A 67,028-nucleotide genomic window follows, 5' to 3' on the forward strand; every position below is an offset into this window, starting at 1 on the left:
ATGGAGGTGTTGCCACACCGAGAGGCGCCCAGGGTGAAGCAAAGGTATAGAACCTCCTACCTCGACCCCTCACCTGGGAGCTGGGTTCTCAGACCTTTCTTCTGGGTCCAGTCAAAGGGGGGAACACAAATGGCATGAATGTTAGTTCAAGGGCTTTGAATAAATTATTTTTTTTATAATTGCCCTAAAGTAGCTCAATGGAGAGGGGGAGTGTTAATCTCATGAAATTCTTTTTTTTTCTTTCCCTTCACCCAGCTATTATGTAAGGCACATCAGGGAACTGTTTGCAAAATTGGCATCCAGTTGCTAAGAAAGAAGAAGATAGACCTAATGTGCCAGGCTCAGTAGGACTCATGGTCCAGTCCAGAAACTATTCCTGGTCCAGCTGCCCTTGAACTGTCTGGAAAAACCACAGCAGAGCTGGGGCAATGTACAAAAGATTAAAGGGATCCTTTGTTATTTTATTTTCCTCCAGTGCACTTTAATTTATTTTACCTTTTTGCAATTTTTATTTTTGTTACAGATGTTTCCCCTTTCCCCCCCATGGACAGCCTCCTGCCCCTCCCGGTCCGCGCCCCAGCGTGGTTGCCCCTGTCCGCTGCATATAAGTTCTGTGGCTTGTGCCCCTCTCTGACTCTCGTGACATTCCGCAGGGAAGTGATCTACGGTGCACAGCCGTCTCTGCCCTCCGGAGGCCTCTGTCATTCTTGAAAGATTTCGGGGCGAGCTTCCTGGGTAACCTCTCCGGGCAGTGTGCGCCCGCGTGTTGCTACACTTTGTCCGAGGCCTGGGAAAGACTGCAGATACATTTTTCAGCGCGGAAGCCATGCGCTTGGAGAGTTGTTTCTCCTTCCAGCGCGCACGTGCCAGGTGTGGGGTTCTGCTCGGCACCGCTGCGGCCGCCCCGGGCGCTTTACCTCGGGGGTGGCCCGGGGACCTCTGCGTCAGACGGGCGGTGCCCGGGGTTTTCCAGCCTCACTGTGCGAGTTTCAAAGGAGGAAATCAAGCCTTTCTGGGCAGTGTCCTTGCTGAATAAACGACCTGGGTTTGAGACAAGTTCGTCCCTGAAGGGGAAAGGGGACCCTGGATTTGCCAATGGGGCGCTTTGCGATCTTTAAGATTGGGGGGGCCGCTGGGGCGTGCGCTTCACCGGGGATCCACCACCCCAGCCGCCATCTACCAGCCAGCTGGCACCCCCTTTCCCAGCAGACACCCCCTTTCTGACCTGGCACCCCCTTTCGGAGCAGGCTCCCCCTTTCCCAGAAGACACCCCCTTTCGGAGAAGTCACCCCCTTTCCCAGCAGGCACCCCCTTTCGGACCTGGCACCCCCCTTCCCAGCAGACACCCCCTTTCGGAGCAGGCATCTCGGGCGGAGCACGACAGTTTCACTCCCGATGTTTCCCACGCTTCGGGGAGACCAGCAGGATCCCCTTCCTCCTCCGCCCCCTCCAGCCTGTAACGAGAGGGCGGCCTCTGGGGACCCGGGAGGCCGAGAAAGGGGCGGGGACAGGCGAAGGTGGGGTGCCGGCTAGCCCCGCCCCCGCCGGTCCCGGAAGCGGCCTAGGGCTGGGCCGCAGGTTCGGCGCGAAGGGGACTCGGGGTGTGTGCGCCGCCCGCCCCTGCCGGGCCCTCGGGCTCCCCGCGGCCATGGCGCGCAGCCTCCGGAGCTGGCTGGGCGGCTGCCTCCTGGTGTCAGGTGAGGCTCTGCGAGGAGGGCGGGGGCGGCCCGGGGCGCCGGCTCTTCCCCGGGCCTGGCCACCTGCAGGGGGACGACCCGCCTGGGCCCCACGCCTCCCGGCCGAGGTGCGCTAGGGAAACGGGTGGGGGGCGGCAGGGACGTGGGGCAGCGATGACCCCAAGGGTCACCCCTGAGCGGACCCCTCAGACACCCTGGAAGTAACCAGTGCTCCGTAGGCCACCCGCTCAGCACCCCAACATCCGAATTATGCCCCCTCAACTCCAACTCTGTGGCTTCCGAGTTCTAAAAACAGTGAGACCCTTTCTGCCCCTGTGACAGGGCAGAAAGTGTGTCCATCCGGGCTGGCAGAGCCAGACCCTAGACACCAGAGCTGAGGGGAGACCATGGGCCTTTTGTCATGAATGGCGTCACCAGGAGACCAGGAGCTAATGCTCAAAGCTCCACCTGCCCACGGCATGTAGGTGACAGTGATATAGGGAAAGTCACAAGACACCGGCGGGTGGGGATGGGGGTGGGAGCTGGTTGTCAGAGGTGAGGTAAGGGTGACAAATCATCTCCTTGGTCTTGGGGACAGCTCTGGGGTCTGTTCCCTGGTCTCTCCGTCTGGTCTCATGGCAGAGTAGCTGGGGGCGTTCCCCTGAGGGCTCAGGAGCTGAAACATAACTTAGGTCCAGTTGAGCCTGTGCCCATCAGTCAGGTCCAGGCTGATTATCTGCAGAAAGACTAGGTCTCGCCCTGGCCAGTTTGGCTCAGTGGTTAGAGCGTCAGCCTGCGGTCCGGAGAGACCAGGGTTCGGTTCCCGCTAAGGGCACGTACCTCGGTTGCAGTTTGTCCCCGGCCCTGCTTGGTCGTGCGGGTGGCGGCCACTCGATGTGTCCCTTTCACATCGATGTTTCTCTCTCTCTCTCCCTTCCTCTCTCTCCCTCCCACTCTATCTGTACAAAAAATGGAAAAATATCCTCGGGTGAGGATAAAAAAATAAAAATAAAAAAAAGAAAGACTAGGTCTCTGTAGGGTATAGAAAGACGTGCTGTTTCTAGAACTAGGATTTAAAACTCAGTGTAATCCAAGCCATAGGGACCCCTGGGTTCCCCCTTCTCTGAGTTGGCTGCCCAGGTGCAGACACGGATGGCCCCTCCTTCCTTTCTGATGGACTTGTCCCTGGTGTCTCCCTTCTTCCCCTCAGGCTGTTTCCACTCAGGATTCTCCACCACGGCCAGAGCTCGGCCAAGTTCATGTCCATGCCCTCTTTTCTCTTTCCCTGCAGCATCCCTTTGGGGGATATCAGCAGAACCTTGCTATTAAATACCAGCCAGGGACCCATGGCTCAGAATTCACTGTCTGTTGGCACTAGCTGGGTGACGGGCTGGTGAAGGTATTTTATAGTCATCTCTCTGCTTTTGTGTATGTTTGACATTTTCTGTGAACAAGTTTAAAAATGATTTCTGTCTCTAGCCTAAATCTGTCTGCAGTGCCTCGGACTCCATCACCCTGCTGTCCCTGACATGCTGTTCTTCTGTCTCCAGCACCCCAAACCTCATGTGGCTTTTCCTGCCCCCTACCCCCACCCCAATCAGGGCTCAAGCCAGGGATGGAGACTAAGTTCCACTTCTCCACAGCAAATGTGTCGGGCAGTCTAGAGTTTATACCTCTGGGAATGTGCCCAAACTCCGTCGCCCACTCCCTCACACCTCTCTTCCTCCCCCACGCACCCACTCCAAGACGCGGATCATAGGGGAGACCCGAGGGTTGGATCTGATCACTTTCTTGGGCAACCATTTTGAGGACAAAAGGTGCAAACTCTTCCCCTTTGTATTTACAGCATTAGGAATGGTGCCGCCTCCTGAAAATGTCAGAATACACTCCGTTAACTTCAAGAGCATTCTGAAGTGGGAGGCGCCTGCTTTCCCCAAAGGGAATCTGACTTTCACAGCGCAGTACCAAAGGTGAGTCTGGGCTGTTGTTGGCAGGAGGGTGCCCGAGGGCGGTGGCTCTGGGCTGGTCACTGGGCTGAGCCACAGGAGAAACTCTAACCACGGTCACCCACGCAGCCACAACAGCCACGGGAGCCTCCCTGCCGGCCTTTCCTTTCTGGTCGAGAAATGCTTGCGAAAGCTCTGTTCTCTGAAAACAGACGAGTCCAATTCCGCTTCCTTCGTCGTGTTGTCGTGGTTCATGGTTGGATGCCCAGGGACAGCGGTGGCTAGAGACCTGTTATCGTGTGGATGTTGATGCCACCGGCCACAGGGGTCGCCTACTGTAAAGCAAACAAATCTGTCACACGGGTGGTTTTTAAGAGGACACCGTCGCAGACGGCATCCCGGTGATCCGCGTAGTAACGAACAGTCTGCAACACCTGGTGGAAGCCACCCAAGGAAACGGGGGCCAGGTGGGAGAGGCCCTGGCCGTCTGTCCCCACCCCTCCGCCGCGGGAGCAGGCCGTTTGCCCAGCGGCGCTCAGTGCTCCGCGGCGGCTACAGAAGACAGCTGCTGGCTGGTTAAAGCTCTGTTCTCTGATGTCATCTGAGTCTTTGAAGGAGGGGAGGGTGAGTGTCCCAGAGGACTGTCTTCGCGGGGCTCTGACCCCAGGCCCTGCCCTGCCTGGGTCTCTCTCTGCACCAGCCTCCCCAGCAGCCTGCCACCGCACGCAGGCTGGACAGCAGGGGACCAACCTTTATGCCAGGTGCAGACCGCAGCAGGTCTCCCGCTCCAGGTGACTCAGAAACGTAGAGATACGAGTCATTCAGTGGCGCACGAGGAAAGGTGGGTCCCAGAGTCGATGAACCCCGCACTCCCCACAGCCCCCCTTTCACACACAGCCGAGGCCTACTAAGTCCCAGAAGAAGTGGAGAGATGAATGAGACCGTCCTTGGTCACTTTTATTTCCAACTTTTTACTTCGAAGTAATTCCAAGCTAACAGAACGTTTCAAAATCTCAAATACAGAACAAAGAACTTCCTAGAAGCCTCGCTCCAGATTCACAGTTGCTAAGGTTCACGCATTTCCCCCCTCCCACGTCATGCTCTTGGCCCTCAGTATTTCACTGTGCATATCATCAGAGCAAAGACATCCTGCGTCCCCACAGTCACCGGCGTCGGCAGCGCTCACACTGGCTGGGGCGTCCGTCAGGTGCCCCGTCTGCAGCCCGGTTCTGTTTGTTCTCCCGAGGACCGAAGGTCTTTCCTCTGCCGTCAGTTCCCAGTGCTGGTGGTCTTCTCGCTTCCTCTGCTCTGTCCACGCAGTCCCGAGCTCTGGAGGGGGCACTGTGGCGCCTTAGCCTCCCTCCTGCTGCCTCTCCGCTGGGGGTTACTTCTGTTGTGCTGTTCTTTGCGCTCCTAGCTGAGCAGTTTGGTCTGCAGCTGAGAGTACCCCGTGGCTTCCCAGGAACTTGCGAGACGGGGCCTGGGTTCCAGGTCTCCTTGGCGAGGAAGCGCTGGGGACACAGACGTGCTGCGTGTGTCCTTGGGGCAGAAACTTGGTCCAGAAGACGGATGCGTCTCCCAGGGCTCAGCAAGCTTTGCTGAGAGTTCCGCCTGAGCGGTCGCAGGCCGTCTTCTGTGGGGGCACTGGACGGGCGGCCGGAGCGTGTGCTCATGATTTCACTATAGAAACATCTGAAAAGGATTCAGCGGAAATGTGGGGAATAGGTCATTTTGCCTATTTAATGGGGAGAAAAACGGTTCTAAATGCGATAAAACTAACCTAGTGAAAGAAAAGTTATGCAGAAGCACCTTGGAAACAGTCTGTGTTCCAGCCAATCGATGCATTCGTTTAAATGAAGGCAGTGGCCCCCTGTGAGAAACCCCCTGAATGAAATGACCCCGGAGTCTCCAAACGCCGATGGGGGGCGGCCAGAGTTGCTGCTCGACTGGCAGAACGTCTGTGGTGTGGGCAGCGGGAGAGCAGCCTGCACACTGCCCGGGGCCGGTCGGCTCTGCCCGCTCTGCACAGGACATGGTCCCGCCTTCCCTAAGCAGGGGCCAGGTGTGGCGGGGGCCTAACCCCGCCGAGCAGCCCCAAGCGGGGGCACCAGTCTGAGGTTCCCCATAAAGTAGCAGTAATTTTGGTTCTGCCCTCCTGGCGTTGTGAGCACCAGGCCTGACACCAAGCCCGCAACCAGGGTCAGATGCGGGTGTTTTTATCAGCGACTTCCTTATCACCTCTGGGTGCAGCCGGATTGGCTGTGGCGCCCCCAGGAAGGTGTGGTGAGGAACCAGCCACACGAAACCCTCGGCTGCCGGCCAGCCAGAATCCTGGCTTTGCTCGGGTCAGGTGGGGCCGGTCACGCCTCTGACGCTGTGGTGAGGTGAGGTCACACGCACCTGGCAGGTGTTCCCAGCCATCCTCTTGTCCTTCCACGTCGCATTTCTGACCCCTCCCTTCAGTGGCTGCTGTCAGGGCTGGGGATCTGAGGTCAGCGAATTGTTTATTGTTTTCCCAGAGTAAGTACAACAAAGTCATTGACGTCACTGTCATGGATTTATTGTGGCTAATCTGTGTGTATCAACATTGCACAGAACATGTCCCACTGTTCTCAGAAACACAAAATCAAGGAGGAAGCTGCCTCGGTCGCATGTGTGAGGACCTGACCCCCTTCTGGGGAGGCACATGCTCCTGAGGACAGGAAAGTCTCTGAGAAATTCTGTCGTGAAGACAGACCCCTCTTCGACTCCAGTACACTGCTGATGGGAATGCAGACTGGTGCAACCACTGAGGAAAACACTATGGTGTTACCTCAAAAAGTTAAAAATGGAACTGCCATTTGACCCAGTGATCCCACTTCTAGGAATACACCCTAAGAAGCCTGAAACACCGATCAGAAACTATATATGTACCCCCATGTTCATAGCAGCACTATTTACAACAGCTAAGATCTGGAAACAGCCCAAGTGTCCATCAGTAGATGAGTGGATCAAAAAGTGGTGGTACATGTACACAATGGAATACTATGCAGCTGTAAGAAAGAAAGATCTCTTACTCTTTGAGACAACATGGTGGGACCTGGAAAGTATTGTGCTAAGCGAAACAAGCCAAGCAGAGAAAGACAAATATCACATGATCTCACTTATTTGTGGAATATAAAGAACTAAACAAACTGTTGAACAAAATTAACCCAGAGACATAGAGGTGGGTACAAGCTGACAAGCCTCAGACGAGGGTGGTTGGGGGGGAGAGATAAACCACAGAATTTAGATGCATGTATGCATGACCAATGAACATAGAAAACAAAGCTGGGGATGGGGCCGGGGGTAAGGGGAGGATGGTGTCAATGGGGGGAAAAGGAGAAACATCTGTAACAAAAACAAATTAATAAAAAAAAGACAGACCCCTCTTCATGTTCAGCCCACTTTTTGCCCCGAGTTGCTTGGCCGTGGAACAGGTTGCTTTGAAGCGTCTCATGGTGGCTCAGGGTTAGGAAGGTCCCATGGAGCACAGTGTGTAAAATGCTCCTAAATGATGCATTCCAGTCCTCAGAACTGATGATAAAACGTTTCCTTCGCCCAGCCAGTGTGGCTCAGCGGTTGAGCACCAACCCACGCACCAAGAGGTCGCTGGTTTGATTCCCAGTCAGGGCACATGCCCAGGTTCTGGGCCCATCCCCAGTGGGGGGCGTGCAGGAGGCAGCCAGTCGATGTTCTCGCTCATCGATGTTTCTGTCTCCTTCCTTCCTTCCTCTCTCTCTAAAATCAATAAAGAGCCCTGGGCGGTTTGGCTCAGCGGTTAGAGCGGCGGCCTGCGGTCCAGAGAGACCCGGGTTCGGTTCCCACTAAGGGCACGTACCTCAGTTGCAGTTTGTCCCCGGCCCTGGTTGGGTCGTGTGGGTGGCGGCCACTTGATGTGTCCCTTTCACGTTGATGTTTCTCTCTCTTTCTCTTCCTCTCTCTCCCTCCCACTCTATCTGAACAAAAAACAAAAAAATCTCCTCGGGTGAGGATAAAAAAAAAAAAAAAATTTAAATCAATAAAGAAAAAATTTTTTAAATTTTTTAAGAAGAGTCGTTTTCTTCTTCTCTATCTCTGTCCACGGTAGCGGGGGCAGAGGCGGCCGCCCGCTCCCGGGAGACGAGTGAGGATGCTGACGGCTTCTCTTCCCGGGTGTGTAGTTACAGGAAGTTCCAGGACTTGTGCACCCGCACCAGGGGGACCGAGTGCGACTTCTCCCATCTGTCGAAGTACGGCGACCACACCTTGCGAGTGAGGGCTGAACTCGCCGACCAGCACTCCGCCTGGGTGAACATCACCTTCTGTCCTGTCGCTGACAGTAAGTCACCCTCACGCCCTGGGATTCCCCGCTGGCCGGCCCCTCGGCAGGGACGCTTTGAGCGCCCCCTGTCCTGGCCTCCGACAAGGAGCCCACGGGACGTGTGGTCGAGAGGATTGTGGCCTTTCAGAAGTTCGTGGGCGAGACAGGAAAGGGTGGGCACGAAGTCAGGAAGATAAGTAAATATGAATTTACGAACTTGATGCCTTCGGGGCGAGACTGAGCGGGGCCGGCGCTGTTGTCAGGGGATCTGGGATGATTCATGTGCGGTCTGTACCGCGGGCCGGCGGGGATTCCTCTGGGGAGATGTGTCGCTAGGTGACTTCACTGCTACGGAGCATCACAGGATGGCCCGCCCACACCTGGATGGGGGCGCCTGCTCCGCCCTGGCCTCGCCCGCTGCTCCTGGGCACTGCGGGCACGGCGGCGCCCCGGCATCTGTGCCCCTGCCGCGGGAAAGGCGCAGTGCGAGCTGGCAGGAGCCATCGGGACGGTGCCTGGGCAGGCCCCTGGGAGCGGAGCTCGCACTGGGAGCTGGCCTGGGCGAGTCGGTGAGGGTGCGTGAGCGTGGTGGCCGAGGACATCCTGCCCACGCCTGTCGGCTTTGCAAACGCTGCACACTTGGGCTATGCCAAAGTTATAAAACACTCCCAGACTGAATCAAGCAAAAGAGAAAATGACGCAGTCAAGCGATGTGGCCCTGGCCGGTGTGGCTCAGCAGCTAGAGCGTCGGCCCGCACACCAAAGGGTCTCGGGTTCAATTCCCGGTCAAGGGCACGTACCGCAGTTGCAGGTTTGATCCCTGGCCCCAGTCAGGGTCGTTCAGGAGGCCACCGGTTGATGTGTCTCTCTCACATCGATGTTTCTCTCTCTCCCTCCCTCCCTTCCATTCTATCTAAAAATTAATGGAAAAATATCCTCAGGTGAGGATTTAAAAAGAGAGAGAGAGAGAGAGAGAGATGTGGTAAACACAAGATGTATGAAGCTGCTTCTGGCATAAATGGCTATTGTTTTCTAGCAAACATCTTTATTTTCTAAGTAGGAAGGATATACTCTAAAATAATGATAAAAGGTATCGCATAGTAGATACATACACCAGTAACATAGTTGCTTATTACCATTATCAAATATTAGGTACTCTACGTAACTGTGCTTGCTATATTTTTATGCCACTAGAAGCACGGTTTTTTTACACCAGCATCACCACAGCCCGTTAGTAATGCATTGCTCTATGACATCATGACGCCTGTGACATCACTGGGCGATGGGACTTCTTCAGCTCCGTTATCATCTTATGGGACCACCGTCATACACGTGGCCCATGGTTGACCCACATGCCATTATGTGGGGCCTGACTGGAGTACATTTTCTGGGAGGAAGTCAGTTTGGAATTATGAGTTGAAAAAGGTGGCGCAGGCATAAGACAAGTGTATTCTAGGTAGGTGTGGAGACAGGCAGACCAGGTGTGGACAGCCAGCTTGCCCAGAATGGAGGACAGAGAGGCGGATCAGGCTGGCTGGTCAGCATCAAAAACATGTTCCCAGGTTAGATCTGGAGGGTCATGAGATGAACGTAACTAGGACGTCAGGAATGGAAAACTAATTAAACCATTAGATAGCAGTTGAGAGAGGTTACAAGAACCTCATCAACGAAACTCAAGCGCACCCTTCCAGGGACTAGAGAGAAGCATCAGAAGGGCTGTCTCCATACCACTCCCTGCCCTGGGCCCCGGTGGCTCCCACAATTTCCCCTTTTGGGGAGAGAAGGCAGCTCGTCTGTCCTTCTGCCCTTTCCCAGCTCTGTCCCAGGCTTGGGCGGGGGGAGGGGAGGGGAGATCTCATTTCTAGAGTCAGAAATTATCAAAGCTATATTGTCTCTTCTAAAGGTACCTCTGATAAATCTAAGAAAAAAGTAACCATTAAAAAATGCAGACAGGCCCTGGCTGGTTTGGCTCAACGATTAGAGCGTTGGCCTGCGGACCAAAGGGTCCCGTGTTCGATTCCAGCCAAGGGCAAGGACGTTGGTTGCGGTTCAGCCTTTGTCCCGGTTGGGGTTGTGTGGGTGGCAACCAATCCATGTGTCTCTCTCACATCGATGTTTCTCTCTCTCTCTCTCTCTGTGTCTCTCCCTCTCTCCCACTCTATCCGAAGCAAAAATGGAAAAATATCCTCGGGTGAGGATTAAAAAAGAAAAAAAAAGTGCAGACAGCTGAACAACAGTCTCCAAAATATAGTACAGGTTTCTGCTCCCAGTGCCGGGTGACTTACCAGGTCCTGACTAGTTACAGACCCTGTTTCAGAGCCTTTGGTTTTGGAAGTGCTCTCTAGAAGCTGATTCGGAATAGATGCGCAGCTCGCCCGAGTCACGGAGGCAGAGACACAGCGGGGGTTCGGACCCAGACTCCTGCACCCACGCCCTTCGCCACAGGGCCCATCTCGGACGTTTGCCTCTTGAAGTTTATGATAGGAACGTGCTTCCGCATTATGTGGAAACTGTTTACACTTGCTTTGGAAAAATAGTTAACGGGTATTTTTTTACCTGGTTTCTGGCTGCCGGCAGATTAGCAGTGAGGGAGGATGCTAGGAGCAGGCCCATTGGCAGCAGAGAGAACGCAGAACAGCGAGGTTGCCGAGTCCTGTACTATCTGGTCTACAGCTGTTCCGCAGCACCTGTCGTGTGCAGGCTTTCTCGGTGCTGAAGCTGCACCAGAGAGCAGGACGCATCCTGGTGCAACATGCATCCTAGTGGGAAGGCGGACAGTAGACAAATAGAGACATGTTTTACGACAGATAGTAGTGACTGTGTCTCTCAAGAACATAAAGCAAGGTGCCCAGGCAGGAAGGGATGGGAGCCGCTCCGTCCTAGGGGGTGAGGACAGCTCTCTGAGGAGGCAGATGTGAGCTGAGACCCAAACAAAGTAAGGAGGCCGGTCTGCGAATACCGAGTGAAAGAGCACTGGGAATGGGTCGTTAGACCTTATTGAAAAATGCACATGGTTAATTATATATGTTAAACACTAAAAATAATACAAATACCATCTGTAGCTTCCAAACCAGCAACGGAAATAAAACAAATTCAACTTAATGCAAAGAAAAGAGGAATACCCGGGGGTGGGGGAGGGACAGTCTTTATAGAAAACACAAAATAATGTACTTGGATTAATTTCAAATGTATCAGAAATCACAGTAAATTTAAACAGACCAATATGATTCACAAAGGCAAAGGTTATCGGATTCGTTTTTTCTTAGTCCCCCGCCCATCAGGGTCACAGAGGTGGCGTGTCCAAGGGCAGCGCATTTCAGGAGACCCGTGGACCTGCACCGTTACGGAAAATAAACGCTGACGGTTTCAGAATGTGACTTTTGGTTGTCGTTTTGCTTCGTTCTCACACTTAGCCGTCATCGGACCTCCTGGGATTCACATGGAAGCCCTTGCTGACTCTTTGCATATACGTTTCTTGGCGCCCCGAATCGAGAAGGAACACGAATCATGGACCATGGCGAATATTTATAACTCCTGGGTCTATAATATGCAGTATTGGAAGAACGGTTCTGATGAAAAGGTGAGCTTGGCGCATCGCGTGCGTTTCAGATCCAGACTCCCTGTTCGCTGCTCAGCGCTGGTCTGAGGCCACCGCAGCGGACGGAGGAGGCCAGCTAGTCGGGGCCTTGCACGGTGGCAGCACCTCAAGGCCCAGAGGGTCGAAGGCCTGGTCCTGTGGGCTCCAGAAGGCCCCAGCCTGCGGGATGACCAGTATCCCTGGGTCACGCTTCCCGGCCCCTAAGGGAGACGCAGACGGCAGACTTTCAGGGTGCCGACGCAGCAAGGGCGGGTCACCCTTTCCCCGAAGGGAAGTGGCAAGAGAAGGCAGAGCTGACTCATCGGCTGGCTGGGGAAACTTGGAGTCGGGTAATCAGCTGAACGACTGCCGTGTCATGGCGTGAACCCTAAGTCCCACCTACACCACCGAGGAGTAAGTCCATGGTCAGGCAGCCTCACTGAACGCACTGTCGCCGTTTGCCTGTTGGAGCAACTGTCCCCGTTGCTTTCCTCCTTTTCAGGGGACAGTTCCTTCAAAAACATGGGCTGGGGTGGGAAGACCTGTTGGAATGTTGCCCCTGCCACCACGTAACCCCGGTGACGTGCTTGCCCTCAGCTTCTTCATGTCGCAAAATGGCCACAATAACCCACTGCATTCGTAAAGTGGGGGGAATAGCCTACTTCCTAGGATTGTTGGGGAATTTAATGACACGATGAAGAAGATAAACTTGCCCCATTGCCTCACCAGCCTATACAGTCAGTACGTGAGGTCCCTTCCTCTTACGTCAACACGTTAAATTTGTTTTCACTCATCCTTGGTCAGGTTTGATTCTTCTTCTTAGTGCTTCTGAGCTGAATGCCATTGTTGGCCCTAAACTGACTTGCATGTGGGTTATGTAAGTTGCTACATGGATGTTCTCTCTGCATTAACTGTTGATTTTATCACTAATTCTCAAGCATTTGGGAGGGAAGGGTCACCCACGTGTACTGTCTTAGAAAGGATATAATTAAGTTTCTATGTACATACTGCATACCCTCCCCTGAAATCTCAAGTTAACTTTTTACTGCCAGAAAATGCCCCTTAAATTACGCAAGTTATAGATTCAGGGGGTGAGCCCAGGACGAGCTGCCGCTGCCCACTGCTCCCCTGGTTGCAAGTCTCCAGGCCTCCCTCAGAGGGAAAGGGGGGGCAGGGGGTGTGCTCCCCTGGCGGAGAGTGTGCACTGGGCCCTTTGTGTTGGGGGTATTTCTCTTAGGGGAGGTCTCAGGGGAGGGTCCCAGTAGAACATTCATCAGCTTTCCAGAGGTGCTCTTTTGGGCTGTGGGCTCCACTGATTGGTCGGAGCCAGGGCAGGGTCATTAGTCAAGGTCCTGAGGCAGCCACAGCATCACTGGTCTGGTTTTGCTGCTTTTCTGGGCCTGGAGCTGAAATACAACTGAGGCCTCGATGTGATCTTCAGGGAGGAAAAGGTCAGGGGGTCTAAACTGTGTGACCAGATACGTGAGGGGAGGAAAGGTCACCCCGGGGGCGAGGTGTGTGTTTGCCCAGGTTTGCCCGTTGCTAGGCACCTGCGCTGAGCCCTGGTGAGTTTCTGTGTCTGACCCATTGTCCTTGCTCTGCGCGCGTCTGTCCAGCTGCCTAGAACACCATCACTGAGCCGTTGTGGGGACACGGCGGGTGTGACAGGCTGCCTGTGCCCCAGCTCCTCCTCACTAGCACCTCAGTGTCACCATTGCTGGTCTCTGTGCACTCTCGGTGAGTGTCTGCTCCGCCCCAGCATCCCCAGCGTCACATGGTGAAACATGATCCCCACGTGGTGGCGTCAGGCAGTGGGCCTGTGGGACGTGATGAGGTCGTGAAGGTGGAGCCTGTATAAGAGACCCCGGAGACTCCCTCGCCCCTTCCTCCATGTGAGGACCCCGCCAGGAACGGGCAGCTGTGAGCCAGGAAGCAGGTCCCCACCAGACAGCAGGTTGCTGGCACGCGGTCTCGGACGTGCAGCCTCTAGACCCGTGAGGAACACTTGCCGTTTGTGCGCCACCCTGTGCTGTCCCGCTGCGGCCGCCCGATTGGAATGGGACAGGCTGGTTCTCTTGGAACCCGAGAGCTTGCGAGAAGCGTGCTGCTGGGGCCCTGAGCCGAGAGACTTCCAGGAATTCTGTTGCTTCCTGATGGGCCACAGTGAGACAATGAAACCAGAAGCTGTCCCGAGGGGAAGGACGGCTGGAAAAGCAATCAGGGGACCTCCAGGCCGCTCTGGTCCCTGCCTGCCACCCGCGGGTCCCCCCTGAGCGTAGTCTTTGACAGCATTGTAGGGTTTGAGAGGTGTTGGGTTTCTAGAAATGAAAGCCAGGAGGTGGGGGTTCTATTTTTGTTTTTAATTATTAGAGGTCATGCCGTACGCTGTCTGTATTCAACTGGTGTACACTCGTCCCTCGCCACTTTGCGCTCCGACTTGGCGGCTTCGCTCTGTCGCGGTTTTTTCAGACGACTGCGTGTAAGCAAAGACCCTCCTTCACGGAAATTCCTCGTCGCGGTAGAGCCCGGAACCGATCACCCGCGCGAAGCGAGGGCCCACTGTAACCCCATCCTCGCCCCCAGGGACCTTAGCTTCCCGTACAATGAAGGAATACGAACAAGATGTCAGCAAACCCAGTCGCCAAAGAGAACCAACAACGAAAGTAACAAGAAGTCTGTGTTCACTTTCTATTGAAGTTCCTATTCTTACAACAAACTTCACATGAGTCTCTTTCATAAGGAAGTAACAACCAAGATGGAAACACTAGTATATACTCCTAATCCCCTTGATTTTGCCAGAAACTATTTTGAATTCTCAAATTCTGGAATATAGCGTCAATTGTGATATCTTATATTCAGATTAAACTTAGAGGAATCAGGGATGCGTCCCCCCCCCCCAAGGTGAGGTGGGCCACTGGAGGAGGGCACCCTAAGTGCAGGAGTGGAGAAGTGCTTCAGGGGGGACCCCAGGCAGCAGGGTCAGAAACATGCTCTTGACTTAGGAAGGAAATCCCATTGTGCCTTCCTGCGGATGACTGGTACTTGTCAGCTCGGGCTACTGTAACCAGATACCTCAGGCGGGCGACCTGTGAACAGAATGCCTCAGGGTTCTGGGGGCCAGAAGTCTGAGATCACCCTGTCGGCAGGGTTGGCTCCTTATGAAGCTGTGAGGTACAGTCTGTTCTAGGCCTCTCTCCCAGCTTCTGGTGGTCACTGATGATCCTGGGTCCCCTTGGCTTGTAGAAGCACCCCTCTATCTCTGCCCTCATCTTCACTGATTGTCTCTGTAAAGACCCAACTAAGTCACCTTAGAAGGTATCGGGGATTAGGACTTCACCATATGAATGGGGGGGGATGCAATTCAGTGTATACAACTGGGTTATCTTTTTAAAAAAGGAAGTGGGATGGTTGTGTGTCATTTAAACTAGAGAATTCAAGGAAGGAGATGTTTGTGAGGTCAGTCTGCCCTTGCCCGTCCCTTAGAGTCGGGCCCCTGAAATGGACTGGGACATCGGTGATTCCTCCTTCTTCCTGTGTTAAGCCTGAAGTTAAGACCATAACTGGTGTGTTGGGAGGTGGGGGGAGGTGGTGTCCCTTCACTGCTAAGGTATGCTCTTATTTTTGTCTCCATGACTAGCATCCAGTTACTTGTCAGTATGACGTCGAGGTCCTCAGAAACCTGCAGCCGTGGACAACGTACTGTGTTGAAGTTCAAATGTTTGTTCCCGAATTGAACAAAAGCGGGGAGTGGAGCGAGCCCGTGTGCGCGCAAACCGTCAGTGATGGTGAGTCCTGAGAACGGCATTGGGACGCTCCTCCATCTGGTCAAGAGCCTGTAGGCACCCCCTGCTCAGACCTCACCCGTCCGGCTCCGACTCCCACCCGGCTCGGCGCCGACTGTGGGCTTCGTGCTCCTGGGAGCAAGGTGCTGAGCTGGGGACCACACACACACAGGAAAGCGATAGACGGTTCCCTGGAGAGGATGACGTGTGCACACACAGCACTGAGACGCTGAGCTCACGCTGATTCAGGTCCGGCTTGGCGGGTTCTTGCTTCTCCCTGGACTTGCTTCTCGCCCAGTTTCGCTTTGTCTCATCTCCAGCTTTGCCAGGAGGGTCTGGGGGATCCGTGCCCTAGTGCTCAGCTCGTGGGGTGCCCCGGACACACCTTCCCCGAGATGCTCACCCACCTGCTTGCGGGCCTCTGGCCCTCTGGATATGGTGGGCTGTTGCATAGCTGTTATTGTCCGTGAAGTCGTGTGAAACACTGCAAAAACCAGCTGAAAGTGACACCCCGTGCCCGGGGCAGCACTGCTCAGCTACGTTCTGTATCTTTGGGCACTTCTTTATTTATTTATTTTTTTCCCCTAATCCTCACCCGAGGACATTTTTTTGCATTTATCTTCAGATAGAGCAGGAGGGAGAGAGAGAGAAACATCAATGTGAGAGAGACACATCGACAACATCAATGTGAGAGAGACACATCGACTGGCTGCCACCCACTCGACCCCAACTGGGCCGGGGACAAACTACAACAGGCACGAGCCCTTAGCGAGAACCGAACCTGGGACTCTCTGGTCTGAGGGCCGCCGCTCTAACCGCTGAGCCACACTGGCCAGGGCACTTTGGATGCTTCTTCAGCTAAGAGCCCTGCAGTCAGAAACGCGTGCAGAGGATGGTATCTCCCCTTCTCAGAAAAGTTACCGTGTGTCAGTCAGCATTCCTAGCTTATTGGATCTTTCAGTGCCTTTTGGAGGATTAGCAACAACAACCCATAATCGGCCACACTGGACCAACAGGGACCCCACTCCGAAAAAGAAAAGGCGGCCGCTTGGAGCTCTCGTCTTCTTGGCGCCCTAATGTCATTATTTTTAGTTACCGTCCTTATTTTTTTAAGGCGTGTCACTGACCACTTAATTACCCATTCCAGAATGTTTGCATTGTTTCCAGAGACCGCCTCAAGCTAATCGGCCCGCCTGTTCCCCGAATCCTCCTGCTTTTTTCCTCTTCTTCAGTGAAACACAACTGCTGTGGCTGGACGCAGGCTCCCCCTCCCCCGGGCGCACCCCGCGGCGGTCCCAGCTGCTCTGCAGAGCGGCCAGGCCGCCAGGAGCTGGATCCTGCTGCCTCTCTGGAGGGGCTTCTCCCACCCTCTCCTCTCTCCGCCTGCTGCCCCCGCCAGTGGCTGGGTGGGGCTGCTGTGCCCTGCCGGAGCCCCGGTCGCTCAGCGCCTTCCCAGCGCCGCGGCTGCCTCTGGGCCGCAGCTGTCCACCGACCCTCTCTGCGGCTTTCTCGCTTTATCCGCTCACGAGTCCTTGGCGGTTGGACCTGAATTCTGTACCTTGGGGCCCCCATCCTGCTTGAGTTCCTAGAACCCCTGACCATGGGATCATCCGTCTTCCCTCTGAACACCTGCTGTCCGCTTTCCCAAAGCCTTGAATGTGGCCCGCTTGTCCCATGCCCGCCTGCCCGCCGTGAACTCCGAGGTAATGTGACAGGGCAGGTCCTGACGCCCCCGTGCCCCGGCGGCCCCATCTGCCAGCTGGGGCGGGTAACAGGCGTGCAGAGCGGCCCGGGGCGCAGAGTGAGCCCTGACTGTGGTTAAATATTGTTACTGTTGTTAATGATGTTATCGAAATCACATTGCTAAGCATTCCTAAAGGCTCGAATCACGAAATGTGGCAGGAGCCATGCAATTGGACCAAAAAGAACAATTTTTCAAATATTTTGGGCCCGGCCAGTGTGGCTTAGTGGTGGATCACTGACCCATGCACTAGGAGGTCACCGGTTCAATTCCCAGTCAGGACACAGGCCCAGGTTGGGGGCCCAATCCCCAGTGGGGGCGTGCAGGAGGCGGCCAGTCAGTGTTCTCTCTCATCCATGTTTCCATCTCTCTCTCCCTCTCCCTTCCTCTCTCTCTAAAGTCAATAAAGGGAAAAAAAAATATTTGAGGACTATGAATGATCACCCATTAACTGACAAAAACAAACAGTTTTATAATAGAAAAGGAAAAGTAGGACCCATGGTAAACGGGCTTTTGTCAAACATAGCCAGTTTTGTTTAAACAATGACCTCATTTAAACGTCATGACACATTTTCGGTGGGAGCCTTGTAAGGGTCTCTCTCCCGCCGAACGGAAGATGAAGGTTTGGAGATGGGAGGTGACTTAGCAAAGCCACTCGGCTGGTAAGTGACAGAACACAGGCCAGCCCAGGTGATGGTGGCTGTAGCTGACCACCTGCAGATTCATCCCGTAGGTGAGCCAAGGCCCGAGGTCCACGTGGACCAAACACAAGGCCGGTTTGCCGACCGCGTGGTCGTGAAGCCAAGCGACGGTATTCAGATCCAGCTTCGTCATCTCGAAAAATCGAAGAATGAATTCACGGACAAAGGGCAAGCGAAAGGAAAGTTTATAGGAAAGACAGACAGACCCCCCGCAGTGGGGAGGGGACCCAAGAGGGTTGCCCGTGGGGTGTTGTTGTCTAGGGGTAGATATATGCCTTGCTACCTCTTGACCAATTCTTTCAAAGAATTCTGCCTCCGCCACATCGGTACCTTTTAAAGTCTGTTTCCCATGGAGCTGGGTTCCGCTGTAAATCGCCTTGGTTTTCACCGGTATCTCCGCAGGCGAGCTGCGTCCCGTCACTTGTTTACAATCCCCCCTGGTGTAGTTCCCTTCCCCCGGGCTGGCCCTCACTGCCTGGCCTCCCCCATCTCAGTCCGACGAACGGACAGGTCGGAGAACCTTGCGGAGACGGTGCTGATGGGTCGACCCTCCAGGCCCCACAGCCTCTGTCAAGTAGTATCCTCTCTCTCAGCCTCCTCCCCCTCAGATCAGTCACAAAAGCCTCTTCGGATTTTGTCACCAGCAGCCAGGTGTGCCTGTGGACTGTCCTTGTCTAAGATGCCGAGATGCCCTGGCTGGAGACACTAGAGGCCCAGGCTGCCCTCCTGCACTCCCCCAGCGTCTCCCGAGCGCCAGGTGTGCAGCCGGTGTCGTGGGTGATCTGGTGCTCTGCCCCATTCAAGAACTATTGAGACGGTTCTGGCCAGTTTGGCTCAGCGGTTGAGCGTCAGCCTGTGGACCAGAGAGTCCCGGGTTCGGTTCCTGCTAGGGGCATGTACCACAAAAAAAAAAAAAAGAAAGAAAGAAAAAAAATATATTAGTCCTGGCCAGTTTGGCTCAGCGGTTAGAGCGTCGGCCTGCGGTCCGGAGAGACCCGGGTTCGGTCCCCGCTAAGGGCATGTACTTCGGTTGCAGTTTGTCCCCGGCCCTGGTTGGTCGTGCGGGTGGCAGCCACTCGATGTGTCCCTTCACGTCGATGTTTCTCTCTCTCTCTCTCCCTCCCACTCTATCTGTACAAAAAATGGAAAAATATCCTCGGGTGAGGATAAAAAAAAAAAAAAAAAAGAACTATTGAAACAGTAAAAGGAAGGACAGATGGAGATGTAGGATCCTGGAACTTCCTCAAGAGCTGAGATGTCAGATCCCGAGTGGACGTCCTACTGTGCCCTAGGGCAGAGCCTGGGGGCGCTCCAGCCCCCCTGCATCCACTAAGGAAACACATTTGCATTGGAAGTGGGGGGTAGGAAGCACCGCCCCTTGATTGTACTGAATGAAACAACAATTCACAGGAAATGGGTAAGGAGTTGCTCCAAACTCAGCCAGGGCACCAAGAGGTCGCTTCCAGGGTGAATTAAACCCTAAGAGGACGAGGGAGCCAGGGGGCAGACAGATGAGGTGGGCTCCTCCCAGCTCTGCCCCTTACAGATGCCACAGTCGCTCATCGTGTTTAGGGAGCGTCTGTGAGCCACGCTGCACCAGCTGATGGAGCTCCGGGGCACCTGCTGTCTCGGGGTTCTTTGATCTGCCCTGTGTTGGCAGAAATTGACATCTCCCACAAATTGACCCTTAAATGACTTGCTTTGAAAGAGCCAGGTTCTTTCTCGTGGCCCCTCTCAGTACCAAATGCTTTGGGTTTTGATCTGGAGGGTGGTGCTGATGGCTGGGGGTTGGGCAAAGGGAAGTTAGGGGACCAGGGCACTGGAGAAGGACCTGGTGCAGAACCAGGGAGCGAGGACCACCAATGACCAGGGTGACACCCTCGATAGATACTGTCAGAGGTCATGCCGGACATGAATTAAAGTGGTCAGAAGATACTTTGTTCAGGAAGGGCAGCAAAGGGCAGAGGCTGACTGCATTTGAAAGGAGGGAGGGGACATGACAAATCATAAAGAGTCATGACAGGGGAGCTCAATGTCAGTGCAGGTGGGCCACCTGTGTCTAACGCTAACGCACTGAGCAAGTTCGGCTTCTGCCCTCCCACAGCCTGGGGGCCGGGCCTTCTGATGATGCGTTGGAAGGGGGCTCCCAGGCCCTGGAGGAAGACACTGCGGGGTTGAAGCAGGTACCTACACAGCTCAGAGGGGCCGAGGAAGGAGTCTCGGCCGTTCATGGTGACGCTCCGGGAAAGGAAGGTCAGAAGCTGGCGGGACAAATGGAGAGTCTGTTCAGCAGCCCTGGCTTTGCCCGCACAAGGCCTGCAGAGGGTGCTGGGTGGCCCCGCGGGGTGGCCTGGCCCGAGCAGCCAGGCCGGGGTGTGGGTCTGCGAGAGCAGGGCTTGCGTGGAGCTGTCCACGCAGAGAGCGTCCTCCGGTTTCAGGACATGGCGCTGTGGGGTGTGTATCTGAGGGGTTCTGGGGCCCGGGGAGAAGAGGTTGATCCTGAACAGGGGCTCGTGCGACCGTGAGTGGGAAGAGCGGGGCAGGTTCTTGCCTCCTATTCTGTGTGCGTCCGCGGTCACACCGAGACCACACTTGGAAGAGGATCGGGAAGGGCAGAGCTGGTTTGAAACGCTGGGTCCCCAACAGCTGCTGGGTCCTCCCCACGCCTCCCGGTGAACACAGGGCCCGCGTCTAGGGAGCGCCACTGCGCCGTGGTGGTGGCGGTGGGGACAGCGTTGTGTCTCTGTGAGCCAGTCTGCAAGGACAGAATTAACACACGTTCTCCCTGCAGACAGTGCCCCCTCCTGGGTCGTGGTGGTGGTCGTCCTGGGGTCCTCGGTGGGCACCTGCCTGCTGCTCACGGGCTGCTTGGCGCTGCTGTGGTGCATCTACAAGAGGACCAAGTACACCGTCTCCCCGGGCAACGCGCTCCCGCAGCACCTGAAGGAGGTAGGTGGGGCAGCAGGTGTGCAAGGCAGACCCTGGAGGAGGTAGTGGGACAGCAGGTGTGCAGGGCAGACCCTGGAGGAGGTAGTGGGACAGCAGGTGTGCAGGGCAGACCCTGGAGGAGGTAGTGGGGCAGCAGGTGTGCAGGGCAGACCCTGAAGGAGGTAGGTAGGGCAGCAGGTGTGCAGGGCAGACCCTGGAGGAGGTCGTGGGGCAGCAGGGGTGCAGGGCAGACCCTGGAGGAGGTCGTGGGGCAGCAGGGGTGCAGGGCAGACCCTGGAGGAGGTCGTGGGGCAGCAGGGGTGCAGGGCAGACCCTGGAGGAGGTCGTGGGGCAGCAGGGGTGCAGGGCAGACCCTGGAGGAGGTCGTGGGGCAGCAGGGGTGCAGGGCAGACCCTGGAGGAGGTCGTGGGGCAGCAGGGGTGCAGGGCAGACCCTGACTGCAGGGAGTTTTCCTCCAAGTCCACTGCCTCCTTCCAGCCGGCATGTTTCCTGAAGTACAACCCAGGTCTGCATGCTGGTCGTTCCCTGGTGCCTGTGCTCATGCCCCGGCCCCAAGGGAGGAGCTGTCCCTCCAACCTGGACGTCGGGCCCTTTGGCCCTTCCCTGCCTGAAGCCCCAGGTCCTCGGGCAGCCCAGGCTCTGGGACAGGAAGACAGGGCTCAGAAGGGACAACGTGAGACAGGGAAACCCTAAGCCACATGCCAGCAAACGGCTGGGGCCGGGGGAGCAGGGACAGCTGTGTCCTCAGTGCAGGCATCCCTGAGAGTGACTGAAATTATGGGATGTGTGCCCTAGACGAGGAGCCCTGTTTTCAAAGCCTTAGATGACGTGTCTGGATAGAGACAGTAGGGCTCAGAGGGCCTGGGAAGTGGCGAACAGCCAGGCCCAGCCCCAGGGGAATGTCTGTGGTGTCGTGCGGGGAAGACTGAGCTGGCGACTTGCATTCAGACGGCTTAGGGGGCGCCTGTGCTGCCTCCGGGACCCAGAGGCCCCACCTCGCCACCTCGCGTGGCTCTTCCTTGGTGGCAGGCCTGAGCCGCGATCATTGCTCCTTCATGTGGAGAGGGAGTCCCGGGGTGCCCTATTCCCTGGTGTGGCCGCTCCCCAGGTATTCCCAGGCTCGGCGCTCACCCTCCGAAGAGCGTGTCTTGCGTGCCTTGTTACCCCTGCTTCTCTGGGCCTGTTAACCCGTGGTCATGGGAGAGCCAGGCCTGTCCCCACACCAGCCAGGCGCTGATACAATCTGCCCCTGGGAAGGAACGTGCCCCTGACCACGCCAGGCTCCCGGTGGCCTCCGCCTTCCGAGAGGGCACTTTCTGGAGACGGTCTGGGCAGGGAGCCGTTGGACTCTCGTGTTCCCGGAAGCTGGGGAGCGAGCACCGTGAACGGGGATCTGGGGTGCGGGGCCCCAGGCCCGGGTTTCAGAGCAGTTAGAACCTCTGAAAGAACACCAGCAAGACTGTAGAACAGCCAAGACTCTTCTAGAGGTGAAAGGTGAGAACCCCCATTTGCAGCAGGAGAAACAAAGAGGGGCGGCCCGCCCTTAGCTCTGAGTAGGAGGTGTTTTGTAAATGGAGAACCAGCAGGAAGCAAAACTATTCTGTTATGTTAGCTTCGCCATCAAAGAGGCTGGTCAGACAGGAAAGGACAGGGGTTCAAAGTGGAGACCAGCCCGGCCTGGCCCGAGCCTCAGGACCAAGGCTGGAAGCCCCGTGGCTGCTGCAGAAGGGCCTGTGGGGAGGGAGGGGGCCCCCCGGGAACTGTGAGCAGATCCGGCCCCTCCCATGCAGTTCTGCAGAGACGCCCTGTTCCGGGGCCAGAGAACAATTCCGAATTGGGGGGGGTCTCGGCAGCAGGGAGGTGTCTGCAGCAGGATGTACTGAGCCGCCACCAGCTCCCGTGTGTGTCCAGCCAGGAGCGCAGTCTGGTGGGAGCTTTCTTGAGATCGAGCGCTTACTTCTTTCTTCCTTTGTCCTTCTCACCTCTCGTTTTCCAAGAGAATCAATGGTAGTTTCTAGTCCATTCTTCCAAATGCCCTGGCTCTGAGGACTGAAGGAGGTTCCTCCTCCCTCTGGCCCCATTGTGGTTTTGTTTTTTTCTTTATTGATTTTAGAGAGAGAGGAAGGGAGAGGAAGAGAGAGACAGAAACATCGATGAGAGAGAACATGGACTGGCCGCCTCCTGCATGCCCCCCACTGGGGATCGGGCCCACAACCTGGGCGTGTGCCCTGACCGGGAATCAAACCAGTGACCTGTTGGTGCAGGGTCGACGCTCAACCACTGAGCCACACCGGCCGGGCTTCCAGCCCCATTCTTGACCCACCAGAGATCTGGAATATACTTCCTCTTGCCCCGGGCCCAGGGGAGCCCCTGCACCCCCGCCCGCAGGCCATGCAGCCCCTGCGGCTGAGGTGAAGTCCTGTGCGGCGGTGTGGCCATCACAGCGGGCAGGGAGACCGCCCGGCCAGCCAGGGGTGGCACGAGGGCGGCCTGACACGGCGAGCCCCCCTGGAGACGCAGAGCAGGGCCTGCAGGCTGAAACACCGAGACCAGAGCCGGGAGTGTCCAGGGATCAGTTCCCACTGTTTTGAGTTGGACAGACAAGGATGTCTGGACGTGGGAGAGACAGCCCGTGAGAAGTCAGTGTTTACAGAACGTGCTAGATGGACATGCAGCCGCTGGCAGCCACGTTAAAACATAAAGTAAAAAGAACAGATGAAATGAATTGTAATACATTTCATATAGCCCCATAGACCCAAAAGGGTTCAACATAGAATCAGTAGTTGCAGAAATTACTGCGGTACAGCCTTTTTCACACACAGTCTTCGGAGTCCGGCGTGTTTTGGTACTTAGTGCACCTGTGGACCAGGACGAGCTGCATCTCGGGTGGTCGTATGTGGCTCGTGGCCACCGTGCTGGACAGTGCAGGACTGAGGGCGGAAACCAAGGGACAGACGGGGCGCCGGGAGCACCCAGGAGGCCCTCACTCCGCCTGAGGACGCCTGGGGGACTTTGTTGGCTATTCTGAGACATTCATCCCATGTCTGCGACACCCTTGCCCCTGGCGGAAATGACACCTGGGCTGTGTCGGTGCAGCAGCAGTGGGATTGGCCCCAAACCTCCCTCCCAGGCCACCTGCGACCACGTAGAAAATGAGGTGCAGGTCTGTCGTCGTGTAACTGTGGTGACATACACATGACAGGACATTTACCATATTGACCATGTGTTTGGGGGTTTTCTTCCAACTCTTGTTTTTTCTTCTTTTTTAAACTTTTCTTTATTACTGAATGTATTACAAATGTTCCCCATTTCTGTCCCCATTGACACCTCTCTGGCTTTCCCCACGCTATAGTCTGTGTCCATCGGTTGTGCATGTATGCATAGAAGTTCTCTGGTTTATCTCTTCCCTTTGCGGTTCGTCAGCCTAACAACCAGCTGGTACTTCTTAATCCCTTCATCTTTTTCACCCATGTCCCCAAACCCCCTCCCATCTGGCAACCAACATAAAGTTCTCTGTATCTGAGTCTGTTTCTGTTCTGCCTGTTCATTTGGTTTGTAGATCCAATTGTTGACAGATATGTATTTATTGCTATTTTATTGTTCATATTTTTTATCTTCTTCAAGAAGACCCATCAACATTTCATATAATACTGGTTTGGTGGTGATGAACTCCTTTAGCTTTTTCTTGTCTGGAAAACACTGTATATGTCCATCAATTCTAAATTATCGTTTGCAGGTTACAGTAGTCTGGGTTGTAGGTTCTTGCTTTTCATCATTTTGAATATTTCTTGCCACTCCCTTCTGGCCTGCAAAGTTTCTTTTGATAAATCAGCTGACATTCTTATGGAAGCTCCTTTATAGGTAACAAACTGCTTTTCTCTTGCTGCTTTTAAGGTTCTTTGTCTTGAACCTTTGGCATTTTGATGATGATGTGTCTTGGTGTGGGCCTCTTGGGGTTCATCTTGTTTGGGACTCTCTGTGCTTCCTGGACTTTGTCTGTCTGTTTCCTTCACCAAGTTAGAGAAGTTTTCTGACATTTTTTCAGGTAGGTTTTCAATTCCTTGCTGTCTCTCTCCTGCTTCGTATTGACCATTTGTAACCGCACAGTCTGTAGCATTAAACACATTCACATCGTGCAGGACCGCCACCACCCATCTGCAGAACGCTCTCATCTTCCCAGGCTGACCGTCTGCGTTCATGAAACACTGACACCCCGTTCTCCCTTCTCCCCCAGTCCCTGGCACCCACTCTTCTACTGTCTCCACGGATTTTGACTCTCGGTCCCTCCTATGAGTGGAATCAGACGTATTTGACCTTTTATGATTCGCTTCTTCACTTAGACAGTGTCTTCAAGGTCTGTCCACCGTGTAGCCTGGGTGAGAATTTCCTTTTCAAGGCTGAGTGATGTTCTGTGGGGCGGAGACCACACTTGGTGTATCCGTTCATCCGCCGCGGACACTTGGGGTGCTCCCACCTCCTGGCTGTGGTGACCAATGTTGCCGTGAGCGTGGGTGCACAAGAACCTCTTTGAGACGCTGCATCCGGGTCTCCTGGGTGTCTACCCGGAAATGGAAATGCTGGGTCCTGTGGTCATTCCATTTTTTGAGGAACTCTCATACTGTTCTTGTCACATTTTTTAACCTTTTTAAAAAATTGAATGTATTGGGTGGCGTTGGTTCATAGGATCACATGGGTTTCCATGTTACAAGGTCCGTGGGTTGCACGGTGTGCCCAGCACCCAAAGGCAGATCATCTTCCGTCACCGTACATGAGGTGGTCACACGTGTCTCAGACCGTGTTTGCCAGCGAGGAGTAGAATCTCTAAGCCCAGAACCAAAAGTGGGGGGATGTGATCATTCACTGTCTGCTTTTCCTCCTGCAGTTTCTGAGTCACCCTCACCACAACAAGCTCCTGTTCTTCTCCTTCCCACCCTCTGAGGAGAACGAAGTCTTTGACAAACTGAGTGTCGTCACCGAGGTCTCTGAAAGCGGCAAGCGGGATTCTGGGGACAGCGACAGCCTCAGGACTCCGGCTGGGGGGGTCTCGCCCTCCAGCTACTGAGGAGGGCCGCAGCCCCCCTCCCCGCCCTTGCGGGCGATCAGAGCCGCCGGCGCGACCCGGGCCAGCCCCGTCCAGAGCTCAGCGCCGGGACCACGTCTACACGGCCAGGAGTGGGCTGGGAAGGCCCGCGTGGCCGACGCCTTCTGGGGACTTGCTTTGTTTAAAGGCCTTCACGGTTAGAAAACAGTTGCCCACTCTCAGCCTCGTGCGCTCACAGAGGGAACAGGTTTCAACTGTGAGACATAAAAGTACTAAAAAGAGGAACGAAAGCAGGTGCTGCAAGATCCGACCGAACTGTCGAAAGGCCCCGAGAAACGGCGCTGGACACACGCAGACTCCTGGGTTCTCAGGGACGCTTCTCCCGGGAGTCCTTCTGCTACTGTACGTGTTTTATGTTGTGTCTTCGCTCCAGTAAAGTTTACCCTCCAGCCTGTGTGTTCGTGATACGGTGTTGGCGGCGGTGCCAGATGCTGGGTGCCGGCCCCTGCGGCTGGTTTGGGTCCGTCCATCCTGTGGGGTCCTCAGCCTGCTGTGAGCCGGGAGCTGAGCCAGACGCCCGGGCTGGGGTCCGTCCATCCTGTGGGGTCCTCAGCCTGCCGTCAGCCGGGAGCTGAGCCAGACGCCGGGCCTCCCAGCCCCTCCCAGCCCCTGGGAGCTCCCGGTGGAGGCAGGCGGGAGAACGGAAGCCCAGGGCTTGGCACTCCACCTCGGACAGTTACTGGCTTGTGACCTGTCAGGTTCCTGGCCTGCACGTGGGGTGACAACACCTAAGGATTAGTGCTCTCCATTCGAGATACCCACCCCAGTGCCCACACCCGGCGGGAGCTTCCCACAGCGATTCTTCCCTGCAGCGTAATCTCGGGGGTATGACCTTACCTGGGTAAACTTAGCATCACGTGTCCCTGTCTCTGTGCCAGATTGCCCAATAAGGCAGATTCATCAAAGGCCCTCCCCAAATAGGAAAAACACTTGTTGAAATCACTGGACATTTTTGTTGTTGTTAATCCTTGCTCAAGGATATTTTTCCATTGATTTGTAGAGAGAGTAGCGGGGGGGGGACATAGATGTGAGAAAGATTTTCCCACATGACCCTGGAGATCGAACATGCAATCCAGGTTCGTGCCCTTGACTGGGAATCAAACCCCCAACCCTTTGGTCCAAGGGCCAACTCTAACCACTGAGCCAAACCAGTCAGGGCTAACGACATTTTTAAAACAAAGCATCGTGGGGAGAAGTCAGAAGTGTGCACATCAGAAGTGTGCACCTCTCGTGTCATTAACAGTTCAATATTCTTCTAATCCTCACCTGAGGATATTCTTTCATTGATTTTCAGATAGAGTGGGAGGGAGGGACAGGGAGAGAAACATTGATGTGAGAGAGACACATCGATCGGCTGCCTCCTGCATGACCCCAACCAGGGCAGGGAATCGAACCGCATCCAAGGACGTGCCCTTGACCAGAAACAAACCCATGACTCTTTGGTCCATGGGCCAACGCTCCAACCACTGAGCCAAACCAGCCAGGGCAACAGTTCAGTATTTTAAAATTATTTTCAGTAGCACATCGTGAGGGAGAGATCACGGTATTTCTAGTTCTCAGTGCCCCTCACTATGGTTAAGGCTTGTCTGAAGTCAGGAGGAACTGGTTCTCTTCCTCCCTTAGCTCCTCCTCCCTGATGAGTGACAGGAGACCTGCATGCATTGGCTCAGGAGGGAAGACAGGAGATGCCCATCAGCCACCCTACCCCTGCCCTGGACCCTCGGCATTCTTTTTGCCTCAATGGCGCCTGAATCCCTCCCTCTGCCTAATGCTCACCTTTGCAAGTGGGAACCTCTCTCCCTGGTCCCCACGCCCTTGCTGCTGGGCTGCAGGCACACAGCCGGGGCTCAGCCCAGCTTCGAGTAAGAAGACAGGTGACACAATACAGACGGGTTCCGGGAGAAGCGTCCAGCAGCAGGGACGGCCCCACCAGACCTGGTCTGATTTGGACATTGTTCCTGCCTGTATCCCCCAACCCCAGGGCTGTTTCTCCAACCTCCCAGAGATCCTGTGAGCTCTCCAACATCATGCTGAGAAACTCTTGCACTTCAACCAGCCTGTTGGCTTCTACAGTTTGCAACTAAAACTCTGAGCAGGCCTCTGAGGGCAATGGAGTGGTTGGGGACCTCCCGGGCCCAAGACTTGACCCCTTCAGGTGCAGAGGGGGACAGAGTGTGGTTTCCTAGCAGAGGAGTGGTGAGCACCTTTCTGCAGGGGCGGGAGTCCTGCAGGGGGAACAGCGGAGGCCTGAGACTGGCGAGCCGAGGCTGGGTGGCTGGCAGCCTCCGACCAAGAACAGAGACACGTAGGGGGAAGACACAGGGAGGAGCTGAGGATGGAGCCCCTGCCTCACCCTGCTGGGGAAGACCTCCGTGTGCTGTGTGGTGGGGGTGGAACCAGGACTCTGCTCACCTCCCCCCTGCCCATATGTCCCCCAACTCTGCCAGATGTTTGTTTAGTTGTGAAAACAAGTCCTCCCACAAATTTACAGTCCCCCTAATAACTCCATTTATGCCTGACCACCTCCTTAAAGGTGGACTCTGCTGCATCTCTGGCACCATGAATGGCAGGGCACACGTCTGTCCCTGGCTGCGAGCCGTGGGCGACCTTAGTGAGGGAGGGCGTACCGATGACATCGACTCACTCACCAAGGACTGGGTGCAGTGTCTAGAACGTGTTTCAGAGGGTTCTCAGCAAGGAGGGAACGTTCGGAGGCTTAAGCCCAGACATGCCAGTCATGCGTCACCTTTTTCCTTGAGGGCATTTAACAAACCCTGTAGATTTCAGCTACTCACAAGGGCTCGAGACAGAAGACAAAGCTCAGAACTCACTCAAGCCTGGGTCTAAAGAACAGCTCCCCAACCTGGCCAGTGTGGCTCAGTGGTCAAGTGCACCAAGAGGCTGCCAGTTCGATTGCCCAGGTTGTGGGCCCGATCCCCAATGAGGGGTGTGCAGGAGGTGGCCAATCCCGAAGAGCCCCCTCGGTATAGTAAATGACTCCCAGCCGTGTCAGTTTCCTGTACTCTCACAGACCCGAAGGCGGGTCCAAAAGCGGTGTCAATGGGCTGCCTTGGGGTGAAGAAGTCTCCAGGTCCCAGGAGACAGTACGTTCCTTGTCTCTTCCGAATGCCTCACCCCTTGGTTGTGACAGCGTCACTCCTGTCTGTCTCTGTCCTCACATCTGTCTGTCTTCCTTGGCCTCTCTCTAACAAGAACACTTAAGGGTTGCATTTAAGGCCCACCCAATAATCCAGGGTCACCTCCCATCTCAAGACCTTAAATTTCAAAACACCTGCAAAGACTCTTTTTTCAGATAAGATCACATTCACAGGAGCCAGGGATTAGGACCTGGTTTCTTTGGGGTCGTTGTTCAGCCTATTGCACATCCCTACCAGGGACTACAAGGAATCCTTTTGGGTTTGTTTTTGTTTTCTGAGTGAATGAAGCCAAATATATCTTTCCTGAGAAGTTGTCATCTCAAAGAGTAGCTTTGCAGTTCCAAATCACACTAGCTAGGTGGTCAAATAAATCTTCATGGTTAGACATCACAGCACCCAGAAGGGACACATCGTGAGCAAGAGCCAGCAGAAAGAGTGAGCAGCTAAACCAGATCCGCAAAGACTTCAGATCCCGACAGAAACAGATGCCACAGCATGCTTAGTACAGTTCAGTGTGTAAGAAAGCATCGCTAACATCCAGAAAGCACAGAAACCGAATTATTCAGTGTAGTGGTAGAAATACCTGAACCCCAAATCTCAGTGGCTTTTAAAAACAAAGACTTGCCCTGGCCAGTTTGGCTCAGCGGCTGGAACGTCGGCTTGCGGACCAGAGAGTCCCAGGTTGGTTCGGTTCCCCCTAGGAGCACGTACCGTAAAAACAATAGAAGAAAAAAACAAAGACTTGTTTCTCGTTCATTTTGTGAGTGGCTCTATCCTGATCTCAGTGGCTTCTTCATTCTAGGATCTAGGATGAAGGACATGCCAAAGAGGGAAAGAAATGCAACCCCCACAATAGTTCTAGAAGCTTCTGCTTGGACAAGTCACTTCTGCCCACATTCCTTTGGCCAAAGACATGGCAAAGTCCAATGTCAACATAGGGGGAGCAGTGTGCTGCTCCTCCAGGAGAAAAGCAGTGGCAACAGGTGGGAGTGGAAGCTTCTCTCACAAAGCAGGGAATCCTTGGGAGCAATCATTACAATCTGCTCCACACTAAGAAATGACCATTTTTGGAGGAAGAGACAAATAAACCTCCAGAAATGAAAAATACAACCATTGAAATGTAAAAGTCGGAAGATGGACTAAACAGAAGATTAGACACAGCTGAAGAGAGAAAAAGTAAACTGGATAGGAGGAGGAGTGTATTAATCAGGGTTCTCCAGAGAAACAGAACCAATCAGGTGTGTGTGTGTGTGTGTGTGTGTGTGTGTGTGTGTGAATTGAGAGATAAATTTTTATTTTAAGAAACCAACTCACACAACTGTGGAGGCCAACAAGTCAAAAATATAAAGGGAACACTGACAGGCAAGAATTGATATTTCAGTTGAGTCCAAAGCAGTGTCAAGGCAAAATCACCTCTTCCTCTGAAGATCTGTCTTTTTTCTCTTAAGACCTTCACCTGATTAGATGAGACCCAGATTAGATGAGACCCACCCACATCACTGAGGATAATCTGCTTTACTCAGTGTCTACCGGTTTGAAGGTTAATCTCATCTAAAACAATACTTTTACAGCAACATTCAGACTTGTGTTGATCAAATATTTGGGTACTGTGGCCTTGTCAAGTTGACACATAAAAGTAACCAGCACTGAGAGGGTAAATCTGAAGTAATTATCAAGGGTGCAGTATAGAGAAACATAAAAATGAAAAGTGAGAAGTTCAGATACAAGATGTATGAAGGATAGAGTGAGATGATCTACCAGCTGTCTAATCAGTCTCAGGAGAGGTGTGTAAGGATGAGGCAAATGCAATAGGCATACCTCATTTTACTGTGCTTCACAGATATTGCATTTCTTAACAAATTGAAGGCCCCTTCCATCAGCAAAAAGACTATGACTCTCTGAAGGCTCAGATGATGGTTAGCATTTTTAGCAATATTTTTTCATTAACATATGTACATTATTTTATTAGACACAATGTTGTTGCACACTTTTTTTTTTATCCTCACTGGTTAGCATTTTTAGCAATATTTTTTCATTAACATATGTACATTGTTTTATTAGACACAATGTTGTTGCACACTTTTTTTTTTATCCTCACTGGAGGACATTTTTCCATTTTTTGTTCAGATAGAGTGGGAGGGAGAGAAAGGAAGAGAGAGAGAGAGAAACATCGATGTGAAGGGACACATCGAGTGACTGCCACCCTCACGACCAACCAGGGCGGGGGACAAACTGCAACCGAGGTACGTGCCCTTAGCGGGAACCGAACCCGGGTCTCTCTGGACCGCAGGCCGACGCTCCAACCGCTGAGCCAAACCAGCCAGGGCTGTTGTTGCACACTTAACAGACTACACTATCATGTGAACATGACATGTGTGCACTAGAAAACCAGAAAAATGCATGTGATTCTCTTGATGGCATGTTTGCTTTATTGCAGTGGTCTGGAACCAAACCCACAAGAGTTCTGAGGCATGCCTGCATTTGAATATTTGAAAAGTGAAAGATGCCAGTTGACAAGTTCAGGAATCCTGACAAATCCCAAGCTGAACAAATCAGAGGGAATCATATCAGAGTGAAAACGCAGGACACCAAGCACAGAGGAGGCAGATCACCCCCAAAGGAAGACAGACAGGTCCTTGGTGACATCTCAGTGGCAACAGAGGCCAGAAGGGGCAGAACACCTTCCGAGCACACCACCAATCTGTGTCAGCTTGGATATCCTGCCCAACAACAGTCTTTCAGGAAAAGAGATAAAATAAGACTCAGACAAACAAAAGTGGAGGTTTTTTTACATCAAATGACCTTTTATTGGCTAAATATCTAAAGAATGTATTTTAGGCAGAAGAAATCCATTCCCAGATGGAAGTTATGACATCTAAGAAGAACTACAGGAAAGAAATTGGTAAATACATGAGTAAATCCAAATAAATATCAACTGTACAAAGCAACAATAACATGTTCTGGGTTTAAAAGACAACAACTGAAACTCCGAGAGGGAAACAATGGAAAAGAACACATTCTCCAGTCACTGTTGTGTTTCAGAGAACAATAAAGATGTCTTTGAGACATGGGTAAGTTAAATACGCTAAATTTTCTGGAGTAACTTTATCACTAGAGAAGTGGTTCTCAGTTGGCGAGAGGGGCCGGGGTGTCCCCCGGAGACAGTCGCTGCTGTGTGGAAACACTTTGGGTGGTTCCAGCTGGAAGGGTGTTACTGGCATCTGGCAGGATGCCCCCAAATGCACAAGACCGCTCACACACCACAAAGAATTCTGTGGCCCAAAATGTCAGCAGAGGCTGAGAGACTGTCCTGAAGGAAAAGTGGAATGAGAGATGTTACTCAGCCAAGACTGCTGTGACCAGAGAGAAGCAAGTGCATCGTGTTAATATGCAGTACGAGCCAACATCTGTGAGCCCCGGAGCCAGACTCCATGTCCGATTCTTTTGTCTGTGGAACCTAAGATGCGACCGAGGGTACAATGCAGCAGTAGCATTTGAGCCAGTGGGGGAGAGCAGAAGATGTTGTCACCTAAGCTGTGCCTCATTACAGACTGTTAGACACTTGTGTCAGAGATGCTAAAATGTGTGTGTGCAGGTGTGTGTGGTGTATGTGTGCAGGTGTGCATGTGTGTGTAGGTGTATGAGTGTGTGCTGGTGTGTGGGTGTGCAAGTGTGTATGGTGTGTATGCGTGCAGGTATGTGTGTGCAGGTGTGTGTGGTATGTGTGTGTACATGTGCAGGTGTGTGTGTGCAGAAACAGGAAGCAAATGTGGTGAAGTGTTAATAGTGATCCTAGATGAAGGGTGCTGGGGGACATCCACGTGAAGGGACACCTCCTGTGCTGACAGGTGGCCCCAAACAGGGAAGTGCGGTGCACTGCACCCCAGTACGCAGCGCGTCCACAGCACTGGCCAGGGAGCCGAGCCAAGCCTGTCGCCGGCCAGCCTTCGGGCTTCCTAGGAAAGGCAGGAGCAGCAGGCCGATTAGTCACACTGTGCCGGAAGGGAGCTGGCAGGATGCAGGAGAACCGAGCCTGCCCAGGAGAACCGAGCCTGCCCGGCTGAGTCCTTTAAACTGCATTTGTTTTGTTTGTTTCCATCTTCACCTTAGGATATGATTTTTTCATTGATTCTAGAGAAAGAGGAAGGGAGAGAGAGAGAGAGACGAATCGGTTGCCTCCCGTATGCACCCCTTCTGGGATTGAACCCAAAACCTCGGTATGTGCCCTGTGCAGGAATCGAACCTGCGACCCTTCGGTGCACAAGACGATGCTCTAATCATCCAGCAACCGGCCAGGGCTTCACTTGCATTCTTGCTTTGTCAGCTCAGGCACTCAGTGGCCTTTCTCCCCAGAACTGTTCAAATCTCTTTTTTCACTTCATGGCACTTTTTTTTTTAATCCTCACCCAAGGATATTTTTCCATTTATCCTCAGATAGAGTGGGAGGGATGGAGGGAGGGAGAACGAGAAACATCCATGTGATCTCTTACATCGCCTGGTTGCCTCCCACACGGCTCCAACCAGGGCCTGAACCATAACTGAGGTACGTGCCCTTGATTGAATCGAACCCATGACTCCTTGGTCCGAGGGCCCAAGCTCTAACCGCTGAGCTAAAGCGGCCAGGGAAACATCATGGAACTATGTGACGTGTCTTTGTCTCAATGTGCGTGAATCTTCTCTTTCTTCTCTGTAATCATCTCGACAAAGGTACCGTGTCCAGGGCGCCTGTGTTGGGCCTGGCCTTGTGAGAAGTACTTGACATTTATTCGCTGATTCTTTGTGGCTGAGCCTTCCGCAGGAACTCCTGAAGCCGTGTGAAGACAGAGGCCACCCCGGACGTCTAGTGAAGGCCAGGCCTGTGCCCTGCTGTACCTGGTGCCTTCCGGGGCCTCGGCAAGCCTCTGGCACCCAGCTGCGTGGAGCAGGATGTGGGCAACCCACGCGGCTAAGGCTGCCTACTCTGCGATGAGGAAGTGAGGAGGGAAGCACCTCACTGTGAAAAAGGTCCCGAGTTCTGGGACCAGAGGGGCATTCGGCAGATCACCTTGGGAGCCACCACTAAGCATCCAAGCAGAAATGTGTGTCATTTGTTTGAAAGGCCCCCTGACGAAAACCGGACGAGCTGCCCCTTCTTCACCTGCTCCCCTCCCCCGGGCCCTGGCTGGAGGCCCAATCTGGTGGTAAGGTGCTCACTATGCTTCCTCAGGAGGGTCCTGTCGGCAGCCCCCCAGACTGAATGAGCCTCCAGGCACCTTGTTCCTCCTCTCACAATGGTCCTCAGCCCTGGCCCAGACCTCACCCTGACACTTAGCTCCTGCTCCCAGGGCAGGATTCAGGCACCCCTGTTTTCTAAAGCTCCCCCAGGTGTGCAACCGAGGTGGAGAGCAGGTATGTGGGCTGTCAGTCCCGGCTCAGCAGCACCCCCAGACATCACCCTGTTCCCTAGCCTTCCAAGGAGTCACCCAATACCCAGCCAGTAGGGTCCACCCAGCACAGCACCCTGTGCCTCTGATGAAGGTCAGCAGGCACTCAGGGTGGAGAGCATCTCCGGGACAGTTTTGCTCCTGAGCAGCTCATTCACCGCGGCTCACCTGGGAGGCTATTATCCATGACACAGCCCCTTTGTCCGAGTCAGCGCCAAACACAGAAACACCTGCTGAATTCATGGATCATCAAAAGTGGTGAGCCAAAGCCTTCTTGAATACGTGACAATTATACATTTGGCAGATGAGACAGCCATCAACACAGCTGACTAGATGGAGCTGATTCTCCAAGCACCATCCAACACACCAAAGGGAGAAGCAAAACCAGTGAAAACGGGTTATGCTTTGTGCAGTCATTCCGACTGCTCAGAATTCCGCGGCATCTCGGCTCTGTCCCCCGTGTTTAATGTTTCTTGTTGCTACCGTGGGTTGGAAACCACACCCTCAGCGGCAATCTTTGTCTGCACGCTGAAAGCCATCCGTCCCTCCGTGTAGGGTCCGTCCCTGTGTCCCGGATTTCATTTCCTGTTTTGGAGTTTCACGCTGTGACCTTCGACCCACCGCACTGTCGTTAAGGAGCCCCTCCAATTGGTGATCTTCTGTGCTCCTTAAAACGTAGCCATAAACGGTTTGGTTCACAACGGCCAGAACAGCATGATAACGGAGATAAATATCAAACTAGCAATAGTACTGACGATAAGCAATCAGCTATCACAAGACCACCGGGAGGTGTGACCCCTGGTGCTGCAGGCAGGCAGGTAGCTGGAGAGTAATAGAGGAAGGGAGCGAGCGAACCAGACCACAGCCGAATCCAGGCACCAGCCTGCTTCCCTGGGAAGCTGCAGCTCTCGCGGGCCGCTGGGGGACCGCCGCATTCCCGCCGGGCCCAGGCCCCAGAGTGGGCAACGAGGTCTGCGGCCGGCGGAAACTCCTCCGCTGAGCAGACGCCCAGACGGCGCAGAGGGCGGTCCTGCCCCTTGCAGGCATGCTCAGAGGGAGCCAAGATGGCGACATAAAGGGGAGGAGCCTAGCCTGGGGAAAGAATCGGATTGGATAAGGGACACAGAACTCCTGATGATCTAGGAAATGGATTGGTAAGAGGGCAGGTCCAACACCAGCCCCCGGAAGAATTGGGAAGTTCATTGGTTAGTTTGAAAGACCACCTGATTCTGCAATTGGCCCAACAAAGGCAAGCGCTCCCTCCCCTCCCCTCCCTCCCCCTCCCTCCCCCCTCCCCTCCGTAACGCACTCACCCACGTGTTCTTGGTTCTCTGTGGGGAGCAGCCGTGGGGGCCCACAGCCACGCAGGCTGCAGGTGGGAGCACAGTGAGGCCGCGGGGGCCGGAGTGCGGGGGAACAGAGACCTGCAGAGGCCCGCTGGCGGCGCACAGAGGCCGACCCGGACTCAGCCTTCACGTGGACTGAGTCAGTGGCACAGAACTTCGGGACCTTGGCCCGTGTTCCGGCGTTGATGAAGGAGGCTGGACTTCTTCCACAGCGGGGCGGGGTTGACGGGACAGCCTGTGTTTGCCCAGCGTCAGTCAGTCTCACCCCACGCCTCCTCCCGTGTGGTCCCCAGAATGCTGTTGTCTGACACCACGGTACCCGTTTCCACCAGCAGCGATGCTGCATTCCTGTCCCCGTTTCTTGTCAGTCACGAGTACCCAGTTATACCGTAGAAACAGTGAGCCACTGGCGTCTGCCGGCAGAGATGAGCCTGCACAGACTGCGGGGCTGTTTGCCCCCCAATCTCCCCATAAGTGAACGACCCTATAACAAATTCTGTTATATCCCATGGAGTCATCTGCTTCGCCTTTCGGTCTGCAGATACCTCTCACTGCGGTGGCCAGTACCCTTTGCCACCTCCCCACCCCCACCCCCACCCCCACCCTCACCCCGCCTCACCCCATCAGACACTCACCATAAAAAAATGACATCAGATTGCATTTGCTTGTTTATTTAAACAAGGGAACAGTCCCACTCAGATAATTCTTGATTTAAACTGGAGGACTCTTGCCCTGGCCTGTTGGAATCAGCCATAGAGTGTCGCCCCAGGACCGGTGAGTCTCCTGTTGGATTCCAGTCAAGGGCACCTACCTCGGTTGCAGTTCATACCTGGCCTTGATCAGGGTCGTGCAGGAGGCAACCAATTGATGTGTCCCTCTCACGTTGATGTTTCTCTCTCTCTCCCTTCCTCTCCCTCTCTATCCCTCCTCCCACACTATCTGAAGATAAGCATTAAATCCTCTGGTGAGCATTAAAATAAATACAAACTGGAGGAGTCTTTTGTGGCTGACAGACTGGGGGCTCCAGGTAGCAGCGCAGAGAAGCGAGCGGGAGGGGGGGCCGGGGGGGTGACAGTGTGAAGAACACAGGAAGCCCTCTAGCAAGCCCCCTGGTGCTGGCCAGCATCCTGTGTGCGCTGCAATGTCAGCACTTTAAACAAAACACAGCCCACTTTGATTAAGATACAGTTCAGACAACTGAAACTCATTTGTTTGAAGTGCACCATCCAAAAGTCAGTGTATTCACAGAGTTGTGCAATCATCATCACTACCTCATTGCAGAACATCATGACATGGCCCTGCAAGAGCCCCCTCCCCCCTTAGCAGTCCCTCCCTGTTCCTCCCAGCCCCTCCCAGCCCTTAGGCCACCACTAAACTACTTTCTGTGTCAATGGGTTTGCCCATTCTGGGCATTTCATGTAAGTGGAATGCCACGGTTCATGATCCTTTGTGACTGGCTTCTTCCATTTAGCATGTTTTCAAGGCCCATTCGTGCTGTAGCTTGTAGGGTTACTCCATTTGCTTTGATTGCAACGTGCTATTCCGTTGTGTGGATATACCACATTTTGTTTATCCATTCATCATTTGTTAGACATTTGGGTTGTGTCCACTTTTTGATTACTATGAATAACACTGCTACGAACATCTGTGTCCAGGTGTTTGGGTGGACATAGGTTTTCGGTTCTCCTGGATAGATACACCTCGGGGTAGAATTGCTGGGTCTCGCAGTAATTCTGCTGTGGCCAGCCTGTTTTAAAAGGCACTTCTCCACTTTTTTTTTTTTCTTTTACTTTTTTTTTTTATCCTCACCCGAGGACATTTTTCCATTTTTTGTTCAGGTAGAGTGGGAGGGAGAGAGAGGAACAGAGAGAGGAGAGAAACATCGATGTGAAAGGGACACATCGAGTGGCTGCCACCCGCACAACCGACCAGGGCCGGGGACAAACTGCAACCGAGGTACGCGCCCTTAGTGGGAACCGAACCCGGGTCTCTCCGGACCGCAGGCCGATGCTCTAACTGCTGAACCAAACCGGCCAGGGCCACTTCTCCACTTTTAAACAACCTTTTCACAGCACCTGTCCCACTGGTTGTTCTTAGAGCAACAAGACCGTCTTCTTGTCTGTCCTTGTCGGCCCAGCACCCGGAATGGCAAAGATGTGCGTAGATGTTCGCCGAGACCCTGCCGAGTTCAAGTTCTCTCTTCTCTGCGGCCCGTCGCCCTCAGTCCGCTAGTGAGCTTGACACTCCCTCGAGTTGAAGACACGTTTCTTTTTTTTAAAAATGTTTTATTGATTTTAGAGAGAGAGGAAGGGAGAAGGAGAGGGAGAGAAATATCCATGAGAGAGAAACATTGGCTGGCCGCCTCCTGCACACCCCCTACCAGGGATCAAGCCCAAAACCTGGGCATGTGCCCTGATCAGGAATCGAACCGGGACCTCTCAGTCCATGGAATGATGCGATCACTGAGACACACTGGCTTTTACTATCCCTCCCCAAGCTAACTCCTTGTCATCTCCTCCTAAATCAGTCTCTTCCCTCTTATCATTCCTGCTTCCAGCCCTTTGGCTGGCCCTGCCGGGCTTCCCTCTCGGGCCCGAGTGCAGCGGGTGGGAGGTGTAGGCTGCAGGCCCTGTGCCGCTGGCTGGGCAAGGAGAGAGGTGGGGAGGGAAGAGGAGGACTCCCAGGGATTGAGTCCAGTGGGGCAGGAGGTACACACGCTGGCTGGGCGAGGAGAGAGGTGGGGAGGGAGGAGGAGGACTCCCAGGGATTGAGTCCAGTGGGTTCAGGAGGTACACACGCTGGCTGGGCGAGGAGAGAGGTGGGGAGGGAAGAGGAGGACTCCCAGGGATTGAGTCCAGTGGGTTCAGGAGGTACACACGCTGGCTGGGCGAGGAGAGAGGTGGGGAGGGAAGAGGAGGACTCCCAGGGATTGAGTCCAGTGGGTTCAGGAGATACACACGCTGGCTGGGCGAGGAGAGAGGTGGGGAGGGAGGAGGAGGACTCCCAGGGATTGAGTCCAGTGGGTTCAGGAGATACACACGCTGGCTAGGCGAGGAGAGAGGTGGGGAGGGAGGAGGAGGACTCCCAGGGATTGAATCCAGTGGGTTCAGGAGGTACACACGCTGGCTAGGCGAGGAGAGAGGTGGGGAGGGAGGAGGAGGACTCCCAGGGATTGAATCCAGTGGGTTCAGGAGGTACACACGCTGGCTGGGCAAGGAGAGAGGTGGGGAGGGAAGAGGAGGACTCCCAGGGATTGAATCCAGTGGGTTCAGGAGGTACACATGCTGGCTGGGCAAGGAGAGAGGTGGGGAGGGAAGAGGAGGACTCCCAGGGATTGAATCCAGTGGGTTCAGGAGGTACACACGCTGGCTGGGCGAGGAGAGAGGTGGGGAGGGAAGAGGAGGACTCCCAGGGATTGAGTCCAGTGGGTTCAGGAGGTACACACGCTGGCTGGGCGAGGAGAGAGGTGGGGAGGGAGGAGGACTCCCAGGGATTGAGTCCAGTGGGTTCAGGAGGTACACACTCTTGATTTTCCTCTAAAAGGATAAACACTCGAACAACAGGGTGGCTGGCTAGCTGGTTTAGTGCATCCATGTTGGGTAAATGTCCTTATTGCTTTTTCGATTAAAGTCTCCATCTCCAGCAACTCTTCTGAAAATCAGAATTATTCTCTGGGCTGTTGAAGAAACTCAGAAAGAGTCTGGGGCTTTGCTAAAAAAAATGATGAACATTTTTTCAAGGGTCTTACAGTTTGCAAACTGGAAACACAACTAAAAAAAGTAGAAAATAACCCACCAGGGTTCCTGTCCGAGAGCCTGGGAACTGGCACCAGGCAAACTGCTCAGCCGTTACCTCGCTTACCCAACCTAAACTCCCTCCTTGTTTCAGGAACTGTTTGCCCCGAACTCATAGATCAACTCCTGTCCCATTCTCCTGTCCTAGTCCAGGAACTGTTCGCTCCGGGACAATAGACTCACATTCCAGGGGCCCCCATGCATAGCCCCTCAGGACCTAACCCTAACAACAAGTTCCCGCTGCCACAGGCGCAGATATAAAAATCACAAACCCCAGCATCGGGCGCGGCTTCTCGGACTCGACCCCCGGAGTCTGTGAACCCGCCCGGAGTGTACCCAATAAAGCCCGATTTCTGCTTATTCAGCTGTTTGGCTCTCTGGTTTCTTCCCACCTCCCACCGGCGGCACCTGGCTACCTTACAGTTCCAAGGAACAAAGAAAAGTTAAGAGTCCTCATACGAAAAGTGTTTTCTAGAGAACTATCTGTGCTGGATTCTCGGCTGTAGACTTGGCCCAGGACGGTCACCAGTCTGGCGCCAGGTAGTCTGGAGATGGGCACCTCAAAATGGTCTAGATCAGCAATTTGCCACTTGTTTCATCTCGTGCACACATAAGCTAATTACTGAAATTCTGTGACACACCAAAAAATATATATATTGCTGATCTGACAGAAAAAAGTAGGTCTAGATTTGATTCATTCACACCAGATGGCTATTGTTATGTGGGCTGTTGTCATTGTTTTATGTGACAATCCAAGTACCCCGGACCAAACCGTCAGGTGTCACGTGTTTTACAGGTCCTGGCGGCACACGGCTGAAAATCTGCTCTGGATAATGGATGCAGGTGGTCTGAACACACAGGTCCTTCAGAGGTGATCGGGATTATCTGGAGGTGGGATCGGCCATGACCGGAAATCTCAAAAGTTTACAGTCTCAGACTAGTTAAAACAAAAAAGAGTCATTTCTTCAGGCCCTAACCCACTCGCTTTTAGTCGCTTTTAGTCATCTAGCAGCAGGACGATAATGACCTCCGTGTCTTCACTCCATTCCTCGGAGCCACGGCTCGTGGTCCCTGAAAGGATAGAACAGAGGCCTTCTTCTTGTTATGATTTTCCCACAATGTATGGAAAGCACCTGGTCATTAAACCCTGAGGTGGTTGGCTCCTGTAACCCAGACCCTCTTCTGTTCACAGAACAGCAGGACCAGATAAGGCAGCAGCCACACCCCCACCCCCACCCCCGCTCTAGGACAGCTACAGGCGGTGAGCACAATCCCCCGTGTCCTCCCCACCCCCTCAGACAGGCCTTCCCCTCCTGAACTGTTTATAACTTTCCTAAGCTTGTTTTAGAGGCATGGGAAAGATGCTGATGAAGACGCCTCCTAATCCAGCTGCCGGTCTGTCTCCTGAAGAACAAACTGCAACTCCTCCAGGCAGCCCCCCAGCACCTGTTCAGCTTCCACACCATCTCCTCCTGCCCCAATTGCCCTTTACTCCCTAAAGCCCCCAAGACAATAGCAGCTCACTCTTTCTGCCCCGCCCTAGTCTTGCCAGTGTATGATGGGTCCTTCCCCGACTGTGGGGAAAGTAATACAATTCCTCCCTTCGTCTCTCCTCTCTGCTGTGAATTCTCTCACAAGCCCAGACCCTAACGGCCTCCACATTATGAGTCAGCCTGCAGGACTGCATGTGAGAGGCCCGATCTGCACACAGTTCTGGGCTTCCTCCCTCCCCACAGGCCCTTCTGCAGCAGCCCTGCCCACCGGCAGCCTATTCTCAGACCAGACAGCACGGGGGCTTCCAGCCTTGGCCCCGAGGCCAGACCAGGCCAGGCTGCTCTTCACTTTGATGTGCACGAGCCCCCCTCCCCCATCCTTTCCTGTCTGACCAGCCTCTTTGATGGCGAAGCCGAAGCTAACATAACAGAATAGTTTTGCTTCCTGCTGGTTCTCCATTTACAAAACACCTCCTACTCAGAGCAAAGGGCTGGCCTCCCTTTTTGTTTTTCTTGCTGCAAATGTGGTTTCTCACCTTTCACCTCTCGGTGTTCTACAGTCTTGCTGGCATTCTTTTAGAATGTTCTAGCTGCTCTGAAACAATTGCCTTTGGCTGTGTGCCCACTTTAACCTTCAGAACAAATCCTTTTGGGTCTGGGCTCAAACAAGAAACATTAATGAGTAAACATTTATTTAGTTTCACTCCTCTTCCATCCTTCTGCAGGACTGCAGTCACCCCCGAAATTCGTAGGGCCTCTTCCTCTCTACTCGGCCTTGACATGTGGAAATTACTTTCCTACAGTCTGAGCATGCAGCACCTCTCAGTTCCCATGACTGGGCCATCACGGAGGCTATGTTTCTCCACTTTGTCCACAGGCCGTCATGCATTCAGTAAATCATGGACTTAATCAGGCAGCAAGAAGAGGTGATGGGCAGACTGAAAAATGGCACCTATAAGACACTCGGGTCCTAATCCCTGGAGCCTGTGAAAGTGGTCTTTGCAAAAGGGATTCTTTACAGATGGGATCAAATTCAGGATCTTGAAGCTGAAGACCAAATCATTGGGTTAGAAGACAGGGTAGAAAAAAATACCCAATCAGAGTAAGCAAATGGGAAAAAAAATTAAAAAGCAGGAGAAGAGTTTAAGGGAGCTTTGGGACGATACAAACGTAACAATATTCAAATCATAGGGGTATCAGAAGGAGAAGAATCAGAGAAAGGAATAGAGAACCTGTTTGAAGAAATAAAATAAGCCTAATTAACCACCCTCTTGAGACCACATAATCCGGTTAACCTTGCTTCCTTCCACCATCATGTAATCTTCCTTACTTCCCCAAGCAGACCCTGAGAAGAATGTACTACAGAAGAGGGTTCCTGGTAGCTAACTGGACTCAGATTTAAAAGCAGAGCCCACTGGCAGCCATGTGTACACGGGCCTCTCAGCAAACTGCACTCAGAGATGGGCCTGTCTGCTCTGTGTTCCTGCTGCTAAACCAGCAGCCCTAACAAAGGAGTTCCTGGAATTGAATTTCAATCGACAGTGTTACTGGAAAGGGGACCAGGCCCTGAGAGGTGTGCCTAAGGCTGGCCTGTCTTGTGCATTCTTGACTTCCTACGGGAAAGATTTCACAATGGGACCCAGTTGTGGGACTCTGTTATGGCAGCCCTAGCAAACTAATACAGAGAGGGTAGTAAAAACAACAACAGCCCTGGCCGGTTTGGCTCAGCGGTTAGAGTGTCAGCCTGCGGTCCAGAGAGACCCGGGTTCGGTTCGCGCTAAGGGCATGTACCTCAGTTGCAGTTTGTCCCCGGCCCTGGTTGGGTTGTGTGGGGGGCAGCCACTTGATGTGTCCCTTTCACATCGATGTTGCTCTCTCTCTTTCTCTCTCTTCTTCTCTCTCCCTCCCACTCTATCTGAACAAAAAATGGAAAAATGTCCTTGGGTGAGGATAAAAAACAAAAAACAAAAAACAACAACAAAATCCTGTGGCCTAGATGTATCCACCCATCTCGATTTTATTTATTTATTTATTTATTTATTTATTTATTTATTTATTTATTTATTTTTCAATCCTTACCCAAGGATATTTTCATATTTTTGTTCAGATAGAGTGGGAAGGAGAGAGAGAGAAATAACGATGTGAGAGAGACACATCAACTGGTTGCCTCCCACACGACTCCCAACAGGGCCAGGGACAAACCGCAACCGGGGTATGTGCCCCTGACCAAATCAAACCCACCACTCATTGGCCCTCTGGCTGACGCTCCAACTGCTGAGCCAAACCGGCCAGGGCGGTATTATGTAAAGATGTCGACAATGCTTGGCAGGCTCAGATTTCCCAAGGTCTTGCTCAGGCCTGTAAAGAGAGTCAGGGACTCAGGGCCTACTGTATATGCAGCACTGAGCCAGGAACTGTGAAATAGCAAGAAGAGTTTCCCAGGCTATAGGAGCTGGCCACTTCCCGCAGCTACTAAGTGACTCCTTATCTCTTGCTAGCATACCACGGGGAACTCCATACAGCCAGGGTTTCTCAGGGTGGAGGGACTGGTTCTAAAGTCAAAAGGCTGTGAGGAGAAGGTTTCCTGTGGTCCTATGTGACATTCTGACACCTATCACTTATCCTATTCTCCAGATACAGAGGGGATTATAGGGAAGACAGGATTCACACAAACCCTTGATTCATTGTGAACCCTCAAAAGGAACCCTAGAGAGAAGGGGTCATGCAGGAAGCAATAGGTAGCTGGGGAACCCAGTTACTGGCAAAGCAGTGAAGCAATTTACTAATAAGAGAATGTGGACATGGATTCACCATTTGGAATGATGCTAGTGTGAGTTTACCAGAAGGCCCAGTCATTTTTACTGATTTTTTAGAGAGAGGGATAGAAACATCGATGTGTGAGAGAAATATTAATCAGCCGCCTCCTGTATGCCCCCTACTGGGGATCAAGCCCACAACCCGGGCATGTGTCCTGACCCGAATTGAACTGAAATCTGTCAGTCCATAGGACATGAGCCACACCGGCCGGGCAGAAGGCCCAGTCTTGCATGAAGAATGGGACAAGGACTTTTGTGAGCAGGCAGATGACAGAGGTTTGCAGGAGAACTGCAGGGCAGGAGCCCCTGCCAGCTGCTTGGGCTTCACCAGCCAAAGCTGGCACGAAGTCAGCCGTCAGGGCTGCTCAGTTCCTGGTTCCTTGGAAAATGTAGTCTTGCCTCATTTCCCCGTCATCCATCCTGAGCCAACTTTCTTTTGCTGAGCAGGAAAGGGCTAGGAATCCTGGAAGTGAAAGAGACTTTGATCCACATGTAAGTCTGTGTGTTTTATGCAAATACATTCAGAGAAATTGAGAGCCAGAAAGACCCTTGGGGGAATCCAGCCCAACCTACGTTCTGCCTCACATCACTGACGTGGTACCTGAGGCCCAGAGAGAGGAGGTGGCCTGCCCAAGGGGAATGAGCCACAGCCCGAAGGCTCAGCAGAGTGCGGGGTGGAGCACCCAGCCCCACCCAGCCCCACCCAGCCCCCTTCTTTCTTCTGCCCCCAGACTCCAGGCTGGAAGCACTGCCCCTTCTGGAGTCTGGCCAGGCAGGGACGGAGCCGCCGTGGCCTTCATCAGAACTCGCTCCCCTTGGGCGTTCTCCCAGCTCCTGCCTGGAGGCTCCCCGAGGCCCTGTGAGCACAAAGAAGGAGCCAGAGCTTGTCTTTTAATCCTATCAGGGCTCCCACAGGGGGTTGGGCATGTCATTCCTGTATTTAAACAGCTTCCAGCTGGGACGGGCCTGGGCTTGTGAGAATGGCCTGGAGCAGGCCCAGAGCTGCTTTGGGGCAGACCCAGTGTGAAATACTGTGTATATAGACTATACATAACGTACACAGACTGAGATGTAAGTTTGTATAAATTAATGGTTTATTCTTTGCAAATAAAGCTTTTTCCCATCTGTTCTTGGAAAAAAAAAAAAATGCATGAGAAGCCTGGCCAGTGTTGCTCAGTGGATTAAGCATCATCCCATGGACTGAGAGGTCCCAGTTCAATTCCCGGTCAGGGTACACGCCTAGGTTGTGGGCTCGATCCCCAGTAGGGGGCGTGCAGGAAGCAGCCAATCAATGTTTTTCTCTCACACTGATGTATGTATCTCTCTCTCACTCTAAAAAAAATCAATAAAAACATATTTTTAAAAAAAAAAATGAATGAGGAGGACTTCCAGTCAAGACACCAAAGTTACAACTAAACTACAGAACAACCATCATTCAAAACCGCCTGACATCAAGCTGGATGGAAGTCCTACAACTACGGAATTAAAGCAGCAGCCACAGCCAGACTGGTAGGAGGGGCGGCGGCGCGACGGGCTGGTCCCACACCCACGTGTGGCGGATAAAAATCAGGAGGACACCTCGGCTGGGAAGGTCCTCCCTGAGGATTGAGGGGTCCCCGTCCCACACCAGGCCCCGCTCAGGGTTCCAGTGCCAGGAAGAGAATCCCCATCACTTCTGGCTGGAAAACCAGCGGGAAGCTGACGCGGCTGGAGCCCCAGGCAGCTCCTTAAAGGGCCCGCGCACAGACTTACCGGACTCTCTCCCTCTAAGGTTGGAGGGGAGGCAGCTCGAGGGGCGCCAGAAACACACAGGGAAGAACTGAGCTGTTTAGCACTGGAGCGAGGGCTGGAGAGGGGGCTTTCTCAGGGACAAATGTGCTGTCAGAGGCCTTTGTTCCTTTGGTGAGCCCTTCCCTGGGGCGGCAGATGCCCCGATATCTGGGACTCCAGCAACCTGGCTCACACTGGTAGCCCCGCCCTGGTGACTCCCTGAGGCCCCGCCCCGCCCCGCCCCGCCCCACCTAACTTTCAAGCCCACCCAAGCTGTTGCCACTTGCTTAACCATAGGATTGGCCTGTCTCGGATCCTGCTTCAGGTTTTTCCTAAATTCTTTCAAATGAGCAGCATCTGGTCTCAGCGAGCACCATACCTCTCATTAAGTAATACACAGAAACAAACACAGGGAGGCAGCCCAAATGAGGAGACAACGAAACAGGTCCCAAATGAAAGAACAGAACAAAACCCCAATAAAATGGAGAACCTCAAGTGAAATGGAGATAGGCAACCTAATAGATACTGAGTTCAAAATACTGCTTATAAGGATGCTCAATGAACTTAGTGAGAACCTCAGTGAACTTAGGGAGGGCCTCAAGAGCATAAAAAAGGACCAGTCAGAAATCATGGATATACAGTTAGAATTGAAGGAGGCATTAACGGAAATAAAGAATAATTTACACAGCTTCAATAATAGAGTACATAAATCTAAGAAGCAAACCATCAATTTGGAATATAAGGAAGCAAAAAACGCCCAATCAGAACAGCAAAAAGAAAAAAGAATCCAAAAAAATGAGGATAGTGTAAGGAGCCTCTGGGACAACTTCAAGGGGGCCAACATTCGCATCTTGGGGGTGCCAGAAGGAGAAGAGAGAACAAGAAATCGAAAACCTATTTGAAACAATAATGGCAGAAAACTTTCCTAACTTGGTGAAGGAAACAGACATACAAGTCCAGGAAGCACAGAGAGTCCCAAACAAGATGAACCCCAAGAGGCCCACACCAAGACACCTCATCATCAAAATGCAAAAGGTTCAAGACAAAGAGAGAATCTTAAAAGCAGCAAGAAAAAGGCAGCTAGTTACCTACAAGGGAGTTCCCAAGAGGCTGTCAGCTGATTTCTCAAAAGAAACTTTGCAGGCCAGAAGGGAGTGGCAAGAAATATTCAGAGTGATGAAAACCAAGAACCTACAACCAAGGTGACTCTATCCTGCAAAGCTGTCATTTAGAATCAATGGCCATATAAAAACTTTCCCAGACAAGAAAAAGTTAAAGGAGTTCATCACCACCAAACCGTTATTATATGAAATGATGAAGGGTCTTTTTGAAGAAAAAGATAAAATATATGAACAAACAAAATGGCAATGAATACATATCTATCAACAATGGAATCTACAAACAAAATGAACAGGTAGAACAGAAACATTCTCATAGATACAGAGAACATTTTGTTGGTTGCCAGATGGGAGGAGGTTGGGGGAATGGGTGAAAAAGGTGAAGAGATTAAGAAGTACAAATTCATTGCTAGACTGACAAACCTCAAAGGGAAAGGGGTTGGGGGGTGGGAAGAAATAAACCAAAGAACGTATATGCATAACCAATGGACACAGACAATAGTGTGGGAAAAGGTGGGAGGGGGCTGGGAGGGGGGAGGAGAGGGTCAATGGGGGGAAAATGTGGAACATCTGTGATACATTTTACATCCAACAATAAAGATTTAAAAAATAAAAATAAAATAAAATAATGAATGAGAAGATGACAACGCAGTAGATATACACAAAGAATTGTCAGAACGAGGCGGTGCGGGGTCCCAGAAGTGCAGGTTTATTGGGAATCAGCCTGCCGGACTACCTCTAAGGAGAGAGTAGCAACCGGCTGGACTACCTCTAAGGAGAGAGTAGCAACCGGCTTGAACAGACCAGGGAATTTTAAACTCAGGGCTGGGGGGGGTGGTCTTTCAGCGGAGGAGACGTGGTCGTCTTTGATTGGTCGGGCCCGGGGTCTCCCAAGTTCTTGATTGGTCGGGGGCTGCGGTCTCCTGAAACTTTTCTTGAGGAGCAACCCGACCGTTTGCAGTTTTGGGTGGGTGAGGGTGGTTCCCTCATTCCCTCCGCCTGACTGGAGTGATGGGTTTTGGTTTCTTGGAATAAGAGGCTTAGGGCAGTAATATGGAAGTTAAGTGCTAACAAGAATTACCACATCTTCAGAAAGAGGATAAAAGCAAGATTCGGGAAACTAAAAACCATGAAGATGAATTCTGGTTCAGCAGAAGAAAAATGAATATCTAGGATTGATTACTGAACGGATGGCTTTGAACATTGTCGGAGTAACCTCACTTCTTCCTGTGGGCGGGGTAGCTTATACGGTGAGTCGGTGGAATATTATGGGCCAGCTTTTCCTGCACAGAGTTTCTCGTAACACTGTAGGTCTTAAAACAGTAACCATAAAGGGGAACTGACTGATGGAGGAACTTGTGAAGCAATTGGAAAACATATTATTATTGTAAGACTTTTCAGAGCATGTTATATGCTAACACATGTAGTGAATTTTCCTGGGGGTGGTGCAGATATAGTACATTGTGCAATTGGGGGGTTAGAAGATGGACAATTTATAACCTTGTTTTATTGCATTCTTGATACCTGGCCAGCCCAGATGCAATTGAGTGCTTCATTTGCATATGAATAAGAAGGTTTGCATGGGTGGACTAATGGGTCCTAGGATTCAAGAATGTCTGTGTTTGTTATCTTTTAGTTTCAAAGTCTCTTTCCCGAAAAAAGCAAGAGACAAAACTAGGCTGTATAGTTTACAGAGACGCCATCTCAAGGAAATAATTTACATAAAATCCTCTTGTGTCCTGGGGGTACCAATCTGCAAATAAATGGGACTGCGTTCTAAGATCTGGAGCCACTATTCAAGGAATGTAGCTTGGAAACCACTGCACTTGCTATTGGGTGTGTGGATTTCAGCAGGTCACATGGCAAAGTCAATGACAACCCCGTGGGGAAGAGACAGCGCAGCCTGGACAAGATCTGTCACTTCATCAGCAAACTGGATAGACGTCTGCAAGCCATTCCCGTCAAAGCCGCAAATAAGACCAAGCTAAAGTGAGCAGTGAACATGTTCGATGGGACAGTCGAGCAGGCTGTGACGTGCTGATCCCCTTCCCAGTTTCTCACAGAACTGAGGTTCTTGTGGATGTGACACATCTCCTGGAAATCATGTGACCTGCACCTGCATCTCCAAATCCCAGTGTGCAGCTGAGGACCAGGTGCTGAATCCCCATGGCCTTGCTATTGGCCCATCCTGTTTTCTAAAGAAACACCGAATGCTAACCAGTGCACCAGGGTGAAGGCTGTAAAGGAGTTCAGGTCATATATGAAGAATTGCATTTAGCTCATGGTGCCACCATGAAACCTGCAGCACACTGTGGAAAGGCTGATAGGGTAGTGATATTTTAGAAGGAACTGGACATAAGATGGGCGTGGGGATGCGGAATCTTTCTCAGGATGTCTTGTGGAAGACTGAGGCAGAACAGTGCCGGTGGACACAGGGAGGCCGGCCCCAGTGTCTCAGACTGAAGATGTTTCCGTCCATCCCTTTGGTCTAAGAGTGGACGAGCTGCCTCACGAGGTGTTGGTCTTCTGTCCAGCATAAAGTCCACCAGTCAGGGCTGAGCTGGGTGGGAGTCTGAGCTGGATATGGCAATGCCTCAAGAACCTTCCAACCCTCGTGGGCAGTGGTGACTATCACTGATGGTTTGCTCACAGACAGGCTCACTGCATTCCCCAGTTTTGTTCTAATCAAGATAAACCCTTGAACTTGAATACAGTCAGTCATTCATGGCTCCAGACTTTGGAGGACCTCAGAGCTATAATGAGAAATAATTTAAAACAAGTAAAGATGAATGTATGAAAATCATTGATAGCTGTACTAAGTTGAATAGTGTCCCACCAAAATTTGTGTCCACCCAAAACCTCAAAATGTGGCCTCATTTGAAAATAATGTCTTGGCAGATGTAATTAGCTAACTTAAGATGAGGTCATACTAGATTTGGTTGGCTGCTAAAATATTGATTGGTGTAGATACCGAACCTAGGTTGGGCTGCCTGCCACACAGAAGCCAATACTCAAGAGACAGCCCTGGCCGGTTTGGCTCAGCGGTTAGAGCGTCGGCCTGCGGTCCAGAGAGACCCGGGTTCGGTTCCCGCTAAGGGCATGTACCTCGGTTGCAGTTTGTCCCCGGCCCTGGTTGGGTCGTGCGGGTGGCAGCCACTCGATGTGTCCCTTTCATGTCGATGTTTCTCTCTCTCTCTCTCTCCTTCCCACTCCATCTGAACAAAATATGGAAAAATGTCGAGTGAGGATTAAAAAAAAATACTCGAGACAGTGCCTGATGCAAGGAAAGCAAGTTTATTCAAGTGCCAGCAGCTTGAAGGGACTCTCGTCACAAAGGCCATTTTAACATCTCAGCGCAGCAGAGGTTTTTATAAGTGAGGAAGGCAAAGCCAAGGAAGCTGGAAAAGGTTTTGGGCTCTTGGTGGGGGTGGGGGGAGTGTGAGTCAGTACAGTCTGCTCTGATAACCATCTCAGAGCCAGTCAAGCAATGGTCTGGCTTTCCTGGGAGGTGAGCAAGTATCCTGAAGCCAGAATGCTGCAGGCTGGAGTTTTCTTCCTTTGAGGTTAGCTCCTAGAGTCCTTTAAGCAAACAGGCTGTTTGTCCATAGCTACATGTGAATTTACAAGTCATCATTTACAGAAACAATGTTACGAGAGTGGTGGGTGGGTTACAGTGTCCTTCTAAGAAGAGGCACGCGACGGGGTTGTTTGTGCAGCCTCCGTGCAGTGACCCGCAATGATTCGGCCGCCGTGCCAGGGTGTGGGGGGCTGCGCAGGACTCTTTTCTTTCAGAAGGACCGCAGGGCAGCTGTGGAGTATGTCGACCCCCACCCAGAGGAGGCTCATGTGGGATTTCAAGCGACTGCAAGAGGAGTACCTGTGGGTGTCAGTGGCGCATCACCTGAAAACAACATCATGCAGTGGAATGCAGTTGTATTTGGACCAGAAGGGACACTCTTCTGAAGAATATCCAAATACACTGTCAACTGTTAGGTTTTTATTTAAAGTGTTTCATCTTGCCCTGGCCAGTTTGGCTCAGCGGTTGGAGCGTCGGCCTGCGGTCCAGAGAGACCCGGGTTCGATTCCCGTTAAGGGAATGTACCTTGGTTGCAGTTTGTCCCTGGCCCTGGTTGGGTCGTGTGGGTGGATGTTTCTCTCTCTCTCTTTCTTCCTCTCTCTCCCTCCCGCTCTATCTGAACAAAAAATGAAATAAATAAATAGTTTCATCCTAATGTGTATGCTGATGGTAACATATATTTAGATATCCTTCCGAATCAATGGAGTCCAACATATGACATATCTTCTATTTTAACATCAATTGAGTCTCTGCTGGATGAACCAAATCCAAACAGTCCAGCAAACAGCCAGGCAGTACAACTTTGTCAGAAAAACAAACAATATGAGAAAAGACTTCCGGCCATTGTTGAACAAAGCTGGAAATACAGACAACTGGGCTGCCCATCCTTTTCATCGTCGTTGTGCATAACCTACCTCTCGGGACAAAGGCTAACGCATTTGAAGTGCCACCTGTTTTAAGGATTCTGCAGGGGGAGAAAAGTCTTTCAGTTTAGAACCTATAAAAACTTGTGTAGCCCTGGCCAGTTTGGCTCAGCGGTTAGAGCATCGGCCTGCAGTCCGGAGAGACCCGGGTTTGGTTCCCGCTAAGGGCATGTACCTCGGTTGCAGTTTGTCCCCGGCCCTAGTTGGTTGTGCGGGTGGCGATCACTCGATGTGTCCCTCTCACATCGATGTTTTTCTCTCTCTCTGTTCCTCTCTCTCCCTCCCACTCTACCTGAACAAAAAAATAGAAAAATGTCCTCAGGTGAGGATGATTAAAAAAAAAAAAAAACCTTGTGTATCTTGATTAGTGTACTTTTTACTGCACAATGTGAACTAAGTTATTTCCCAAGTGTATAATGTTGGTGTGGAGTGTTCATGACAGAATATACACAGTTGGTAAATCTGTACTTTTTTTCAAATATTGAATGCCTTATATTTGATTCTTTAGACTTTTTAATTGGAGAAAATCCCACGTCCTCTTCCAACCATATTGTCTGACAAAGTCCGAATATGGAGAAGAAAGCTTCAAGGATGCGTCTTCTAGGAGGAGGACGTGGCATGGGGGTGGGATTCATCGGTGTTACGGGAGTTATAATATTGGGAATTATTATTCTACTATATGACTAACCTGGGAGTCACAAACAAGGTATCTGAAATTATGCCTCTTCAATTAAATTCTGAAGAAACCCCAGCTTCCCCTGAAACAGTCACCATTGCATGTCCAGACTGTCTTAATAATTTACTAATTCAATTAGGTAAAATTTTCCCCCGAAAGTCCCTAACAAATAATTCATGGATGAATTGTGACAGGTAGAACTAATGGAGGCACCTTATACTCCTGTGCCTCCTCCCCAGATAGAAAGAGTATTTCAAGAGAATAAAATAAAATTGTATCGACCCCTACCCACTGCTCAAGGGTTTCCTTATATAGCTTATTGGATAAAAGAAAAACCATGGTCCCACCTAGAGGGGCTAGAAGTACACAAAGGATTCCTGACCCTCCCTTGCCCTTACAGGAGCATATAACGAAGATGGAATGAGAAGAGTTAACACAGACGGACTCCGTGGTCCTCACGCGAGCTTGCCTTCATGGAAGGATCGGCACGCCAAGGCCCCCTTGGTGCCTACGCACAAGGGAACAGAAGAAATCTCAATCATTGCAACTGAATAGGTTTTATAAGAAATGTTGTCCTGAGTTAGTTAGGGAGGTAAATCAAAAACTAGCTGATCTAAAAACCCAGAACTAGATTTTAAATAAAGGTCAACTATTAATCTCAGACAAAGCGCCTATAGAAAACTCTGTCTCACCTTACAGGTTACTCTACTCCCTTCTTTGTATCTATAAATACAAAAAGTTATAAATTAATTCTGATTAAAAAAATGAAATTAACATCCTGGTACTATGGAATGAAACTCCCTACTTCTTTAACCTCAAATGTTAAATGTATGCCAAAAAGAAAGTAGATACGCACACAGAAATTTGCAATCAATCGGAACAGTCACACTGCCTCTGAGTCATGTAGTCACCTGTCTCCCAGCGCCGACGCCTGACCACCTTCGGGCCCCCGGGATCCTGCTGCAGCTGGACTGCGGCAAGAAAGGCACTTGAGGTTTTTATATGTGACTATTACATGCAAAGCTGTTAAAATACACAACTTCCGTGCGAGAGACTTCGTCACTCGTTTCCCAGCTGTGCAGGAGGGACTGACAAGTCTCTAGCTCTGCATCGATTGAGAGTTTCATCTCCAAATTCTAAAGAACACGTTTATATTTTATCAAGGAATCCTTCAAATTCGATTCCAAACACCACTGGTTATCTCAAACTTTATTTTGAATGCACCTCTACTGGTTGCAGTCGAGCAGTTCCAGACACACCGGTCTGATCCCGTCGAAGTCGTTTTTGGCCACTTGTTACTGTCTCTGCAGGCTCTGCTCACCGTTAACCGCACCTGCCTCTCTGCCCGGGCAGCCAGCACCTTTCCCTTCACGAGCAGAGGGCTGTGCAGCTGATGTCATCTTGCTGCTTGACATCACCTTAAAAGGTTTTTGACAACGAATGTAAAACCGTAAACATTTACCAAAAACCCATGCCCCGCTCTGAGCAAGGAATAAGAATGAGTTGCGCTGGACAGGCAAGGCAGATATTTGGAAGGGATCTTGGCATCATTTAAATATTTGAAAACTGCATGTTACTGCAATTGCACATCTATTTATTCTGGGAAAGTGTTTTGATACCAGGGCCTGCTGAGTTGCTTCCTTTTGTCAAGATTTTTTTCTCTCCTTCTTTATCTCTGAAGTGGTGTTAAAGCTGTGCTGCATTTTACTGGATGCATTTAAAACACAGCATTGTAGAACGCTGATATGAAGCTAGCTTATGCCTTCAAGTGGGGTAGGAAATGGAAAATATACAAGTAAATTCTGTTGGGGAAAAAGAAGCAGCACCCAGGTGCACCAGGGAGAAGGCCACGTGACCACAGAGACAGATTGGAGGGGTGCCGGGAAACACCAGGATCACAGGGCATCGTCTGAAACTGGGAAGAGACAGGAAGGACCCTGTTGGAGCCCTTGGGAGGAACACAGCCCTGCCATGCCTCAGTGTCTCATCTCCGGGACTGTGAGAAGATACATTTCTGTTGTTTTACACCACTCAGCTAGCAGTCATAGTGAAGGCAGGAGATTAAACAGCAGCGAAAGGCTGCACTGTTTTATCCTGACCACTGATAACGTCGTCTTCAAGCTTAGAAGGGAAGGCAGAGCAGGGGGTGCCCCCAGTTCACAGCGAGGGGACCGGACACCACGTGCTGAGCAGGGGACTTGCCCGGAGGACTGATGTACACTGCCCTGTAGCTCAGACAAAGCTCTAGCCAACGCACGTCCCTGAAAACCAGAAGAAAAAGAACATCTGTCCCATGGAGCAAAGACTCAGCGTGATTTTCTTCCTGGGGAGAGTTCACACGTGTTTCCTGGCCGCCACACTGCCCCTGCCTGGACCAAGCAGACCCCACGCGATGCCTTCATTTCCACAGCATGAGAACTCTTCATTCAATAGCCACCTACTAATGGGCTGGCCCTTTACGAGCCTGGGTTTATTGCCCTTGCTTTGTGACTTAAAAAATGCCCAGAAGGCTCGACAACAGTCTCTGCGCAGAAGTCAGGGCGGAGACAGACTGGAGGCCGGCTGCGCGCCGGCAGAGGCGCACCTGCCAGAGGGGCGGGCGGCTGGTCCTCGGCCGCACTCTGTGCACACGTCCTGAGCACCTCTCTGTTCTGTTTAATGCCCGCAGCAACCCAGTGAAGCAGATACTATTACCTCATGTTCCAAAGGTTGAAACTAAGGCACAGGGAGGTCAAGTGACTTACCCTGGCCCAGGGCGCCGTTCTGTCGGGGAGATGAACAGGGCACCTTCTCTGTACAGGCGTCCTCGTTACTTTCATCTGGGGTTTGTGGCTTTTTCTTTTCATTTCATTTCTCAGTCGCCCTTTACATGTCCCACTACTTTGTTAGTTTCAGATTTCAGCGTGGGGCCAATAAGAGGTCAGCTACCTGGCACCTGGTGGTTCAGGCGTCTACCTCCAGTGGATGAGCCCTTGGCACAGACATGCATGATGCCTACGAGAGAGGCCTGGCACCCTTAGAAAGGACAAGAGCGTGGTGACAGGGCCAGAGCCCTGGCCTTTAACAGAAGGAGAGGAGAAGAGAACATGGCAGGTACGGGCAGGCTAGCGAACAGGGTGGTGGGAGATCAAGGGAGGCTGGTGTCTCCTATTATCCCAATGACTATGGGTCATCAGGAAGGGGCGGGGGGCGGGGGAGGTTGGGAAGAATGAGCAGGCCGAAACAGTAGGGAGGAGACAATCAGCTTCCCGACATAGCCCCAGGCTAGCCCGGCAGCGTGGACAGCCCCAGGCTAGCCCGGCAGCGTGGACAGCCCCAGGCTAGCCCGGCAGTGTGGACAGCCCCAGGCTACCCCGGCAGTGTGGACAGCCCCAGGCTAGCCCGGCAGTGTGGACAGCCCCAGGCTAGCCCGGCAGTGTGGACAGCCCCAGGCTAGCCCGGCAGTGTGGACAGCCCCAGGCTAGCCCGGCAGTGTGGACAGCCCCAGGCTAGCCCGGCAGTGTGGACAGCCCCAGGCTAGCCCGGCAGTGTGGACAGCCCCAGGCTAGCCCGGCAGTGTGGACAGCCCCAGGCTAGCCCGGCAGTGTGGACAGCCCCAGGCTAGCCCGGCAGTGTGGACAGCTGTCTGAAAACCAGATGGAAATCTGCAGTGCCCGGCCTGGTGTCAGGTCCACAGGAGGTGCTTCACGATGGCTGGTCCCCCTTCCTGTGCCGCATGCATTTCTACCTCGGCAGGGGAAGTACTGTCGAGTGGGAAAGGGCTGGGAAGCCCTCCCAGGGAGGGCCGGCGACCTGTGGCTATTTCGAGCAGTCCAGAGCAGCAAGGACCCAGCCAGTGTTGGCAGGTGCATCAAAAAGTGACTTCTGTGCACCCAGTTGAGTAGCCAAGGTCTATAGGGTTGGGGGTTTGGTGGATGAACAAAATGTAACCTTGAGGTGTGCATTCTCGCAGCCTGGCCAGCCAAGGACCAAAGTATTCATGCGAACAGAGAAGGTATGCATGATGGGTTGGAATGCCACCCTGCTTGAACTGAATGTATTGAATATGTGTGAATAGATAAGGTTTACATGACAAAGATTTGCAATGCCACCCGGAAAGAGAATGAACAATAGCTCAGGCGTGAATGAATTTGTTTTGATGTATCTCTGCTTGAAAAAAGCAAGAGACAGGTAATATGCTGGGCTTGGCTGTATGGTGAGCAGAGACACCATCTCAAGGACTTAATTATCTAAAACACCATGTAACCAAGGGAACCACTTTTCAAATAAATTGGGCTGCACCCAGAGATCTGGAGCATTTGCTCCCTTGCGATGCTCCCCCTCACTCCTAGCAGTGTCTGCTTGTAGTTCGTTGCGTTGCAATGACCCCCGGCAGGGCAAGAGAGTTGGCAAAGGTCCACAGGCAGGGAAATTCCGACACCAAGTCAGCGGGCACGATCCAAGCAGCAAGCCCAGCGCCATCCGCTCACAGAGCGGGCAGTCCACATGGGAAAGGCCTGAGCTGCCAATCGTGGCTTCTTGCTCTTCTTGCACCTCCTTCGGTCAGAGAAGGACCCCCCATGGTGTTTTACTATAAGACTGAACATGTTCCAAGTGGGCTGCACAGAATGTGCGCCCCCCCCCCCCCCAGGTCCTGAGCAGACACAGAGCCAGACGGAGTGAACAATGGCCAATGGGAAGTAAAATTACTTAGTTACCTCGGTAACTGACTATAATCAGATGTTGCCTCCACCTCCAACCAAATGGTTCTGGAAACAGCAGGTGCATCCTGAACAGTTGTGTAATCAGACAAGACCTTTGTCAGGCTCCACCTGCAAGATAAGTCATACACACAGCACTCGTTTTCAAAGGATTAGAACACGAAGGATACACAAATCAGAGCGAAACTGACTGGTTGGAGCCAGTCACCAGGGCAGGCCCTCATCAACGAACAAAGGCCAACCAAAAAGCCAGAGAGCCTGCTCGACTGAGACAGATCACTGGACAGCAAGGGCAAGTCTCCTGTCCCTGTTCTGAGCCTTCCACCATTGGCCCTGACTGGTCAGCAAAGGTCAGTGACTCTTCAGGCCAGGCAAACGACATTGTCATCCTGTCTGTCAGGGACCTGACAGGAAATGGCACATGCCAACAGAGCGGCTGGGAAGGTGGAATGAAGGGACTGTTGTTGGAGAGGTGGGCAGGGTTCAGGGAGACCAGCAAGGAAGAAAACGGTATTGTGAGGCTCTCTGGGAGCTGACTAGCTCTAGCCCTGGAGTGGGGAGGGCGGAGCCACCATCCCAGAGAGTAGGGGCCAGCGGCAGGGTCCGTGGCCTTCTGCTGAGGGACACAGCCAACTCATGGAGACGCAGCAGGAAGGGAGCCACCTCACTGTCCTCTCCACCCTCCAGTCTCAGGCTGACGCCTCCCACAGGCTGAACCCAACCCAAGTCCAAAGTCCAAGAATCCAGGACTCTGTTGATGCATGAACACAAGGAGTCTCCCAGGGCAGAGCAGGGCAGGCCAGGGGGAGAGTGATCTGGGGAGGCAGAGGGGAGGCCTCCAGCACCCCAGGGAAGCAAAATGAAAACATGAAAAAAGAATGAGAACAAGGGGAATGAAGAAGCAACTTTAGACCCATGACACTGGCATTTTTGCAAAAAGGGTTTGGGGCTTTATAATGAAAATTTTCCAATCAATGACTTCGTGTGTGTGAGGTTTCTAAGGTGTTTAAAGCATTTCATTCATTTATTTATTATTGTTTTATCCTCACCCAAGGACAGTTTTGCATTTATCTTCAGATAGAGCAGGAGGGAGGGAGGGAGGAAGAGAGAGACAGAAACATCGATGTGAGACACATCGACTGGCTGCTACCCAAACGACCCCAACCGGGCCAGGGACAAACTGCAACTGAGGTACGTTCCCTTTGTGGGAACCAAACCTGGGACTCTCCGGTCTGCAGGCCGACACTCTAACCGCTGAGCCAAACCGGCCAGGGATATTTTATTTATTCATTCATTCATTCACTTATTTTTGTAGTGTGGATACCTTTTTTTATTAAATTTATTGGGGTGACATTAGTTAATAAAATCATATGGGTTTCAAGTGTACATTTCTATGATACATGACCTGTGTACCCACTGTGTACCCACCACCCGAAGTCAAATCTCCCATCACCATATATTTGACCCCCTTTACCCTCTACCACCCCCCAACCCTCTTCCCTCTGGTCACCTCCATACTGTTGTCTGTGTCTATGAGTGTTTGTTTGATTTTCTTGTTTGTTCACTTGTTGCTCTCAGTTTTATATCCATCGGAGTGGACTGGATCCTGACCGTTTCTGTCTAACTCACTTCTCCTGGGTGACACTCTCGGGGTCCACACGTGTCCCCACTGGCAGGGTTCCATCTTTTCTTATGGTTGAGTCGAGTTTTGAAGTATCCTGTAAACAGCTTATAATTTTCGTCAAGTTTTCATTTGGAAGAGTTTAACTGATTAGTTTTGAATCACTGTTAAAATGTTCAGGGAATTCTTAATTTGTAAAATTCATGTTTTTCGGTGTAATAGTTATCTAAGCAGAATGTGGATATTTAGATAATTATTAACTTTTTAAAAAGATAACAGTTTAGTGTGGGTTCCTTTGAGTGTACAAAACCCTGTGGACACTAATAGCGACTAAAATGGGAGTAAGTCAGCGTCACTGTGAGCCAGGAGGGAGGCCGGCATCCGGTGACCTTGCACCTGCCCTTTCCAAGGACACCTGGTGACTGTGTCCTGGGTCAGCCCAGAGTCCAGTTCCAGAGCCCGAGCTACTTAATCTGAGGTCTTCAATGTGTCGTCCTGGGTAGAAGTGGAGTTTTCAAGAATCTCAGAGGAAATAAAAAGACAAATAACCCAACTTAAAAATGGGTGAAGGATCTGCACAGACATTCCTCCAGAGAAGACACACAGACGGCCACAATGCACGAAAAGTTGCTCAGTATTGTGAGCCATCAGGGAGACGCAATGCGAGCCGCCCCCAGGGCGGCGTGACGGAAAGGCAGGTGAGCACACGTGCCGGCGGAGGCAGGGGTCGGGTCTCGTTCACTGCTGGTGCAGTTGTACAATGCCGCAGCCACTCAGAAAGCAGTCCGGCAGCTCCGTGAAAGGTTAAACAAAGCTACCAGATGACCCAGCAATCCCATTTGTAGGTATATACCCAAGAAAATGAAAACGTGCCCATACAAAATCGTGTACACAAATGTTCATAGGACTATCATTCATCATAGCCAAAAAAGTAGAAATAACCCAAATATCCATCAACAGAAGAATGAATAAGTAAAAGGTGGTCTATGCATACACTGGAATAGTCTTTGGTAATAAAAGAAGTGAAGTACTGATACATGATACAGCGCAAATGAATCCTGAAGCATCATGCTACATGAAGGAGGCCAGTCACCAAAGGACATATGTTGTATCACTCCATTTATACGAAATGTCCAGAATGGGCAAATCCATAGAGACAGAACGCAGATTAGTGGTTGCCTAGAGCTGGGAAGTTGGGAGGAATGAGGAATAACTGCTAAAAAGTATAGGGTTTTGCCAGAGACAATGAAAACGTTCTAGAATTCATGATGATGACTACACCACTCTGTGGATATACTAGAAACCATTCCATTGCACAGTTAAAGTAAAAATCAGAGACTTCATGCCCACGGTGGGAAAGTAGCCACAAGGAATAGGAGGCCCATGAGCTCCGCCTAACGGCAATTTGCATTTTTTAAAAATTAATAGACTAGCCCTGACTGGTTTGGCTCAGCGGTTAGAGCATCAGCTCTCGGACCTAAGAGTCACAGGTTCTATTCCAGTCAAGGGAATAGACCTCAGTTACGGTTCGGTCCCCAGCCCTGGTCGGGAGGCAACCAGTCGATGTGTCTCTCTCACATTGATGTTTCTCTCTCTCCCTTCCTCCTACTCTAACTGAAGATAAATGGAAAAATATCCTCAGGTGAGGATTTTTTTAAAAAAATTTAAGCTCTGATCAGTTTGGCTCAGGGGTTGAGCATCGGCCTGTGGACCAGAGAGTCCCGGGTTCAGTCCCCGCTAGGGACATGTACCACAAAAATAAATACATAATTAATTTAATAGACTGTTTTTTTAGAGCAGTTTTAGGTTCACAGCAAGACTGAGACTCCAGAGGGTTCCCACATATTCCCTCTCCCCCCACACACAGCCTCCCCCCAAATCATCATCCCACAGCTGTGTGGTCCACTTGTCACCATGGAAACCAGCACTCATCCATCCTTAACCAGTCTGTGGCTTACATGAGGGTTCACCCTCCATGTTGCACGTTCTGTGGGTTTTGACAACTGTACAATCACGTGTTCACCACCATAGTCCACACAGAAGAGTTTCACTGCCCTAAAAGTCCCCCCGGCCCCTGGTAACCACGGATCTTTGCATCGTCTCCATAGCTCTGCCCTTCTCAACATCTCGTACAGTTGCGATCACACAGTCCGCCATTGCTTCTCAGTGGCTCTGGTCCCTTAGTCAGGTGCACTGAAGCTCCCTCGTGTCTGTTTATAGTTTCATAACTCGTTGTGAGAACTGGAGGGTGTCCCACCGTGTGGGTGTAGCATGGGTTACTCGCTCATTCACCTGCTGGAGGGTGTCCCACCGTGTGGGTGTAGCACGGGTTACTCGCTCATTCACTTGCTGGAGGGTGTCTTACTGCTTCAAAACCGGGGCAGTTCTGAATAAAGCTGCTGCCGGCATTCAGAGTGGGTTTCTGTGGGAAATCAGTTTTGGGTAGCACTGTGCCAGCCAGATATTTGGTTTGTTTCACAAGCCCCGCCCAGGTGCCCATTTGGAACGCCTTCTCCGGAGGCCTCAAGAGCCGGGCCCAGCTAGGATGCTCGCACTTCCAAACAAGGAAAGCTAGTAATCGGCTGACCCTCTGGTGTGCTGGTGCTAAGTGTAACCTCGTGGGCTCCCCACCACCAGCCTCAAAGGGGTGCATTTAACAGAAAGGTAAACGGAGGTTGGGTACTTCCGTTTCTGTGTACTGTTCCGTGTTCTCTTAGAATCTTGGACGGTGCTGAAAGGAGCCTTAGAAATTGCCTGGTCGAATCTCCTACCTTAATATATAAAGAAGCAAAGACTCAGAGACTCAAGGACCTGGCCAAAATCTTAGAGTCACCCTTGACTCCTCAGTTCTCTTTCATCCCAGAATCCACCATCAAGATTTGAACACCTTGCCCTGGTCGGTTTGGCTCAGCAGTTAGAGTGTCGGCCTGTGGACCAAAGGGTCTCAGGTTTAATTCCCAGTCAAGGACATGTACCTGGGTTGCAGGTTCTATCCCTGGCCATGGTTAGGGTCATCCAGGAAGCAACCAATGGATCTCTTTCTCTCTCTCTCTCTCTCTCTCTCTCTCTCTCTCTCCCCATCCCTCCATCCTTTCCACACCATCTAAAAAAATCAATGTAAAAATACCCTTGGGGGGATGTTTCGCCTTGAAGGGCATTTGCTGCTTTCTGTTCTGAAAGAGCTGCATTTAATACCAGTCTTTGCAGATAACATGCACCATGATCCCCAGTACTCAAACTGACAACCTTTGGAACTGGTTGCAAAGAACAGCGGAGAAAGGGCACTCGGGGAGCATCTGCGGGTGTTCTGTGATTCCTTCTGCATTACCTTTCCCATCGTCGTGGGCTGAGGGCCATTGTGAAAGACACCAGGAGTCAGAGGAAACTGTCACGACCCAACTACAGTCAACGGGCTGTTTCATGAACAAGAATCAAATTGATGCCTCAGTGATGAAGAAACCCACAGACACCACCTCAGAATGATCGTCAATAAAACTTGGACACCTTTGGGCCTTTTAAAGTCTCTTGAGCCCTGGCTAGTTTGGCTCAGCAGTTAGAATGTTGGCCTGAGGTCCAGGGAGACCCGGGTTCAGTTCCCGCTAAGGGCATGTGCCTCGGTTGCAGTTTGTCCCCAGCCCTGGTTGGTCGTACGTGTGGCAGCCACTCGATGTGTCCCTTCCATATTGATGTTTCTCTCTCTCTCTCTTCCTCTCTCTCCTTCCACTCTATCTGAACAAAAAATGGGGAAATGTCCTTGAGTGAGGATAAAAATAAATAAAAATAAAAAATAAGTCTCTTGAGCATTTTTAAATAGAAATAAATTCTGGCTTTAAAAACTTTTTAAAAAATGAAAATACCCTTGGGCCTGGCCAGTGTGGCTGAGTGGTTGAGCGTTGACCCATGCACAAAGAAGTCGCCAGTTCAATTCCCAGTCAGGGCACATGCCCAGGTTATGGGCCAGATCCCCAGTGGGGGTCATGCAGGAGGCGGCCAATCGATGTTCTCTCTGATCGATGTTTTTATCCCTCCCTCTCCCTTCCTTTCTCTAACAGCAATTTAAAAAAAAAATTTTTTTTTAAATACCTTGGGTGAGGATTAATAAATAAATTGTACACCTTCCCTTTGAAACAGCCTCTGGCCACGCCCTTCCCCCACAGCCATAGTGTCCACCTCCCTGTCACCTGGGTTATTGCAGTCACTCGCCAGCAGGTTTCTTCATTTCTTCCCAGCCCCCAACGCCATACTTGCATCTTCACACAGTGGTTCTTCTGAGAACCACCAGAAGTTCATTTCTCTACTAAAATCTCCACCATGGCTCCCGTCTCATTCAGAGAGAAACCCCTCCCTCCCTGTGGGCTGCAGGCCCTGCAGACCACTGCCCTGGTTGTCTGCACCCCTCGCCGCACCCCAGCTGCTCCATCCTTCTGGCGAGCCTGGGCCGAGTTTTGTTCTCCCTGAATCCCAAACACTCCGCTCACACAGCCCCCCCGCTGCCTCTCTGCTGAGGTCTGTCTCTCGCCCTGCTTCCTTCGTTCTCATAGCGCGTATCGCTACTTGACGTTCTGCTGTTTCAGTGCAGTTCAACACTATTTGTTCACGTTTTCTGTGTTCATACCAGACTGCAGGCTCCACGAGGGCGGAGGATTTGCGTCTTGTTCCACGCTGGGTCCCCAGCCCTTGGAACAGTGCGTAGCACTTACTAGGTGCTCAAGATCGGTTTGTCGAACGCATGAGTGAATGGAGGCCAAGGTCATCCGGTGAATTCGTGACTGAGCCAGACTCAGAGCTGAGTTTTCTGTGCCCCTCTCCCAGGTGGCTGCACTGCATTTTAGGGCTCCCCATCTTTCTGACCCTCAGACGTTACAGGTACACCATTTGGAATCGGCATATGTAAATCTCACATTGTTCAGTTTGCAGTGACATTGTATCTGTGCCATCGTCTCTTCCCAGGTGGAAGTGTAAATACTTTCCCACGCGTTCTCTCTCATTCATCTTCAGATGCAGAATTTATGGCAGAGACTCTGCCCCGCTGCCTTCTCCCTCCCTCCTGGACCCTCCGCTCTGTCCTGATCCCAGCCTGCCTTGATTGGGTTTCCAGTACCCGGGTCAGCAGCCTACTGAGCTCAGAGGAACTGCAGGTGCTTTGGAAAGCTGAGTTCCTGCCGTGGAGGGAAAACCTCACATTATATTTGAATCTGATATGCCACAGGCAATATTTTTTATTTCTTTTTTTATTTGACTGAGTTCAAATGCAGGTAACACGTAATTAACCATTTAAAAGTATACAATTCAGTGGCATTTAGTACATTCACAATGTTGCACAACCACTAAACCGTTTTCCAAACCATTTTCGTTACCCCAAAAGAAAACCCATACCCACTAAATAATCACATCCCATAATCACATCTCTCAGTCCCTGGAAATCGCCAGTCTGCCTTCTTTTCTATGGATTTACTTACTCTGGGTAGAGCTCATATAAATGTAATTGTAAAACATGTGACCTTATGTCTGCTTCTTTCATGTAACATGTGTGAACCCTGAGAAAGAAGATGCCCACGAAAAAGCGTTCCCAGTAGCTAACTGGGCTCAAATTTTAAAAAACAGAGCCCAGCAGCCATTTCTACATAGGGGCCTCTCACACAAACTGCACTTTAGGGAGAGGTCGGCACTGAAGTACTCCCTCTGCACCGAACTACCCCCCTGCACCGAACCAACCCCTCTGCACTGAACTACCCCCCTGAACTGACTATCCCCCCTGCACCGAACTACCCCCAACCCGCGCACTGAACCGCCCACCTGCACTGTTTTTCCATCTGAGCTGGCCCTCACAGAGGAGTTTCTGGAATCCTATTTCATCCAATAGGACACAGGCTTTCCCATCCAATTAGAGCTGTGGGGCTATCATCAGCTTTTTCACCAACCAATTAGAATGGTTTCATTCTGACCAATCAGGACAGTGCTGTTTGGACCAATCAAACCGCAAGTATTCGGAGTCCTCGTCTGCATGAGGACAGGCCAGTCAGGGACCAGGGACGGGGACTTCTATCTACATAAGCCAGCTCCCCTCTGGTTCTGGGAGCCTAGTTCCCTTTCCACTAACGGCTGCAGCCTCTTGGCTGAGCTGAAACCCAGAAGACGTCTTGCTGAAGCTCAGAGCAGAGCTGTCCAGCTGGGGAAGGGCCTGGTCCTCCCTCTGCCCCACACTGCCGTCCGTTTTCCAATTCCCAGACACCCTGTGCTCCACACACTCCTCAGGGGCCCTTACTCTCTCTTCTGGGAAACACAGACGCATTAGAGTCCAGGGAGAGACTGGAGCTTGCCTTCGAAGTGCATCACTCTAGTGTGTAGTGTCCTGAAAGATTAGAAACCTCATTACTTTTGACAGAAACCACCCTGTATCTGCAATATGTTTGGTATGTTAATTGTTACATTGGAAAAGAATTAGATTGCTAATTGTGTTTAAAACTAAATGAAGTAGCCTGGCCGGTATGGCTCATTGGTGGAGTGTTGACCCGTGCACCAAAAGGTCGCCAGTTTGATTCCCGGCTGTGGAACATGCCCAGAGTTGTGGGCCCGATCGCCAGTGGAGGGCAAGGAGGCGGCCAATCGATGTATCTATCTCTCCCTCCCCCTTCCTCTGTCTCTAAAATCAATAAAGAAAAAAAAAACTAAATGAAGTAGGTTAATATTTTACTGAGGTGAGCGAACGAACTGCGGACATGGAATTAGGCAGCTTGAGGATAACTATATAAACAGAGAAACCGAAATGTCCCATCATGACTAGCAAGTGACTGTGCCAGTCTACCAGACACAGCACAATCACATGGAGAACGACACACGCTGTATTAGGGGAGTCCATGAGCTGTAAGATACAATGATCTCAGCTAGGGCGAGAACATCAAAATTCTCCAAGTGCAATCCTTGGACAAGAGTGATCACCCACAAACACATTATGAACGCAAGCTCCCTGGTCCCACCCCAGACCCTGGATCAGAAAGTCTAGGGGTGAGACCTGTATTTTCATCTGTTTTAACAAACCTTCTCTGATGCATACGGAAGTTCGAGAACACTCACTTGAACACATCAGTTGTCGAGTGAGTACAAAATGTGCAGATTTCTGTGCTATTGTGGCTTTCTACTTCCGCAGGAGTGAAAAAGCACCCTGCTGTGGGGGAGATGCACAGATACGAAACCCCGGCATCCACGGAAGGAACTCTCTGTGCCAGCTGGACCCCACGTACCTGCAGGTCTCGCAGGCTTGTGTGTGTTGTGGTTTAGGTCTAAGAGACAAATCTGCCACATTCTGGGGTTAAAGTCTCCCCGCCATGGCAGGGTCAAACACATTACAGGAAGCAGGGTATGACTACACTCTCTTCACGAACTGCTGAAAAGAGGAGCTTTGGGTGTAAGAGCTGGGAGCAAGGTGTCAGCTGTTGGCCCCATTACCGTCTGTCTGTACTGGGCTCCCTCGCAGAACGAAACCCTGAGATGGTCAGAGAGCACGTAGTTGCTCCAGACGGTGTAGGGACGGTGCCAGAGTGGAGGGAGACGATCCAAGGAAGGGAAGACTTCTGATAACCCAGGTACCAAAGTGAAGGACTTACCTTAATCCCATGGAGAAGCTCAGGAGTGGTACAGAGCACATTCCTCAGAAATGTCCTGGCCAAGGGGCAAGGAGCTGGGGTATTTGGGATTTATATCCCCACGCATCACCCCTAAGAACTTCTGGCCTGCGACTGACAAAGGTGCAGTGCTTGCCAGAAGATGCAGGCTGATGTCCACAGGGCAGTAAAGGGGGTCCCAGTATCATGGATGGGTCACTGAGAGCATCAGTATAAACAAGGTTAGCCCGGAAGGTCCAAATCCCAGGACTAGAAAGTGAAGACTCCATCCTGCTTAGGAGAGAACTTTGTTTTGATTTACGACTGAAGCATGAGTAAGCTCTGCAAATGATCGACATGAGACGGGGGGGGGGGGTACACACGACCCCCCACTGCCTCCCTGTGGCCTCATACTCGCAGTTCTGTGGTCTCAGTACCTGTCTCAAGAAGAGGAGGCTACTCTCACGGATTCATAGCCTTTTAAGACCTCCAACCCAGGAACAACTTATTCTCCTACACAAGGCATCCGTGATGATACTCAAGAATCATTGTAGGTGCTTTTTGATCTTTTTTTTTTTTTTTTTTTAATCCTCACCCGAGGACATTTTTCCATTTTTTGTTCAGGTAGAGTGGGAGGGAGAGAGAGGAAGAGAGAGAGAGAAACATCGACGTGAAGGGACACATCGAGTGGCTGCCACCCGCACGACCAACCAGGGCCGGGGACAAACTGCAACCGAGGTACGTGCCCTTAGCGGGAACCGAACCCGGGTCTCTCTGGACCGCAGGCCGACGCTCTAACCGCTGAGCCAAACCGGCCAGGGCATAGGTGCTTTTTGAAATAAAATAAAACCTTTCACCTTTTAAATATAAATGGACAACTGAAGTTTACCAATGAGAAAAGCTAGCAACATAAAAGAGAAAGACAAAGATAAGTAAGTAGAACAAATTTACTCTTGAAGAAAATGAATGTTAAAAAGGAGAGAATGTCACTCCCCAAATAATACAGAGAGATAAAAAGAGTGAACAGAGAGACATTGAGGGTCAGTCAAGAAAGTACTATAACTTTCCTCTAAAGAGGAGAGAGGAGAAAGACCTAAAAAGACTACAATGATGGATACCTTCTTCCGGCACAATACATACATAATGTTATATTATTATACTGTCTATGACATAATATATATTCTACATATTTTCATCCTCACCCGAGGATCTTTTCCC

General features: G+C 51.8%; 1 protein-coding gene and 1 pseudogene across 1 annotated transcript; both read left to right on the plus strand.

Moving 5' to 3' along the window:
* Positions 1–1,635: 1,635 nt before the first annotated feature.
* IL10RB (interleukin 10 receptor subunit beta) lies at positions 1,636–26,267 on the plus strand. Its single transcript, XM_036243707.1, has 7 exons — positions 1,636–1,697; positions 3,523–3,646; positions 7,804–7,961; positions 11,357–11,523; positions 15,158–15,305; positions 20,536–20,693; positions 25,576–26,267. The coding sequence occupies exons 1-7, from the start codon at positions 1,649–1,651 to the stop codon at positions 25,753–25,755; spliced, it is 984 nt and encodes a 327-aa protein (XP_036099600.1). The 5' UTR covers positions 1,636–1,648; the 3' UTR covers positions 25,756–26,267.
* A 24,262-nt stretch (positions 26,268–50,529) lies between these two features.
* On the plus strand, positions 50,530–51,248 carry LOC118617612 (annotated as a pseudogene).
* Positions 51,249–67,028: the final 15,780 nt, after the last annotated feature.

This window comes from Molossus molossus, unplaced genomic scaffold (assembly GCF_014108415.1).
Source record: "Molossus molossus isolate mMolMol1 unplaced genomic scaffold, mMolMol1.p scaffold_m16_p_5, whole genome shotgun sequence".
NCBI classification, from domain to species: Eukaryota; Metazoa; Chordata; class Mammalia; order Chiroptera; family Molossidae; genus Molossus; species Molossus molossus.

Excerpts from the sequence above, each read along its gene's own strand:
- IL10RB (XM_036243707.1), top strand. The coding sequence starts at position 1,649 with ATGGCGCGCAGCCTCCGGAGCTGGCTGGGCGGCTGCCTCCTGGTGTCA. Across the intron at positions 3,647-7,803 it reads TTCACAGCGCAGTACCAAAG|TTACAGGAAGTTCCAGGACT; the intron begins GTGAGTCTGGGC and ends CCGGGTGTGTAG. Across the intron at positions 15,306-20,535 it reads CGCGCAAACCGTCAGTGATG|ACAGTGCCCCCTCCTGGGTC; the intron begins GTGAGTCCTGAG and ends TTCTCCCTGCAG.